Genomic DNA, 72,089 nt, shown 5'->3' on the forward strand with positions numbered 1-72,089 from the left:
ATACTTCACTAAACCTCCATCTCCTGCTCCCAAAGTCATAGGTCCCCCAGATAATTTTTGTCTATCATTAACTGAATTTAGATATTCATGAAAAAGTTGATTTCAGTTGTAAAAAATGAGATGTTAAGTTTCTTCACATTCAAGTTTTACCATAAATAATAACCCCATAATATAACCAAGAAAGAGTCAATGGAAGATTTGAATATGGCATCAAGATCAGGTTGTGTTTTAAAAATTGCACTCTAGGAATTCGTATACATTGAGCAAGTAGAAGAATTCCCCTGCAAGTTGAAAAGAAGGTATGTCACATTCATGTATGAAAAGACTGCATTATAAAGATGTTACTGAGTCCACTCAAAATTCCAGGAGGGTTATATCTTAATGGACTAGACATAATATCTCCAAAACACATCTGGGAAAACACATTCTCAAAAACATCCAAGGACAGGACGCCTGGGTGGCTTATTTGGTTAAGCTGCTGCCTTTTGTTCAGGTCATGATCCCAGGGTCCTGGGATCAAGTCCCACACTGGGCTCCTTGCTCAGCAGGGAGCCTGCTTCTCTCTCTGCCTCTGCCTGCTTGTGTGCATACTCTCTTTCTCTGACAAATAACTAAATACAATCTTTAAAAAACAAAAACAACAACAAAAAATCAGAGAACAAAGTGAAACACACAAAAATAATGAATAGATTCCTTCCTTTTTTCCTTGCATACATATTACTGAACACCTGTTAAGTGGCTAAAAAAAACCCCTTGCAATGTACTACAATTATAAGGTTTATATCGGGTACAGGTAAGATCTTTTCCTTCATGGGGCATACAATCTAATTACCTAGGAGGCAGTGTTATGTAGAGACTAAGAGGACTGGCTTTGGAAGGAGGGGCAAAGAGGAGAAAATCAAAGATGCCACCAAGAAAAGCATAAGATAGCATACAAGGCATTCATGGTGTTGGTCTAAGAAGATTGCTAGATAAGTTAAAGGGAACATTCATTCTCTAAGATGAGAGAAAATGTGGAGAAAGTAAACGAATACAGGCTTTGTAGTTAAACACACCTGTGTTTGAATACCATCTCTGACCATCAGTAGCTAGTTACTTCATATCACTCATTAGCAGCTAGTTAGCTCCAGCAAATGAATATACTCTTCTAAGCTTCAGTCTCTTTTTCTTTTATATAAGTCCCACAATGTTATAAACCTCATAGGATTATTATAAGGAATAAATACAATGATACCACATAATACCACAATACCACATAACTAGGTATTGGCAGAAAGAAAGGGATGGATGAATGTGTAGATCCCTCCTAAGATGATATGAAGAGAGGCAGAAAAATAGAAAGAAAGGTAAATGATAAAATTTACAGAATTACAAGGCAAAGAGAAAAAAAGTGGAGTTGGTTCTTCCTGAAGCTTCCCTACTTGATAAAGAAGAGGTGAACTTTTCTACTCAAAGACATATAGGGGAGGCATGGTCAGATCATTGAAGAAATGGATTTAAAAAAATAATTACATAGATATGGGTGGCATAATTAGCAAATGATATTAAATAAGAGGCTTCCTTAGGAGTCTGGCAGGTTTAGGTGACCAATTAAGATAAACTGATGTCTGGTGTAGGAAAACAGGAAGTTGAGTTTATTCTGGCTTGAAAGAAGGGAAGAATAAAGGGTAGGATATCAAGAAAGTATGGCCGTATCAAGAAGTTAAATATAAATGTCAAACTATGAGACTCAGGTTGAGAAGAAAAGACAAAACAGCAAAAGGTGTGCTAACTACTTGAGAGAGTTTAAGGTCTATGTATAGAAATTTTCCAGTTAATGGCACATTTTTAGGCTTTCTTATGCTGAAGTAAAGGGAAACAAGTGGAGAAACTGGGAGGCTTGAGTATTGCAAAGATTACTGGTTGTGGTACCCTCGTTTCCTAGGCTAATGTGAGAAATCATGTCCTAGAAAGATAAAACAGGTAAACCTCCTGAGAAGCAGAATGGACTAAGTGACCTCAGGAGGCAGAAGAGACCAGAACAATGAATCAGCCTCGAATTAGGCAAGAAAGTCCACCAGATCATCTGGAATGTGGTAGGCAATTAACCCTTGCACATATGGTCATATGGTCAAGCCTTTGCAAATATGGTCCTTCTTGTTCTCATGATTCACAATCAGAAACCACAAGGTTGGAACCTTAAGATCTGTCCCTGCCTGCTGGAACAGGAAACACCAGAGGAGGTGGTTCAAGAGAGGGATCAAAGTAGGAAAGAGCGGTTAGAGTAATTTCATGCCAAGTCAGTGGTCACTCAACTGAGCTAGGAGGCTGCTCCCTGTGCTCAGCATGCCCCTGGCCACAGATTACTCCAGGCTAGCTGTGACCTCAGGGTGACTAGAGCAGGCTCACATTCTGCAGCAACTCACTCAGGTAATATTTCTTCATCTCCTCCATCCTTAGTTCACATTGGTGGTAGGATATCTGCATTTCTTCTCTGTCAGTAGGTTTTCCCATGTGTGTGTTCTCCTCCAGTATCCTCCTTTTGCTTCCTCTGCACATGAAAGTAGGGACAAATTCACTAGCAGCTAATAGGGTTCTCCTTCATTTCTCTGCATGCCCCCCCCCCCACCAGCTACAATCTGGAGAAGAGACAGGATGGACAGAGTAGGACAGGAGGAAGTTGAGGAAATGACTTGGAAAAACATCTTCTCTCTGGGCCTAAGTATTTCTGTCCCTACAAGAGAAGAGTTTGGTTAAAGAAATTGACAATTTAATATAGATAAACTCTTTACTTAAATAGTATCAGTTGATCATCTCAATATGCTTTGAAGTTCATATTTTTTCTAAGACTCACACTTCTAGGAGATGTTGAGGCTAGAATTTGAACTTGGATCTCTCTGATATATATATAAAATTATGTGTACCTATATAAGAATCATAAAAAATTATATTTAGATCTAAATATGTATCCTGATTCTTGCTTCAGGGAAGGAATACATAATTTTTATGATCCAAGGCCAACAATTCTATTCATTTTTTGTATTTGAGCATGTGTAAGTGGTCTGCAAGAAGACACCCAGCTAGGAAATGAAGGACTGAAGAAACTGGTCTATCTCAGGAAATCAAAGCACTCACATTATAAAGTGACTTGTCCCTGATAATTCAGGACAGTCCTCAGTTCACACCTGTTTATTCAAAATTTTCATAAATACGTAGACTGTTTCATATGAACACTCCAGTGTAGTTGGTAGATTATAGAGTGAACCTATGTAAAAGGAACATGCCTGGGCCAGCCCTGATGAGATCCCTGAGCCCAGTTCCTCTCCCAGCCAGGACTGGGATTATACATGGCCGCTGGCAGGAAAAAAAAAAATTATTTTGGTGGTTTACTTTCTTTCTTTGGAGCAGAAGGGCCCTCAGGTCTGAACCCTGGGTATCAGGCCAGTGGAGACCATCATGGTCAAATTTATAGGAATGCAAACCTCAGTGTAGTAGGTTCTCTCATGTTTGGAAATCCACCTGTGCAAGATGTTAGGAATAAACTCTCTCAAGCCTTTTCCCAGGTCTCACCAGAGCAGGACATTGGATGAGATCAAAATGGCTGATTTTTCCTACAGGACCATATTTTTCCTGGTTTCCTCCACTTTGGCACATACTGCTTTTTCAGGTAAGCAAACTTACAAGTCTTGGGAGAGAAACAAATGATGTTCTTTAAGTTGTAGAAAAGAAAAATTGCCATGTGTGACCAAGTGGGGAATGTTAGCCTGGACCATGCAAAGTGGGCATCAACTGGGTATCCCTGTTAGGAAAGGGAGTTACTCTGGAAAACCCTCCAAAATTTGAAAATGAAATAACATGTTTCTACATAATGCATGGGTCAAGAAAAATTCAAAAGGCAATTCAAAATTATTTGAACACAAGGAAAATAAAACAAAATGAGCAAAAGTTTAGGTTCAGAGAAGTGTCATTACCTCCATACCCCTTTTTCCTTTCATTCCAACCCCACAACCGTCTTCACAGAACCAACCTCTTTGATCTCTGTCTTTACTGTGTTAAATAGAAACATATGTGTGCACATTGTGTCATTCTCCTACTTTCTTATATAAAAGATAACATATTATAGATACCTGTTTGCAACATGCTTTTCTCAATTTATAAATATCCTGTAAATCAGTACATATCAATTCACAGATATCTTCCTCATTCTTTAATACAATGATACAGAACTTCCTTGGGTGGGTATACTAAAGTTTAATCAATCAGTCTTCTACATATGGGCATTTAGTGTTTTCCAATATTTTGCAATTACAAACAATGCTGCAATAATCTTATGTATATGTATTTTGTATTGTTCGAGGTGTATCTTTAGTGTAAATTCCTTAAACTAAAAGATATCTGATAGACTGGAAGAAAATATCCATAACACATATCACAGATAAAGGACTAATATATCTAATACACAAGAATACTTACAACTGAGGAAAAAAAGTAAAAACCAATTGCCAAATGAGTAATATGCATACATATACAATTCACACACACATACACATACCCCCAAAATACAGAAATGGCTCTTAAATCTGTATAAGATATTCAACTTCACTATGAAAAAAATGCTAATCAAAACCATGCTCAAGCACCTCACCTACTAGATAGCCTTTCCTATACTAAGATTAAAAAGAAATTCAGTTGATCTTTGCATGGTCTCATTTCTTATGTTCAGATGTATTTGAGGTTTATTCTTATATATGGTATGCAGTATATATTTTTACTTTATTTCATTTCTACTAGATGGAGGCCTTTATTTTTATTTTTTATTACTATAGCCATTTTTTGTGATTAAAAGATTCTGTTTTTTTTTTTTTTTTAATTAGAAAGAAGTGTTCCTTTTTAAAAAATTTTTAGAAAGATTTTATGTGCAATTGGCATTGTCTATTCCCGGAAAGGTTGGTAGGCTTCTTGTTTTCTCTGGGAAAAATTTTAAAATATAATTCAAGTTTTCTCTTTGAACTTTGGAAAGTCTAACTTTTGGAAAGCTAGAATTTTCTAGACTATTTAAAAGATCATATTACAGTGAGAGATAAGGAAGAGCAGAACGATGATAAGTCTTTTCTTATTTCCCTCTCCCACAGCCAGCTGGCCACCCTCTATCCCCAGGCAACACCAGCATCCTCACACAAACTAGTTTCCCAGAACCAGTCAGTCTTCTCCAGAGCCAAGGAACCTTTCAAGTTTCTGATCATCACTCTGCTATCCTCTTTAGTTTGGCATCTTGGTAGGAATAAGCCCAGTATTTTATTTATCATAACATATTTAATTAAAAAACTTCAAAGTACATACACTCACCCTAACTGCAGTGAAGAGGAAATTAAAGCCAACAAAAATCAGGTAACTTAATGAAAATAACATACTTTGCAAGTTACACCTACAACCTCAACTGGTTTTTACTCTTTCCTCAGTGACATAGAAAATTTATAAAGTCAGGACTGTGAAAATGAAAGAAAAAAAGAATAAATGAATAAACTAGTTAACTAAAGACCACCACCCACAAATTCTGTTGCTATAAATTATTTTGTATACTTTTGTGCAAATGAGTAATTAAATTACTTTTTTTTATTCAGCTAGTAACTTCAGTGGGTGAAATCAAACTCCATGAAGAATGATTTTCTTTTAACCTATTGTGTATGTACTTTGCAGCATTCTTCAAGCCACGTGATATAAATAAATGGCCTAAGGTAAATTTAAATTTCTCAGTGAATTGTGATGCTAATCTGATCACTCTCTTGACATGAGAGACCTAAAACTTCACAGGGGTAAGTAGAACAAAAGTTTTCCATGTGACCTTGGGCATGTATAACCTTTCCAGACTTACATTTAATCTAATGTAGCACAAACATTATAACAGTAAAATGCATCTCTGAGCATTAAATGAAATGACACCTGTCAGTTGCTCAAGGTCATAAAGTTAAACCGTGGTAAATACAGGATTTATTCCCAGCCTCAATACAGAACCCTCACTCTCAACAATTATATTGGAGCTCCTTCCCCTAGAATTTCACAAATACATAAATCTCTACTCACAAACTTCTTAGAATGAATTTATGGCATTGGGATTCCAAGTTTAAGTGGAAACTTTACATATGGGATTTAAGTGGGGATTTTATAATGCTTATGACTTTAGGAGATGAATGCATCACCGCATTTTCCGACACTGCAATCAGCAAAAAACCTGCCTGACCAAAGCCCAGAAGAAAATGTTGAAAAAGATCAATTGAATAGATATATTTGATATTATTTCTAGGGTGGGAGGAAGGAATAGATGGCCAGGAATAGATGGAAGAAAATCTATCAACTGTTACTCATATGACATTTTTTTGATATTTGCAGCCCCCATGTAAAATGTACTACCCACTGGATCCTTCTTATACATCAGAGTGTCCAGATGTGATATCATATGTTTGTGCTACAAATGGCCACACTTACCAGAATGAGTGTTTTTTTTGTGTTGATCAGTGGTAAGTTCAAAATAAAATACTATTTTTTTCTTTGTATTTCCTCACAGGAATATCAAATAATCTTAGCCAAGGAACTGGATTTACTGATGGATGGGATATTTATTTTAAATAACCCCTATTGTTCATAAAAGATTGGGAACATACTATGTATAAAGAGAAAAGTCTTTCTGAAAAATTTCAGTTAACATTCAAAGTTGACTCATTTAAAAAAAAGAAAAGCTTAAGTGATGTTTTGGCAGAATTGAACAAAGATCATATTAATAGATATCTATAGATTATACCCAAACAATGAATAGAAATCCATTTTTTCAAATCACTCAAAAACTTTTAACAAATAACATTGACATGCCTATGAATAGTGCCCATAAATATTGCTTGGTAGACATAAATAGATATAGATAGCAACACAGACATAGGTAGAGACATAGATAAAGGTATAAATATACATATAAATAATAAAATGGTTATGTGGACGTACATAGATAAAAATGACAGTTGAATTATATATTCCTTTGCCTTTCAAGTAAGTTCAATAGTAAAATTAGATAAAAAAATTAGTAATATTCCTCATGATAAATTTTAACTCCATTTGAAGTTGTTTTGGGAAACCGATTTATGTCTTGTTAGTAACTCTTCCATGACTTGTTTGATCTTCTGTGTTAAAACCCCCAAGACTATCCTCAGGTTGGATGATTTGCTAGCGGGACACACAGACCTTAGAAAAGCTGTTATTTATATGGTAGCAGTTTATTACAATGAAAGGATATGAGTAAAACCAGCAAAGGCAGAAAGCTCACAGTTGGCCTTTCCCAGTGGAAACACACAGTGTTTAATTCTCCCAGCTATGATGTGTGACAACACATATGAAGTTTTGCCAACTTCCAAGTTTTGCCAGCTTCCCAAAGCTCACCAACACCTTGGTGCCCAGCCCTTTCATTAGAAGCCAGTCACCTAATCTTGTGGCACCTGAATGACTGACAATTACTGTTTCCAGCCACCCTGAATTCCCAGAGGTCAAATTGACACAGAGCGACTCAGGGCCACAGGGAATAACAACAGACATTCACTTGATCATAAACTATATGGTATGGCCTATGACCTCAGGTTATAAAATCACTCTTATCAGGAGGGATAGTCCAAGGGCTCATGGTTACTTCCCAGGAGCTAATTTGAGCTTCTCAAGTCTGTTGAACTAACTTTTTAGTGCATATCTTCCTTTGAAAAGAATCTTTATGGGCTTCCAGTGTCATGTTTCCAACCCATGAGGCTGTTATTGCTGAGCACTGAAGGAAATGGGGTGTAGAAGCTAGTCCAATAAAGGAAATATGTGCTCATCTTCAGAGCAAGTGCTAGACTCAAAGGATGATTGCAATGTCATTTAAAGGAAAAGAATGGGAACTGAAAAAAATGGAAAATAACCATGTATCTACCATCACAAAGCAAGATGAATGAGAATTCATGAATGGCACCAGACTATGTGGAAGAATTAAGTTACATTAGCATTTCTTCCTAATAGCTGCTGTCACTTTCTTAGGCATGAGCTAATTAGGCAAGACACTTGGAAATGCTTTCTTAGCTTCCAAAAGAAAGCTGGAGTAGCCATACTTAAAGCAAACTCTGATTTTAAACCAAAGACTGTAACAAGAGGTGAAGAAGGGAATTATATCATAGTAAAGGGGTCTATCCAACAAGATCTAACAGTTGTAAATATTTATTCCCCCATTTTGGGAGCACCCAAATATATTAAACAATAATGAACATAAAGAAACTAATTGATAACAATACAATAATAGTAGGGGACATTAACAACCCACTTACATCAATATACAGATCATCTAAGCAGAAAATCAACAGGAAAACAATGACACATTGTTTTGCATGACACACTGGACAAGATGGACTTAATAGTTATATTCAAAACATTTCATCCTAAAACAGCAGAATACATATTCTTTTCACATGCACATGGAATATTCTCCAGGATAGATCACATACTGAGTCACAAATCAGGCCTCAACAAGTATAAAAAGATTGAGATCATACCATGGCTATTTTCTGACCACATGCTATAAAACTTGAAAGTCAACCACAAGAAAAAAATTTGGAGAGACCACATATACATTGAGGTTAAAGAATATCCTACTAAGGAATGAATGGATCCACCAGGAAATTAAGGAGGAAATTTTAAAAAATACATGGAAATAAATGAAAATGACAACATGATGGTCCAAAACCTTTGGGGGTGCAGCAAAAGCAGTCCTATAAGGGAAGTTTGTAGCAATACGGGCCTACCTCAAGAAGTAAGAAAAGTCTCAAACATACAAACTAACATTACACCTAAAATATCTAGAAAAAGAACAAAAAATGAAGTCTAAAGCAAGCAGAAGGGAAATAATAAAGATTAGAGCAGAAATAAATGATATAGAAACAAACAAGCAAACAAAAATCAACAGTTCAAGAGATCAATGAAACCAGGAGCTGGTTCTTTGAAAGAATTAATGCAATTGATAACCCCCTAGCCAGACTTATCAAAAAAAAAAAAAAAAAAGAGAAAGGACCCGAATAAATAAAATCATGAATGAGAGGAGAGATCACAACCAACACCACAAAATTATGAATAATTTTAAGAGAATACTATGGGAAATTATATGCCAACAAACTGGAAAATCTGGAAGAAATGGATAAATTCTTAGAAACATATAAACTACCAAAACTGAAACAGAAAGTAGTATAAAACTTGAACAGACAGATAAACAGCAAAGAAATTGAATCAGTAATCAAAAATCTCCCAGCAAACAAAAGTCCAGGACCAGGTGGCTTCACAGACAACTTCTGTCAAACTTTTAAAGACGAGTTAATACCTAGTCTTCTCAAACTGTTCCAAAAAATAAAAATGGAAGGAAAACTTCTAAATTCATTCTATGAGGACAGCATTACCTTGATTCCAAAACCAAAGACCCCACTAAAAAAGAGAATTACAGGCCAATATCCCTGATGAACATGGATGCAAACATTCTCAATTAAATACTAGCAAATAAAATCAAACAGTACATTAAAACAATCATTCACCATAATCAAGTGGGATTTATTCCTGGGCTGCAAGAGTGGTTTAATATTTATAAATCAATCGACATGATATACCACATTAAAAAAAGAAAGAAAAAAAAAAAAAGAAAGAACAAAAATCAAATGATCCTGTCAATAGATGCAGAAAAAAACATTTGACAAAGTACAGCATCCATTCTTGAAAAAAACCCTCAACAAAGTAGGGATGAAGGGAACATACCTCAACATCATAAAGGCCATATATGAAAGACCCACAGCTAATATTATCCTCAATGAGGAAAAACTGAGAGCTTTTCCTCTCTGGTCAGGAAATAGACAGGGGTGTCCACTCTCACCATTGTTATTTAACATGGTACTGGAAGTCCTAGCCTCAACTCTCAGACAACAAAAAGAAATAAAAGGCATCCAAATCAGCAAGGAAGAAGTAAAAATTTCACTACTCACAGACAACAGGATACTCTATGTAGAAAACCCAAAAGACTCCACCAAAAAATTGCTAGAACTGATGCACAATTTTGGCAAAGTAACAAGATATAAAATCAATGTAAAGAAACCTGTTGTATTTCTATACACCAATGATGAAGAAATAGAAAGAGAAATGAGGGAATCAATCTCATTTATAACTGCACCAAAACCATAAGATAAATATATAGGAATAAACCTAACTGAAGAGGTAAAAGATCTGTACTCTGAAAATTAGAACACTTATGAAAGAAACTGAAGAGGACACAAAGAAATGGAAAAACATTCCATGTTCATGGATTGGAAGAACAAATATTGTTACAATGTCTATACTATCCAAAGGAGTCTACATATTTAATGCAATCCCTATCAAAATACCACCAGCATTTTTCATGGAACAAAAAAATCCTAAAACTTGTATGAAACCACAAAAGACCCCAAATAGCCAATGCAATCTTGAAAAAGCAAAGCAAAGCTGGAGGCAGCACAAGTCCAGACTTCAAGCTGTATTACAAATATCTAGTGATGAAAACAGTATGGTACTGGCACAAAAACAGACACATAGATCAATGGAACAGAATGGAAAACCCAGAATGGACCCTCAAATCTATGGTCATCCAATCTTCAACAAAGCAGGAAAGAACACCCATTGGAAAAAAGACAGTCTCTTCAACAAAAAGGTGTTGGGAAAATTGGACAGCCACATGCAAAAGAATGAAACTGGACCACTCTCTCATATCATACACAAAAATAAATTTCTTAAGGATGAAAAACCTAAGTATGAGATAGGAATCCATCAAAGTCCAAGAGGAGAGCACAGGCAGAAACCTCTTTGACTTCAGTTGTAGCAATTTCTTACTAGATACATCAGCACAAACAAGAGAAACAAAAGCAAAAATGAACTACTGGGACTTCATCAAGATAAAAATCTTCTGCACAGTGAAAGAAAAAAATCAACAAAACTAAAAGGCAACCTTGAGAATGGGAGAAGGTATTTGTAAATGGAATATCTGATAAAGGATTGGTATCCAAAATCTATAAAGAACTTATCAAACTCAATATCCCTCCCCCCCCAAAAAAAAAAAAAAAAAATAGTCCACTTAAGAAATGGGCTGAAGACAGGAACAGACATTTCTCCAAAAAAGACATGCAGATGGCTGACACATGAAAAGATACTCAATATCACTCATCATGAGGGAAATACAAATGAAAACCATGATGAGATATCATCTCACACCTGTCAGGATGGCTAAAATTAACAACACAAGAAACAGCAAGTGTTGGTGAGGATGTGGAGAAAGGGGAACACTCTTGCACTGCTGGTGGAAATGCAAAGTGGTGCAGCCACTCTGGAGAACAGTATGGAGGTTCCTCAGAAAGTTAAAAATAGAACTACCCTACAATCCAGCAATTGCTCTACAGGCATTTACCAAAGGATACAAAAATACAGATTCAAAGGGATACATGCCCCCCATGTTTATAGTAGCATTAGCAACAATAGCCAAACTTGGAGGGTGCCCAAATGTCTATCGACTGATGAATGGATAAAGAAGTTGTGGAAGATTATATAGATATGCCATCAAAAAGAATGAAATCTTGCCATTTGCAATAACATTGTGGTAATGTGTCTGGTAAGAAGTTGCTGTGGCCAAAGTCACAGAGGTTTCTGCCTGTGCTCTTCTCTAAGATTTTGATGGATTCCTGCCTCACATTTAGGTCTTTCATCCATTTTGAATTTGTTTTTGTGTATGGTGTAAGAAATAACTAACAGGAATTTAAATAAAAACTTGAAACTAGACAAAAGAAAACAGAAGAGTGCAAGTCTTGAAAAAAGACAAAACAGAAGCGTGCAAGTCTTGGCCAGAATTGATACACAGTCATAGCTGCTCTCCTTAAAAGAATCCCTCAAGTCTACTCAGTGTAGGACTCTCATAATAACTACCAAGAAAATAGAATGAGAAATATCCCAGACTCTTCGGAAGTTTTTGATCTCATTTAGCAAAAAGAATACAGGCCTAAGAAAAGTATGATAATAGAAAGTATGATAATAGAAAACAACACTGGTTTTGTTCAACCAAACAATATTTTAGTTAAGTCTTGAAATGGTTGACAGCATTTCAAAAATCAGATTTTATCCAAAATATAGATTTCCAACTTATTTTGAAAAATCAAAGTTGTGCTAATAGGAAGTTAGGATTTCACACGGGAAAAAAAAGTAGCAACGGCTATCTAGTAGCAGCTGCCCATCTAAATGGAGTTCAGGCATTTCAGACAGTCCCACCTCTCTTTTGTGGTGAAGGTGACCCCCTCCACTTATTTATATTACCAGCTTGGCTCCTACAAGTTAACATGTTTGCAATCCCTTACCCAAGTGAGTTGATCAGATATATATCGACGGTCAGTCTGAGATGGGGGTCAGGGTAGAGAGTCTCTTGAAAGAAGCTAAGTTTCAAGGATTCTTTTAAAAATGCAAGAGAAAATAGAATGGGAAATTTATACAGGGCTCTCTGCTTTGGAAAACATTTAGAACCGAGGAAATGTACGGTGTCTTTAGGGAAATAATAAAGAGAAAAATTGTGTTGAAATGAATGTCGTGTATTAGAGAACAGTAATACCTCAAGGGGGAAGGTTAAGCAGAAGCTAGCCCTCTGAGAAAATATATACCAGAGTAAGGACTGTGGTCTATGAGCAGTGTAAACCTGGTGAAAATTTGGACAGGGTGTGAATTATGTGAATTATTAGGCATAGCATTCTTGTTATGGTCATCTTTTACGTCTTGGTAAAAAAAAAAAAAAAAATCCGGCATTGTTATGTTGAATCCAAAGGTATCAAATGGGAATGAGTTAGAAAATGAAAGATTCTCTGTTGAAAAACTTCACAGAACACCATTTTGAATAATTAAGATATAGAGAAGGAATGTGGGGTGGTGGTCAGGAAGAGAAGGGTATAAAGGAAATTGCAAAGCAGCTCCCTTGCTCAGGACTACATTTGGAAGATGAGAGAATGTGAAGAAATACCTACTTTCCTTATGATACTAATCTCATTTTTAAAAATCTCTTCTCTTTAGGGAACTTGGTCCTCATATTAAATTTTATAAATATGGAAAATGTGGCTAATGAGTGATGGAGAACTACACTTGCTTATTCATTTCACTACTTAATTCCAAAAATTATTTCTTTTGGAATTGAAGGGCATATGATAAATGACATCTATGCTACACCCAAATTTGGAACAAAGCTAAAAATAAAGGAATTAAATGAATGAAGAACCAACTGATACATTTATTACAAATAAAGATAATAATGAGGGGCACCTGGGTGGTTCAGTGGGTTAAAGCCTCTGCCTTCAGCTCAGGTCATGATCCCAGGGTCCTAGGATCGAGCCCCACATCAGGCTCTCTGCTCAGCAGGGAGCCTGCTTCCTCCTGTCTCTCTCTGCCTGCCTCTCTGCCTACTTGTGGTCTCTTTGTCAAATAAACAAATAAATAAAATCTTAAAAAAAAAGAGATAATAATGAAAGATAATAATAATCATTTACCCTGTGTAAATGATTGTTTAAAATAATCTTTCATTTTCCTTGCGTCTTAGATCTGTCACTTCCTGAATTAAACATACCCCAAAGTGCAGGCTCACCTGTGAGATCTGACCCTGCCCCATTAATCTCACCTAAAGATGAGCATAAGAAAACATTCACGCACACATACAAACACGGCTGTTTAAGACTTTCTAACTCGTACTCATAAATGAAGCTCACCTTCACTAGAGGAAAAAAATGTTCATATGCTAATAGAAGGAGGGAGGAGTCCCAAGAACTTCTGGGGGGAAAGTATGTTTTTCAGAGGAAGAGTAGATATCATTTGACCCCTTAGTTTTAGCATTTTTAATCCTTACTCATTCTACTGTTCCTACAACATCGGTCAATATATTCATTTTTCATTTTTGCTTAATCCACCTTATAAGCTCTCACTTATAATCGAAAGATCTTGACTAATACAGGGAGATGAAGCTATTATCATACTTTAGAGGCTGGGGAAATTTCACTTCACGGGCTCCGTACTACTCCTACTGCTGCCACTAGATGTCAGACTCACTCTTTTATCTTGATGTGACCAGTTCTTGGACGGGATGGGTCCCCCACAGTTCTGCTTTCCCCATCCCCTTTCCAGCTAATACACAGCTCAGTTTTGCTGGCAACAGGGCCTTTGTCCTCTTACATCATCCTCTCTCTTTCCCCTGGCACCCCTGGTCAGTAGGGTCTATCAGGTTGGATATCTTTGGAGCTGGGGAAATTGTTTCAGGTCTTTCTGTTTTCTCAAAGAGTCTCCTAAAATACAGATCTTCTCTTGCTAATTTTGATCATCTTGTGTAATTTAACATTATTTTATTATTTCATCTTTCCATCTCTATTTTCAAAAATAATAAAAGGCAGACCAAAGAAATGGAACAGTAGAACAGTAACTCCACCAAATTAAAAATTAAGGAATGGAAATTAATTGCCTTCCAGGCAGGAGAGTCAAAGTGAGATAAGTTTGGTAAGAGAAGATGGGGACATAGTTATGTATTTCTTTCTAGCCTGGCCATCTGATCTGGACATGTTACATTTAGATAGCACCCATCATAAAATATGTAGGTATAACCTTAATTCATAGAAACGTTTGCTTACCTGATAAATCTTTTTATCTATTTTTGGGCACCACTAGGATTGGTGGCTTCCTGGCATTGATGCAGTGTGGTAGCAGCTGAGGAACAGGGCAGAGGCTCTCTTTCAGCTCCAGGGGGTACATTTACCCTCTGGGTTCTGCCACTGAAGGGGGCCCCGCAAAAGAGCCCCTGTTCACTCAGACTACAGTGATTTCAACTTAAAGGAGATTCTGTGTCATATGGGAAACAAAGTGGAGGAGAATATGTTAAATATTTCACAGCTTCCTCTTCTTAATGAAGTTAAATTCAATCTAAAATGAAGAAATTTTTGTAAGTTCCAGTGAGGTATGCTTTCTTTCTTTTTAAATTCAGTGATGCAGGGGCGCCTGGGTGGCTCAGTCTTAGAGCCTCTGCCTTCGGCTCAGGTCATGATCCCAGGGTCCTGGGATCGAGCCCCACATCAGGCTCTCTGCTCAGCGAGGAGCCTACTTCCTTCTCTCTCTGTCTCTGCCTGTCTCTCTGCCTACTTGTGATCTCTGTCTGTCAAATAAATAAAATCTTTAAAAAAAAAATTCAGTGATGCAAGCTGGATGATTTCTTCCCAGTGCTGGATGAATTCTGTTGTTACTCTACCTTGTGACTCATGATGTGGAATCTTAAAATTATTCATTCGTTCATTTGGTAATGATTTGTGGAGCAGTTCTTACTCTGCAATGTACTGTATACTAGGGGCTAGTGAAGCAAACAAGGCAGGCAAGATCCTGTTCTCGTGGAACCTGCATCCCAGGAGCCAGAGATGAGTAATGTGCAAATAAAGCAACAGGTAACAATGAATGCTGTTATGAAAATGAATAAAACAAGGTCATATAATAATAAGTGAGGCATATAATAGGAGTTCGGTAAGTAGACATTAAATGGGATGTGTGAGACCATAAGCTCCCAGACACAGACACTAATTGAAGTCACCAGGAGGAAAGATTATGATAGGAAATAATAAGAAGAGAGACACATGGAGAAAAAACCATCTAAAGAAGAAAAAATAGATGAAAGAATTTTGTAATCCAATTACACATAGAATTCAGTGGAAAACATGTAGCCTAATCACAGAGGACATGGGCTGGAGCCTGACTGACTTATAAGTTGACTCTTTCAAAGAAAAAGCAGCCACTTTATATAAACCTGGAATTGGAGAAAATGGAATCCCTCCATAGGCTTGATGTGTCTATGGCCATCATACTAACTCTTCTCTCTGCACCATTGATTCCCTGGCTCTTCCAGAATGGCTCCTTGTCATCATGCAGGCGTCTGTCCTCATCATTCAGGCTCTGAGAAGACTTCTCGAATCACTCAATGCAATATGTTCCTTATTTCCACATTTTACTCTTCCAATGCCATGATACAATTTCTTTTAAATACTTGTCAAAATATGAAATCGTCTTACTATTTTTTATTATTTTCCTTTTTTTACCCCACAAGAGAAGAAGTTCTAAGAAGTAGGACTTTGGTCTTCCTTAATTCTCTCTGTTATCTCCAGTGAGGATGACACCGACCAGAATAGCAAAGGGAAATGGTGAGGCTGATTATGACTGTGTTTCACTGTTATTAAGTAATGGGTCTAGAGAACCTAAAGGATTCTACACTGTAAAAGAACTATTAAAGAAGCTGATCTGTATCATCTGGAGAAAAAGGACTTTGACTAGAACCTCCAGAGCTGCCTTTGCATATCTGAAGGGATAGGCTTGGAAAGAGAGAGCAGACTCATTCCCTCGGTCTCCACTGTGGACACTAGAAAGTCATATAGAAGCCCTACCAAAACAGAGTTCTGTTCTATATGATGAACTGCTAAGCAGGCCAACAGACCAAAAATTCAGTGATCTTCCTTAGTGACAAATCTTTATATTGTACATTATAACCCTAGAGGAAATTGGAGTAAATCCTTAGTTCTCAGGGTTATAGAAAACACTAACATCTCTGTAGATGTTGTAAAATAAACTATAGCAAATTAACTTTGGAGAAAATAGAGTTAAAGTATTGCAGAACATTTAATGAAGCTAATAAAATAAAGTGCATTGTGGGTCCTCCCAAAAGAAACAAGTGTTCCCTTCAGCACTGAGCACGATAGATGCGATCTTACCAGTAGGAGCTGGAAGCTGTGTGTGTATGTGTAAAACTAAATCCAGATAGTGTGAGGTCACACAGGAGCAAAAGGAACCAACAGGAAAGAGAGTTGTTACCTTTCATTTACATCATCTTATCCCATAACTGAAACTGTTTGGCCTCAGCAATTCCAAAAAAAATTAAAGAGAATCAAAGCATAGGATCCCTGGATTTGCTAACTCCTTGTTGCCACGAAAATCAAGGAACGAGGTCTTGCCAGACACAAGATCAAAATGCAAATATCCATATCTCTAGGATGTTGTGTCCCAGTACACAAAAGGGCATGAACAGTGAGGATTACAAAGAAGAAGGGGGAGGGAGGAAGAAGGAAAGAGAGAGGAGAAGGGAAGAAGGGAAGAAGAGGGAGGAGGGGAGGGGAGAAAGAAGGGAGAGGGGAGAGGAGGAGGGGCAGGGGTGGAGAGGAAGGGGCGGAGGCAGAGGAGGAGGAGGTAGAGAAGAAGGAGAAGTAGGAGGAAGAGGTGAAGGAAAAGGAAAGGAAGAAGAAAAAGAGCTAGAATGTGAAGGAGCCACATAAGGAAGAGAGAGAAGACAAAAAAAAGGCAAGAGCTAGTCCACCCAAATCTAGGCCATTGATTTTAAAATTATCACAAGAAGGCCTTGAGGGTGTTGGATGGAGTATGTGATGGAGGCCAGGAAGGAAGGAACCTAGGGGGTTTGGAATGAGCTGATACAGCAATTAGGAGGTAAATACAGAATTAAATAGTAAAGCTGCAACTTCTTCTCAACCACCTCCAATCCTCAGACTTATTTATCAGTTGTACATATTAGTGTTTCAAGGCAGGGTTTTTAACTTGAAAACCTGAAGCACCAATCTCGGTCCATCTCAGTAGATGTGGGAGAAGCAGGAAGCACAGTGTAGAGAAGGGACTGTCACAGCACTGCACCTTAGACAGATGAGAGTGGAGGGATGCAGAAGGAACACTTGCCCTCTGACTCTAGATCACCCTCTCTCCCCACTGGGACTCTGCTTCTTTCCAGATGATCTTCACCCATGAAAAGGTGACATACTCTGATCCAGCACTCAGTTCCTTTTGCCTGCTCATTTGAAACATTAGCTGTCCTTCTTGACTTCCCTGATTTGACCAGTTTCACTCCTATTATTCTAATTTCCAATGTGTCTCCAAATCTATCTCTTAGATTTCGATTTAAAGGCAATATACAAGAGCAGTTAAAATGCACTGGCTTTTAACCTTAAACTAGCCATTTCTCTAAGTCCCTATTGCCTCAGCTAAATAATGGGACAAATAACTACACCAATCTCATAGGATTATTTTAAATCTTAAATGAGATAATGCACACGCCAAATGTAGCACAGTCAGGCACGTAGTAAGTGCATAATATATGGTTAAATTTCTTATTGTACCTTTCCCTTCTTACAGCCATTAAACTATACCTGGATTACTGCCCAGCCGTGGTGCTGGCTTCCTTCTTTCCCTCCAGCTCACTGACCCAGAATGTCTTTAATCTGGTCCTGCACAAATTTAACTCTACTACTCATCTCCAACCTTCTGATGGCTCATCTTTCTCTTCCGTGTGGCACCTTAAATCCACTGGGGGAAGAAATACCTAATACTCTCAGATTTTTTTCTCATTTCATATTTGTGTTTTTCCACATTAGTTCTACCCTGCCTTCCCTAGCATGGAGCCATGGTCATCATCTTACAAGGTCTCAAGTTCTCCCTCCTTGCAGGAAGGCTAGGAGAAATAAAGACATCGTCTCCAGCTTAAACAGATGACTTTTTGTCTTCTCAAGCTTCACCTTTCACCTCCAAAGGATCCTCCCTCTATAATTCATGGCTCATTATGCAACTTAAAAATTTCTATGTAAACAGCTGTCCAAACCTAAGCAACCGGTCCATGCCTGATCATTTGATCTCACTTTTCCTCACCTTTTAAAATCCAAAGAACTTTACTTCCACCAATCTTTTATCTGCTTTATATTTGGATACACCCTGAGGATTAATATCTCAGCCCCAACCCTGAGAAATTAATCTGACATTTTGCCTACTAGCCAAAGCCTCCATAAACAATTGTTCATACTCTTCAAACCTACTACTACTACTAAGTCCACATGTATTCTGAACTTTGACCTCTAAACGCTTAACTACCCATACCTTGTGTAGTCTATCAGAACCTTCTTGAATACTTGACTCTCTTCTGAGCCTACGGCCATCTTTATGGCTCCCCTCCAGTCTCTGATGTACATACTCCCTATCCAGAAAGTCACTTTTTTTTTTCATTTCTTAGTCGGTGTCATAATATATTTTGGGAGAAATATTCAGCATGGTACTGACTGAACCTGCAAAAATCTAGGGCTAATTTTGTCTAGTAGCCATTAATTTTCATATCCATTGTTGACTATCTGACATTCTTTCTTTGATGTCTGTACCAAGCCTCTCCAGCCTTCTCCAGCTTCCAGACCAACCCAATTTTTCTATTGCAAAAGGCAACCCCAGAACTTAACAGCCAGAGCCAACCTTACAATGTTGACTTGTAACTTTAAAGATACAGGTTATGCTCTGGATGTTTTAATTTTCTTGTCTGTAACACAGAAATAATATTTACATCCCAGAATGGCTTTGAGTATTGAATGAGATTATATATAGAGAGATAGATATATAGATAGATGGATAGATATAGATATAGATATAGATATATCATACCATATCTATCTATCTCTCTATATATGATAATGTGATCTGCAGGACAAATTATAGTTTTCTCCCAATTACAATTTTCTATAATGTTGTAATTAGCCACCCTCCACCATGTATCTTAAATTCATTCTTTTTCCTTTTGGCTGTAAGACAGGTTTAATCTGTCCTAGACCTTCTTGAAGACTTAGCTTCTTTCACTCCCCTCCTCTTTTTGACTATCAAATATCTGAAAAAATTATTATGCTATTCTCTACTTCATTCTAATTTCCCTTTGAACACATCCCCATTCCCCTTTGCTAAATACATTTTAAACTGCAACAAAGACACCTCTTCTTGAAATATAATGGCTTTTTCTCAATATTCATTGTCTTCAAACTATCATAGCAAACAATAAAACTTATAATGAACTCTCTTTATTATGGCATTTACGTCTCTTCTTTTCCATTACTGAACTCAGCATAGTCTCCCCTATTAATTAGTATCATGACCTTGTGAAGATTACTTGAATCCTCTGAGTCTCAGCTTACTCACTGGTAAAATTAGGGTAATAAAAATTCCTTCCTCAATGAGCTGTCCTGAAGATCACATTCCATATTCTAGCTACCATGTATGAAGCTCTAATTACAATCTTGGCACTCTGATACACACACACACACACACACACACGCACACACAAGAGTGTGTGTGTGTGTGTAGTGTGTATATATATATATATATATATATATACACATATATATATGTATGTATGTATGTAATGGCATTCACTATTCAAAGCTATTTTGGGCAGTAAATATTTTTTCTATGTTACAAATGAGGAAATCTAAACATCTAGAGCTTAACCTGTATACTTAAAGTCATAGAGTCAACAATTATTAAAAGCAAGAGTTCCAAATAAGACCTTCTGGACTGAATGCCTGTATTAACTACTACATTATATTCCTTCCCAAACAGATGTAGAAGTCAAATTTTAGGAAGCCATGCAATGTCACTTATTATTATCTTATTATCCTTGCAGATGCTGTGTTTCAGAATGTACTAAAATAAAGCCACCAAGCAAAATACTGGTAGAACAGAGTCCATTGCCTTCCTCCAGGTTTTTGTACATATGGCCTCATGCCCAACAAACAAAAAATAGCTAATTGGACAATTGTGTTTGGACATAGTTTACAATCTAATGTCAGCAAACCATAGCAGAGACCTTTGACTGATCATTAATAATAATTACAATCATGGGGCACCTGGGTGGTTCAGCGGGTTAAGCCTCTGCCTTCAGCTCAGGTCATGGTCTCAGGGACCGGGGATCAAGCCCTACATCAGGATCTCTGCTCAGCAGGGAACCTGCTTCCCCCCCTCCCCCACTCTCTCTCTCTCTGCCTGCCTCTCTTCCTGCTTGTGATCTCTGTCTGTCAAATAAACAAATAAATAAAGCTTTAAAAATCTTGGAAAAAAATTACAATCACAGTAACAATGACACACTGCATTTTAAAACAGATTTTCATGTAGGTGACTCCAGTTCTGTAAATTCTATTGTGGTTAGCAGTAGGTCCCACTTGACAGGGCATGAATTTAGGGCTCTGCGGTGGTCTCTGTACTGTTCAGCAACTATTTTCCAGTTATCTCCCTTCTGGTCTTCAAGAGACAAGATAAGATCACACTGTAACCTCTATGGTTGAGCCAGGTCACTTGACGGTGAGGGAAAATGACAGTAGTGTCACTTCTGAGGGGAATGTATAATTGCTGAAAATGGAAATTCTCAAGAACACATCTTTACTTCGCCTTGACAATGAACAATATTCCAAAACCACTCGGCCCACTTGGGATGCACTGAAGGCAGTATGGCACCATCTGCAGACAACTCGATGTGGATAGCTTGAGTAAAAAACAAACATATTAAGTCAGAGTAATCTTGAGGTTATATATTAGCACAGCATAACCAGGTCTCTCTGACTGACACAGGCTCACGGAACATAAATGACTTACCCAAGTTCACACAGCTAGAAAATGTCAATGCCCTTCTCCAAGTCTCATAAATGCTAAGGTCACTATTCCTCCCACCAGGTCCCAGTTTGCTTCCTGCGTTCATTGCTTCAAAAATAAACAGTATTTCCCCAGGAGGGAGAATATAAACTTAAGTGTGATCTGCCTAATTTGAGTCTAATATTCTTTATTTGGTGAAAAAAAAAAGTTTGACGTCTTTACTTATTTCATAAATAGGCCAAGTGACCTATAGTTCATTTCTTCTACTGCTTGAAGTTGAGAATTCTAAATAACAGTCCCCACCTCTGGTGCAGGCAGGAAAATACTTCTCACCTCAAATAATCAATTTATCGGGCAAACAATAAGTAGCAATTAAGTGACAAGAACCGCAACACCACCCAGGGTGTGACTGTGTTTTGAGAACCTCTCAGAGCCAACACTGACTCTGGATGACCTCACAGGAAAGGTGGAGAAACCAAGCACTGCCATATAAACCTGACCCCTTTCCTAGGGTCTGGCTGACGTAGCTGGTATGACAGCCCTGATAGCCTCTGCATCACAGCCATCTCTACCATGAAGACCATCGGGGGGCTCTTTCTGCTCTGCACAATGACTCAGTTCTTCAGTAACCCAGGTGAGTTAAGGGCAGAGAGTGCCCTGTGTAGCCATTAAGCTTGTCTTCCCAAATAACCCCTTCTCAGCATTAGAGGGAAATGTCTGGTCGTATGGACTTAAAGGGTACTGGCTTATAATACAATACGTCCTGACCTAAGAAGGGGGACACTTACGTACCAACAGGTGCTGGGGAGTGTTGGGTCCAGTGTTTTCCCTTTCAAGGATTTTTATTCTCATCTATGGAGCCATAGATAAAAAACTAATTTCTTCATAAGTCTACCATTCCATAAGGTCACTGGAAGTGGTTGTGTTATTAGATACTATTCCTCAGTGCAATGATATGGAAAAACTTGGATGTCTCTCCAAATTAATCCAGGAGAATCGAAATAAAACACAATTCTCCAAAGCCCAGGAGTCAACAATTAGAATTTTATATGGTGAAAATTATTTAAATAAATTAAGATTCTTACATCTTAAGGACATTCCATCCTATTTCTTTGTATCAGTTCAGAGGGGGAGAATTTCAAAGGTGGTGGTACTTCAGGCTCCTAGGAGGGGTGCCTGCAATGCTATCTATTGTTATCTGACTTTGAATCATTATTAAAGACATGATAAGCTCCAGAAAATTCCCCATAGTCAATAAAGGGAAGAAACTGGTTAATTCTCCTGCCTGAATAAAGGGCTTACTTTATTGGCCATTTGGCTTCTTCTGCAAACAGCTAGAGTTTTATATAAGAACAGAATGTGTGCTGATGCAAATACAAAGTCTCAATAGATAGACCCAAATTAACATTAATTAATGAGACTTCAAGACGTTGCTTCATTTTTCACATTTCCATCTGTAACTCTCTTTCAGAAGCGGCTAGTCTGCCTTTAACAACAGTGAGTATATTGAATTAGATTTTAATTTCAATTCCTATTGACTGTCATTTAGTCAACAAATCTTTTTGAAATATATATGTAGAATTAATAAATAATATGTGGAATTAACCCAAACCCAGGATGTTTGGGGAGGGGGCAAAGAAGGAGGTGGGCACAGATTAAAAAATCTCCTCTGCTTTCCAGAAGGCAGTTGAAGAAACAAGACATACATATAAGTAACTGTAGACAAAACAAACAAACAAACAAACAAACAAACAAAACCCTCAAATTAAAGGAGACAGAGATGACTTCCAGCTGAGAGGTTGGTAAAGTCTTCATGAAAAGGACAACAAGTGAGAGGCAGGACAAAGTTATCATGGTTAATTGTATGGGCTCTGAATTTTAAATCCCAACCCCACCACCAACTAGCTTTTACATTATACAAGTTCTCTGTTTTTAAGCCTTAATTTTCCCCCTGTATAAAAAGGTGTAATAGTGGAACCTGCCCTATTCAGTTGTTATGAAGATTAAACAAAGAAAATTCATGTATGATTTAAGCTTAATGCCTAGCACGGAAGTGCTCAGGAATTATTAACAGAGTATGCTAGTAGTGACAGAGGTGGGGACAGCAGTACTAGTATTTGTCATGGCCATGATATTATTAGTAGAAGTAGCCACAGCGGCATCAGAACATCTCATCTGGGACTCCTAGGATGGTATTTTGCTTCCTGCCCAACAGAGGCCAGCATAGACTAGGACATTCTCTTGTGCCCACAGCAGGTGGACTGCAGCATTTACAAGAAGTACCCAGTGGTGGCCATCCCCTGCCCCATCACATACCTGCCTGTTTGTGGTTCTGACTATATCACCTATGGGAATGAATGCCACCTATGCATTGAGAACTTGTGAGTACCTCATGGGAAGAAAAAGAAGTTGTGGCCAGTGTCCTTCACTGAAAACCTCTCCTCTATGAGCCTGTTTCACTCTCTATAAGCTAAGCTTATTCCAGAAACAGCTGGGAGGGAGAGAAAACTGTCTGTCTCACAGTCAGGCTAGGTTTGGGCCACCTGCTCTGCCAGCTTGAACTAGTTCCATCCATCACCCACCGGCCAAATCCTGTCTCAATTGAGGGAGTCCAGTAAGACAAGGAGCCCAGAGGTCCTGGAGAGGCAAGGGGGCTAAGGGGATCATTTGGGGGTGATCTCCAATCCCAAATTCAGCTTTTGGCTATTTTAGGTAGTGGGGTTCTCCACAGTATTTTGTTAGAAGAAAAGATCTTGAACCCCATACTAAATAATCACTGAAAACCACTATCCTACATGATTTCTAAGATACTTGTGGCCATAGCTTGATTCTTAGACAAACTGTGGCTAGAGAGCCTTTATCCTTCTCACATTCCTAGGGGCTCTAAACAACTCTAGCCTCAGGGAGGAAGAGGAGAAGGCTACCCCAAATTTTTTTCTCTTAACTAAAACAGGGGATGCAAGCTATCAGTGCTTAGACCTGGGTTCCATGGGCATGTTTTGCTTAGGTATTTTTGTTTGGTCTGTGCAGTATTTTTGAAGGCAATATAACTAGGTAGTTGTCACTTCTTTAATGCAGAACAGGCACCTTAGCATTTCTTACCTTACACTAAGTCCATTTTGTTCATTGTTAATTCTCCTTTAGACCACTGGATTTTGGCTACCCATCTTTGTTCTTGTATTTTTCATCTTTGTGATTATCTAAACAAGTTAGAATATCAGTTTAGGCCCTGAGCTCAGAAGGATATGTCTGCATCTTTATTTCTATTCAGGAACAGGGAAAATTCACGAAAGGGAAGATGCTCTAACATGCACACACATTGGGCCTTGGCCTAGAAGCTGGCTCGTGTTCAGCGACACTGAAGGGAACATGTGGTAGACGTTCTCACGAATGCAGGACCCAGCTTCATCACAGGCCTTGCTGGCCAGGAAAGGCTGAGGGGCGGGCGGGCTGCCTCAGCTTCCCGTGTCAGAAGTTCTCCTCCTTTGTTACTATAAGGCATTGGTTGATGGGCCCAGGTTCTGGGATCCCTGGAGGCAGTAGGTAGGGTGGAAGTATCACTGGACTAGGGAGACTCAGCTTCTGTCTCTGTCAGAAAGTGTCTGTGGCAAGGACCTTCCTTTTCAGGGATTCAGTTTCTTCATCTATAACATTAAGCTCTGCCTCATAATTTCTATGGTTCTTTTTTGGCTCTGACATTATATAATATTTCCTCTTCTTTAATGAATCTTGTTATGTGTTTTCTCATAGGAAAAGTAATGGAAAAGTTCAGTTTCTTCATGAAGGAAGTTGTTAACTTCTCCACAGACATGGGTACAGAGCGGTAATATCTTCACCGTCATCATCATCCTTGGCTCTGACTGTCTCATCTTGGCCAGTGCTTTGGGCAGTGCTCTCTTTTTTGAGTGAAAAAAGTCGTGGTCTTCCTCAAACTCATGCCTTACTGACTTCCAGGCTTCTTTTTGTACCTCAATAAAAGAATTTCCCCAGCGAGTTTATCTTTACTTCTGCTTGTATTAGTTACTTAGATCAGGATATAATATCTCAGTTGAAAAATAGAACTGAGGAACATATAAATCTTCTTTAGGAGAAAATTTTGTATGAAGAATACCAAATGACTTCCAAGAGACACATACACACACACATACATACACATCAGTGAACACCTTACCCTTTCCTGGAGTCTTTACTTTCCTTAATCAGTACCTGCCACTGGGAACTAGTCTATAGACCATACTGATCCTTTATACTAGTCTCTTTTCCAAAACTCCTTGGAGGAGCACTTCCTTCATTATAAGAAGTCAACCCTGGGGGTGCCTGGGTGGCTCAGTGGGTTAAAGCCTCTGCCTTTGGCTCAGGTCATGATTCCAGGGTCCTGGGATCAAGCCCCGCATTGGGCTCTCTGCTAAGAGGGGAGCCTGCTTCCCTGCCCCCTCTCTCTACCTGCCTCTCTGCCTACTTGTGATCTCTGTCAAATAAATAAAAAATAAATAAAATCTTTAAAAAAAAAAAAAAGAAGTCAACCCTGGAGGGAAGATTTTCCTGCCCATTTCTTTTCATGAGCATTCCATAATTTCTCTTTTCTTGTCTCTCACCTTGCTAACCTCCTGCTGTAGCCTTAATAGAACATCTCTGGCACTGACTACTGCATTGGTTGACCTAACACATCTCTTCCATAACTGTAAAATGCAGATACTACTATGTACCAAGACAAAATTGAAATTATTGGCAAATTGTACATTTGTTTTAAATACAGATATCTATAATTCATTCTTAGTGATGAAGCTGGAGTACCTTCTATAGAGGATGCTTATGTGACCACAACACGTTGAGGAAGTCTTTAGTGATAGGCATAGCTCACAAGAAATTAGTGATCCAGATTAGGCCTTGGTGTATTTTCATGGTCCTTACTTTCTCCTCCCCATGTTCACTTCTTCCCTCACTTGTTCCAGAACTATTCATGGCCCAGAGATTGAAAAACGATAGCCCTGTCCACCAACAAGCTGCCCTAAAGATACAAAGAGGTCTGTGGAAATCTTATCTCCTCATGGACTCAGGAAGACAGAGGGAGGTGTGCCTGGGTGGCTCAGTCAGTTAAGTGTCTGCCTTTGGCTTAGGTCATGATCCCAGGGTCAATGTAGGATCAAGCCTATATTGGGCTTTCTGCTCAGCGGGGAGCCTGCTTTTCCCTCTCCCCCCACTCGTGATCTCTCCACTCTCTATATCAGATAAATAAATAAAATCTAAAAAAAAAAAAAAAGAAAAAAGAAGAAGAGAGAGGGAATCCATAGCTAGGGTAACTTCATAAAAGTGGTATAAAAACACTTATAAATAGTTGGATCATGGCTACATTTATATTCTTCTGCTAAAGTGTTATATAATCATGTAAGTAGAGACTCTGTCTCCATGATCATGACACACCTAACATGGTCTGGATGATTGGGATAAAATATGGGTCTGAATCAGAGTCAAATTCAAAGTCAAGTTCAAAGTCAAGGTCAAGCCAGAACATGGTCAAGTCAACTACGGAAACTGTGAAGAAGAGCAAGGATAGGGAAGTATCTTAGACAAACAGAGTTGCTTAAGTAAAAGTAGCAGATAGGGAGAAGTTGTGATCTGGACGGTGAAGGACTTGGAAGAGGTGGTCAAATGGTCTTGCTGGCTTAGCCCTTTTGAGTTGCTTGCCACCTTCAGCAGCTCTCACTTCCCGGTTGCAAGCTCTCCCCCCTACTGGTGTGATCCTCTCCTGAGTATCTCATACCTGCTCATGTGTGTGGAGCCTCCCCTCGCCTGATTTGTGCACAACCCCACAAGTTTCTCAGTTTGCTGTGTTCTTCTCATCATGCCAATTCCTCCCACCTTCTTAGATCTTCAGCTTCTCTTGTCTTTATTTTTCCTGATCTTGATCTATCCCTCCACCTGACATTGTTTGCCCTGTCTTAAACAAACACCTGCATTTTCCCAGTACTCTTCATTAATCTTTCTTATATATTTTCAGTTGTTTCTACCTTCTTAGGAACCTGATTTCCATATTGCTCCACTTGCCTCACCCCTTTCTCCTCTGCTGCCTTCAAACTTTTGGCTACCTCAGTCCTTCTCATTCTTCCTCTGACCTCACTCACATTTCCTCAGCAGAACTGAATCCCCAGAAGCTCATTTCGTTGTACACAAAATCCCTTTTTCTCCTCATAGCTGGATTGTGATAAAGACCATGGCATGGGCATCCCCCTATACTGTGAGCTCATCCTCACCACCATGTATGGTACAGATGGAAAAACCTACAAAAATCCCTGCTGACTGTGCATGAAGATCAGTGGAACCATGGTACAAAATGTGGGCAAAGTACACACCTATATAAGAATTCCCGGTCATCATGGATGAAAGAGAGCCAGTTAACAGCCTCATTTTATGGACAGAAACTCTGAGCTACTCACATTGGAAACGCCTCATTGCTCACATGGAAGATGAGGACAAGAACCTGTATCTGCTACTCCTAACCAAGGGCCCAAAAAAGTGTTTCCAGAATTTCATCCATCATATCTCAATACCCTCAGGAATCAAACTCCTTCTATTATGAAATGACCCAGTATATAATATCTATAAAACACTTAGAGTTCACAAAAGACTTTCATATTCATTATCTCATTTAATCCTCACACAGCGTCCATCAGCCTAGCTTCTCAGGTGAGATGAAAAGTTCCCAAAGGGAAATGATGGGCAGAATTGCAGAACTGTAAATTTTGCTGGCTCTGAGTCTAGCGAGCATTGGTTCTACACACCACACTGCATAAAGACAATGAGGAGACATCTGGCTTCACTGCAGACCTGAACAGCCTCAGGTCTTTGGTCCATATTGTATCCAAGGCAGGTACAAGCTGTTGATGACATTGCCCCTTTTCTTCCAACACTTACCACAACTCATTGCCTAGATTTCTGATCTTTTTGAAATTGAAGTCTAGATTTGGTCTCCAATTGATATATTCCCAAAATCCTTTTAATATTTATAAATGATGTTTTAAAAAAGTTATTGTTCTTTAAATTTTGGAATCAACCTATGGTGGAACTGTAGAAGAATGAATTATGGCATACGGAACAGAATGTGTGTATTTTTAACGTCTGAAATGTAAAAGTAAACATAGAGGTGTAAAATCTTTAGAAAGAAAAGTTGACTGAGGGAAGTGTATGGAGGCAGGTAAGTTTCTTGTAGGGTTATGAGATGCTGCCTAAGGATGAGAATAATAGAAAGTGACTAAGATATATTATTTAAAGTTATAAAGGTAGTACACAGAATTTTTGAAAAATCATGATATACTCATCAAAATTTTGGAAGAACTAAAAGTGGGAAGGTAATATAAATTAACACCTTTCCCCCAAAATGGTAGTCAATTCTCATATGGTGTCACTTACTTATGGAACATAAGGAATAACATGGAGGACATTAGGAGAAAGAAAGGAAAAGTGAAGGGGGTAAATTGGAGAGGGAGATGAACCATGAGAGACTATGGACTCCAAGAAACAAACTGAGGGTTTTAGAGTGGGAGTGGGGTGGGGTGTGGAAATGGGTGAGCCTGGTCGTGGGTATTAAGGAGGGCATGTATTGCATGGAGCACTGGGTGTTATATGTAAACAATGAACATTACATCAAAAACTAATGATGTACTGTATGCTGACTAACATAACACAATGAAAAAAATAAAAAAATGGTGGCCAATCAACCAATCAATCAATAAGTGGTAGAATCTTCTTGATTCTAAGAAATTAGGTATAAGTATACCACTGAGAATTGTGATGGTAACAACCTTAGAAGAGAAATGATTAAAATTAGCTCCCACTGAAGCAATATTGGCAATGAAAGACTTTTGGTTTTCATCGTAAGCTTTTAACATCAATGGAAAAGACAAAACATATAAACAATATGTGTGTGTGTGTGTGTGTGTGTGTGTGTATACACACATATATATATCTCTCTTACTATGTTGTATGTATTTCTTTCTTTTCTTTTCCTCTGCCAAGAAGAGTATATCTTTGTCCCAGGGAAGCTCTTAAACCGCCATAAATATAAATGTAAAGTAGGTGTATTTTTATATTTTTACCTCTCTAAGTTTAGGCCTTGGAGAACAAAATGACTTTATTCAGTTTTACTCACTTAGCTATATACCGATCAGCACTTGCATCACTGAGGTCTTTGGCATATTCGTCATCATTGTCTTCATTATAGAACTCCACCAAGCAGCTCAGGAGAACACAACAAAACTTGGAACAGGAGACTTGTATGCTTATGCCAGCCTGGACATCACCAGGTGTGTGGCTGTAGGTTGGTCATTTATGTGTGCAGTATCTCTTTCCTTATTGACAAAATAAAGAGAATAATAATCCCTAATTTAACCTGTGCATTGTGAGAGTCAGATGATATATGCATGTGAACATGCTTTGTAAACTGTAAAGTCCTATGGAAATGAAAGTGTTGATTAAGATCTGTATGCTCATCGTCCTCCAACATTTACCCAGGCCTGAACATATAGACTACATTCTTGGAAATATGTTTGCTATTTTAAAGTAAAGGCCCATGATCAGTAAATGCTGTGGAGTTTTTTTCTTGGTTTGGGATATGGGAACATTTCAGTTCCTTAGAAATTGATCCTAGAAAGTGAAAAGGCAAATGTACAATTTGAACCTATAAGATTACATGAATTTACTTATACAGTTTGCCCCATTTGAACATGGCCTCATTTAATACCATGAGTAAAACTGTGATGAAAAATGAGATATTCAAATAATCTCAAGAGATCTTATCACAAAATATTTACTAATTTTGAAAGGAGAAAAAGTAACAGTAGAGTGGAGAAACATTGTAGACACTAATGGGCACAGGTGATCAAAGTTAGCATAGTCAGTGATAGGGCAAATCAACATCATGGATATTATCTCAAAGTATACAGTGTGAAGAATACAGAATAACTTCTGTATTTCCCTGCCAAAAATGTACAACCCAAATATAACTACTAGGAATCATAAGACAAACTCCAATTCAGAAACCTTCTATAAAATAACTCACCTACAACTTTGAAAAACCAAGAACAGGCCTTTTAAATATTCTGCTTTGAAAGGGACTAAAGAACACAATATTGTATGATCCTGAATGGATCTTTTGTTGTTGTCGTTGTTGCTGTTTGTTGAGAAATAGTTCACATACCATAAAATTCACGTTTTTTTTTTTTTTAAGATTTATTTATTTATTTATTTGACAGAGAGAGAGATCACAACTAGACAGAGAGGCAGACAGAGAGAGAGAGAGGGAAGCAGGCTCCCTGCTGAGCAGAGAGCCCGATGCGGGACTCGATCCCAGGAACCTGAGATCATGACCTGAGCCGAAGGCAGCGGCTTAACCCACTGAGCCACCCAAGCGACCCCAACGTTTTTATTTTTTTAATTTTAAAAATTGTATAATTAACAAGCAGCATTACATTAGTTACAAAAATTCTTGTTTTTAAAATGTAAAATTATCGTCTGCTCACAAAATTGTGCAACCAGCACCACTATTTGATTTCAATACCTTTCGTGAATCCAAAAAGAAACTCCAAACCGACTGGCAGTCACTCTCATTCCCCCATCTTTCCAGCCCCCGGCGGCCAAGAATCTAAATTTTTGCCTACAAATTTACTATTCTGGACATCATACATTAATAGAGTCATACACTATAGGTCTTTTGTGTCTGACTTCCTTCACTTAGCATAAGGTTTTCAAGGTTAACCCATGTTGTGGCGTGTGTCAGTATGTCATCCCTTCCTATAGCAGAATAATGTTCCATTCTATAGCTATACTACGTTCAGTCATTAGTCCATTGATGAATACTTGGATTGTTTGCAATTTTGGTCCATTAAGAGTAAAGCCGACATGAATATTCATATACAAGTGTTTTTTTTTAAATTTTTCTGTTTTTTTTTTCAATTCTCTTGGATAAATACCTAGAAATAGAATTGTTGGGCAATGGGGTAACTCTACATTTAACTTTTTGAGAACCTACCAAACTGTTTCCAAAGCAGCTTCTATGACTTTTTCCATTCCCATAAGCAATGTATGAGGGTTCCAATTTCAACACATCCTTGACAATGTCTTGTCTTTTTTTAAAAGTGATCCTAATGAATGTGAAATGGTACTCATTTTGGCTTTCAATTGCATTTTTCTTAATAACGAATGATGATGAGCATATTTTGATGTCTTTATTGGTCATTTGTATATCTTTTTTGGAAGAATGTTTATTCAACTCCGTTGCTCATTTTTTAAGTAGATAATTAGTCTGGTTATTTTTGAGCTGCATATATTCTGTTTAGCTTCATATATTCTGAATACTAGGCCTTCATCAGATCAATGATTTGCAAATATTTTCTCCTATTCTGTGGGCTGTCCTACTAAGTGCAAAATTTGGATTTTGATAAAATCCAATTTATTTTCCCTTTTGCTTATTATATTCTTAGTGTCATATCTAAGAAACCACTGCCCATTCCAAGGTCACAAAGACTTATGCCTATGTTTTCTTCTAAGACTACTATAGTTATAACTCTTACCTTTAAGTCTTTGATCATTTTGAGTTAATTTCTGTTAGAGTTTTTTTGTACAGTCTGATTAGATTGGATGATTCTGTTATAAAGGCATTGTTGACACAAATGGCAAAATGTGAATGGAGTCTTGAGGTGAAGAGTACGTGAGAATTTCTTTGTTCTAATCTCGCAACAATTATTTTAAAATAAAAAGTTAAAATTCAAAAATGTGTTCTAGTACCTGCAAAACAGGTACTACTAGTAACTTGATAGACCTGTTCCTCCAAGAAAGCAGTGTCACAGAAGTGACTTCAGAATGGGAAGTAGCAAGATAATATGGGAAGGGTATGCCACACAGGCTGAAGTCTTAAGTAAATTCTCAAATAAATCATAAGGCTTTGCCTACTTCCCCTCCCTCCACCAATACATACTGAAAATAGTTCAGAATTCAGTAGGAGGGAAAAAAAAAGAAAGAAACCCTTCAATTCATAGTGACATTTTAAGCTGCTGCTTCTGCTTCTCCTTTCCCTTCTTCTTCTTCGTCTTCTTCTCAGGAAGAAGTATAACTCAGGGCTGCCTAAAAGGTCTTGCTTATTTTTTTTTTAAAGATTTTATTTATTTATTTGACAGAGATCACAAGTAGGCAGAGAGGCAGGCAGAGAGAGAGGAAGGGAAGCAGGCTCCCCACTGAGCAGAGAGCCCGAAGCGGGGCTCGATCCCAGGACCCTGGCTCGATCCCAGACCCTGGGATCATGACCTGAGCTGAAGGCAGAGGCTTTAACCCACTGAGCCGCCCAGGCACCCCAAAGGTCTTGCTTATTAGGAGGAAAGGACAACCATTGTGTTGAAAGACATTTCTGAAGAGCTCAAGGGACTTTGTGTCAAAGTTTTCCTGATTCCCAGATCCCGCAACATTTCCCCAGAGATGACCACTTAATCCATGCCTGCACATCAGTGGCTCCTAAACTTTGGTCAGTCTTCCCCAGAAGCAGAAGAGGTCTTAGCAATTATAGCCCCAGCCAGCCCAGCTCTCTGACACCCTCCAGAGAGTCACCTTTGTATTGGTGTATTCTCCTCTAATCTTATATCTAAAAATCTAGAAATTCGATTCTTCTTGGGCTTCAATTCAGATGACTTCTCTTTATTCCCTGAACTAGAGAATCTCCTTCATGGCCCTGGAAGTCTGTGTGAACTTGCTCCTTCTAAATCAACCTCTTTTTCTTCTCTTCTCTTTTCTGCATTCACACTCTTATAACCAGCCAAGCCGAGGCTCTGATTCAGATAAGCTTTTCCTCAAGTAGTGCTTGCCTCTGAACTGAACCCCTATGGACCCACGTGCTAGAGTCACCACTTGAAGGTGGAATTTCTCTCCTAGGAACTTCTCTCTAGAATAGTGATCTTCAAATCAACCTGTCGACCCCTAGGGACTCCATGAGTGTGACTCAAGGGCCATTATGGGAAGATGGGCACAAGGAAGCCAAGATGCCACGGTCCTTCTTCAAGGAATGGAGAACGTCTGTTATGTGTTTAGTGTATTATGCTTCTATACAACATTTTCCAATTCCACTATGTACTCTTGTGATCTTGGACAACTTGTTTATTTTCTCTGTGCCTCATTTCCTTTATTTGTAAAGTCTTGGTAGTAATAGTATTTGCCTAATACAGTTTTAAAATTTAAATAAGTTAATATTCATAGAACAATTTCAAAACTACCTGACACATAATTAGTGCTCAGTAAATATTATTACTGTTACTGCTATTGTCATTAAACAAAGTTTTTTGCTGTTAGAAAAGTTTAAAAGTGCAGACAGAGGCCGTTTTCAATTTCAATAAAGGAATCACCTCTGCAGGTCCTTGAGAAATATTCATTTGACCTCCAAGGAGACACTTAAAAGGATCTCACTAATTCTAGTCATTACCAAACTTTACTGATCATCACTAAGTTCCTTTTGTGATGACATGCCAATATTTATCATTCCCAGTACAGCCACAAAGATACAACACTTTCTTATTTTAAGATAGTTCTTAAGGGCTTTCTGACTCTTTTCTTAAGACCTCTGTCACTGTCATTGTCTTTGCTATCATGATCATTATCATCAAATACCAAAATTTGTTAAGAACTTACTATGTGCCAAACCCTGGATAAGAACTTTACAAATACAATCTCATTTGAAACTTATAACAAGCTCATGATGATGGTGCCATTAACTTTATTTTGTAAGCTTGTTAAAGTATTTGACACTTGTTAAAATGGTAAGGAAGCTGTCATTCAAAGTATAGTCTTGAATACTCCTATTGTAATTGGAGAGAGAGATTGAGCTCAAGTCTGCATAAAACATGGGGGATTTTTAGCCAAGGAGCAAGTTGAGGGGGTCAGTAGCTTGGTGAGCTTGTCTGTTAAAAATGATTGTATTAGTGTAAAATGTCACTGGTCTCATATGTAACTATGGCCCAGGGCAAAGTCAACATCTCATTCTTGAATCATCAAGCTGTGTTTTTGGGACTAGAGAATCATGGCCAAAGCTCTAGGGACAGTCCAGCCATTTCAGTCACGAAATCCATTGCTGGCTAAGCTGGTCATATAGTTCTTTATTATTGCCCTTGAGAAGACCCTTCTCCCAAGGGCCCTTGATAAAGAAGCTTCCATCAGAGATCTGACAGGTAAATGAGGTGTGACTGCTCACCAGCTCTACTCACTGTTCCATCTCCTCAAATTTAGATACTTGGGAAAATTATCCCCCTGCTAAAGAGCATCAATCATTATTTTTTCTGCTGAATCAAGAGTTGGGTGTCGGGGTGCCTGGGTGGCTCAGTTAAGCATCGTGATCTTGGGGTCATGTAATTGAGCCCTGTGATGGGCTCTGTGCTGGCTGTGTAGCCTGCTTGAGATTCCCTCTCTCCCTGTCCCTCTGCCCTTTTCTTCCCAGCCCCCCAAAAGACTTGGATATTGATACCTTTTCTCTGTGACCAGTCTGGAGTCTTATCTCCTAATTTCCTATTTGGTATCAGAGGAAAGAGGGGAAACTGGAAATATGTCTGAATTTAGAAGGCTGCCACGCTGATGAGTATTCCCAGAAGTAGTAAAAAGATAAATATGTAGTAAAACCGGTGAAATTACTTAACTTCTGTTACTTCATTTTTCTCATCTGTAAAACAAAGAAAATGGTAATAACTATCCCATAGATTTACTATGAAGATTCAATGGTATAACAGATGTGAAAGCACTCAAACTCTCAAGTATGTAAAGAAATAAGGAAATAACAGATTAATTGGGTTCTATTATCTATTAAAATGTCATGAGCAACTATCTGATTTCACAATAAAAGAATTCCCATACTAGCAAATGTTTCTGACCTCTTCCCATGATTATGTTTCTGGAAATAGCTATTTCACAATTGAGGCAGGAACTCTTGACAATATATAAGGCAAGACCCAAGTGGGCCGAGCAGACACTAGAAAGTCACTGGTTTTGTCACCATCTGACTGCACTTGGCCACTTCAGCAGCATGAAAGCAACAGCCTTTGCCTTGCTCTTGGCTCTGGCACTTATGACCATCTTCAGTAAGTATCTCCCTCATAACACCACCTCTGTCCTGATACCAACAGCTCATGTCATCTTCTGTTCACAGAATTCTGGGATATACAGAGCACAGATAATAAGGGAAGCTTTTTGAAATGCATTTTTTGTCTCTACCAATAAATCACTAAATGATACCACCTTTGGGGCTGAGTTGACTTAAATGGTCAGCTAAGGGCAAATTCTTATCCATTTAAATATTTATATTTGGTCAGTGTACATCCAGACTCTGCTTTGACTTGATATCTCTATTTATGTGTTTATGGGGACCTCATTTCTTTATAAAACTGTCCTATCAACTGAGAGTGGTGGAATGGGAGGTGGGTAGGAGGATGGGGTAACTGGGTGATGGGCACATGATATAATGAGCACTGGCTGTTATACACAACTGAGGAATCACTGAACACTACATCTGAAACCAATAATGTACTATATGTTGGCTAATTAATAAGAAAAGAGAGAAGAACCACATGGTCCTCTCAATTGATGTAGAAAAAGCATTTGACAAAATCCGGCATCCGTTTCCGATTAAAAGGCTTCAAAGTATAGGGATAGAGGGAACATTCCTGAACTTCATAAAATCTATCTATGAAAAACCCACAGCAAATATCATCCTCAATGGGAAAAAGCTTGCAGCCTTCCCGTTGAGATCAGGAACACGACAAGGATGCCCACTCTCACCACTCTTGTTCAACATAGTTTTAGAAGTCCTAGCAACAGCAATCAGACAACAAAGAGAAATAAAAGGTATCCAAATTGGCAATGAAGAAGTCAAACTCTCTCTCTTCGCAGATGACATGATTCTTTATATGGAAAACCCAAAAGACTCCACCCCCAAACTACTAGAACTCATACAGCAATTCAGTAACGTGGCAGGATACAAAGTCAATGTACAGAAATCAGTGGCTTTCTTATACACTAACAATGAAAATACAGAAAGGGAAATTAGAGAATCAATTCCATTTACTATAGCACCAAGAACCATAAGATACCTGGGAATAAAACTAACCAAAGAGGTAAAGGAACTGTACTCAAGGAACTACAGAACACTCATGAAAGAAATTGAAGAAGACACAAAAAGATGGAAGACCATTCCATGCTCTTGGATCGGAAGAATAAACATTGTTAAAATGTCTATACTGCCTAGAGCAATCTATACTTTTAATGACATTCCGATCAAAATTCCACCGGTATTCTTCAAAGAGCTGGAGCAAATAATCCAAAAATTTGTATGGAACCAGAAGAGACCCCGAATCGCTAAGGTAATGTTGAAAAACAAAAATAAAACTGGGGGCATCACGTTACCTGATTTCAAGCTTTACTACAAAGCAGTGATCACCAAGACAGCATGGTACTGGCATAAAAACAGACACATAGACCAGTGGAACAGAGTAGAGAGCCCAGATATGGACCCTCAACTCTATGGTCAGTTAATCTTCGACAAAACAGGAGAAAATATACAGTGGAAAAAAGACATCTCTTCAATAAATGGTGCTGGGAAAACTGGGCAGCTATATGCAGAAGAATGAAATTCGACAATTCTCTTACACCATACACAAAGATAAACTCCAAATGGATAAAAGATCTCAACGTGAGACAGGAATCCATCAGAATCCTAGAGGAGAACATAGGCAGTAATCTCTTCAATATCAGCCACAGCAACTTCTTTCAAGATATGTCTCCAAAGGCAAAGGAAACAAAAGCCAAAATAAACTTTTGGGACTTCATCAAAATCAAAAGCTTCTGTACAGCAAAGGAAACAGTCAAAAAAACAAAGAGGCAACCCACGGAATGGGAGAAGATATTTGCAAATGACAGTACAGACAAAAGGTTGATATCCAGGATCTATAAAGAACTCCTCAAACTCAACACACACAAAACAGACAATCATATCAAAAAATGGGCAGAAGATATGAACAGACACTTCTCCAATGAAGACATACAAATGGCTATCAGACACATGAAAAAATGTTCATCATCACTAGCCATCAGGGAGATTCAAATTAAAACCACATTGAGATACCACCTTACACCACTTAGAATGGCCAAAATTAGCAAGACAGGAAACAACATGTGTTGGAGGGGATGTGGAGAAAGGGGAACCCTCTTACACTGTTGGTGGGAATGCAAGTTGGTGCAGCCTCTTTGGAGAACAGTGTGGAGATTTCTCAAGAAATTAAAAATGAATTTAAATTAAAAAAAAAAAAAGCCTGTCCCATCCATTGTTTGGCAGCATGAGGTCTTATTATTTTTGCATTGAGTTGAAATTTGCTTCCTAAGAATTTTCAACTGCTGGTCCAGCTTCTGCCATATATGCCTCCTACACAATAGCAGACATTCCCTAGATATAAAACCACTTCTTTTTTCCAGTATTTTCTAAACTGTTATTATGAGGTAAGAAAGAACAAAATTCCTCATTATTATAGTAGCTTCTCCATGCTTCTGGCTATGCTCTAATCCTATCCAAAAAAGAAAAAAAAAATCTATGCTGAGCTTCAATCTTTGATATTATATTGATACACGGTTCTGAAGAGAGTCTGATATTTTTGATAGGCTGAGAACTGAAACATAAATGAGAGATCATTTTTCAACACGATTAGGTTCTTCCAGAGTTTAATTTGGTTTCTCTTGTCTTTTTCTTATAGATGTAGAATGTGCCACACACCCTCAACAGGTCAGTACATCCATCTTGATATAAAAGTTTTACTTTTATATTTTATGTAATTTTAAAGCCAGTATCAACAAGGAAATATTTGCAACTATACACTAATTAAATTGCTACATGTTTGAAGACTTTTTAAGTATCAAAACTGATTTTGCTTTTAAAAATTCATTAAAAGATCTTTCTGAAATGGACATAGTAGGACAAAGTGGTTAGGCACCTATCATCCGAGTTATTATAAAGTCCTGGGTTTGAATTCCAGCTCCTTGATCGTGTGGCCATGGACAACAATACTTGCCTCATAAGCTTATTGTGAGGGTTAAAACCACAGTGTTTGAAGAGAGATGAGCTCTGTACTGGCACCAAAGAAGGACAAGTCATGACTCTTATAATGCTAAATGGGTCACCTCCATCTTTGTTCTTTATCTTAGGGAATGGATATTTTAATTTAACCTTCCCTTTATGACTCATATTAAGCAATAACTGTTGTTGAGAAAATCTAGGTGTGATAGTAAAAACTTTAAACCAGGAATCTAAGCTCAATGGCTTTTCAGCAGTATGCCTGTGGGGCTCAGGCAGCTTCTTTCACTTCTTTGAGTCTTTAATTTTATGTATTAAAGAGAATAAGAGGGTTAAGAGTGTGAATTTTGGAGTCAGACAGTCCTGAGTTCAAGCCATCCTTCACAATTAGTAGCTGCTTGAGAATGAAAACAGTTAATGAATATGAAGCCTTGGTCATTTCTTGGTCACACTGTGCATATGACTTAAGTCCTGACACTGGGGTTTGAGTAGGCAAGGAGAAGAAGTGAAATCATGCTGACATATACTCATCAAGGGGCACTGTCATTCCCATTCTCCAGTAGACTCCACTCGCCTCTGAGTGCCTTCTGCCATTTTATCACCTTTGCTAATCTTTGTATTGCCAGCCGTCAGCACAATCCTAAAACTTAGAAAGTACGTGGCGTATGGCAAACAAAGGCATGAATAGATCAATTAATGGAACATAACTGAAGGGGAAGATGAATTTAACATGAAGTTTGGGTATATTTCAGGCTACCCAAGTGGAGACATTCAACAATTAGTAGCATATCACATGTGGAACTCTAAGTCAGAAAAACTGAAACGTAAACTCTTCTGTACAGAGCTAGAATTTGTGTAGTCCTGAACGTAGAGCCAAGGGATAAAACTAATAGCAAGGATTTTTGTAGTATTTTCCATGTCATGAAGTGCTAAGCATTTTACATGTATCTTCTTGATTATGTATTTTTTACTTCAATCTTAAGATGTAGTTATTATCACCCTTATTTTGCAGGTAAAGAAACAAAGCTTAGAGAAGTAAAATGATGGTCTCAGGGTCATATAGTCAGGATTTGAAATGTGACACGTTTGACTCTTGCTCTCTATACCCTTCAATTCGTTCATAGATGAAAACCGCAGAAAACCCCTATCTTGGTGATTGCAGACGTGCTCCTTCCTTCAGGGGCCTTCATGTTGGCTTTCCTCCCGGCCTTTACAACAGTGGTTCTCAACGACAGCCGTAAAACGCATGTGTCTGTCTATGCACTGAAGAAGTGTATAACACATGCTTTGCGACCAATAATGAATGGCAAAAGTTGCTAGTGATGTGCTAGTTCTTAAAACTATAGGAAGTATCCCTATAATCTCATACTTGTTTGCAGGTAGAACTTAAGTGAAAGAGGGAAATAGCAGGATGTGTAGAAAACTAATGTCATGGGAATGATTACATCTGTGACTCTGCCATGTATGTTTTTAAATTCAAATTTTAATTTTTAGATAAATTATTTGGTTACAAGCTACCATAAAGAAGTTTATCACTTGTGACTTTTGTATCTGATGTAAGAAATCTCTATACTTGACATATCTCGAAGGGGCTGGATGAGGACAATTAGAATAAGAAACTGGAAGCGCCTGGGTGGGTCAGTGGGTTAAGCCTCTGCCTTCGGCTAGGTCATGATCTCAGGGTCCTGGGATCAAGCCCCTCAGCAGCGAGCCTGCTTCTTCCCCTTCTCTCCGCCTGCCTCTCTGCCTACTTGTGATCTCTCTCTCTGTCAAATAAATAAATATTTTTTTTTAAAAAGAATAAGAAACTGATGATTTGAAAGCTCTCTAAACTTGCTTGGGAAATCCTAAATTCTGGGAAAAAGATTTGGTTCAAGGCTTTTAATATGTATCTCCAGGTTGATTGCAGTAAATATAAGAAGTTACCACCAGGAAAAGAGGGAATTTGTTATGAAATATATGCACCAATTTGTGGATCTGATGGCGAAACTTACCCTAATGATTGCTTCTTTTGTCATGAAGTTCAGTAAGTGTTGAAATATTTTTATTTTCTACATTTAAGGTGTAATTAAGTGTTATGGCAAATATACCTCAATTAGAAGTTGTTTAGGGCACAATGAATATGTAAATATGAGAATTTGGGGTCTCTAGTGTCTTTGGATCTGTGCATATTCAGGCAGTAAGAATAAATCAAAGAACTAGAATCTCTAAGTTGGAAGGAAATTTGAGGGTCATCTAGTTCAATGTCCACATACTCGTTTACTGCTTGAACTCATTCTACAAATAACTCAAGTCATCCCAGTATGCAGTTGATTATCTCCAGGGACAAGGAACATCCCTCCTCCTAGCCAGTCCACTTATCTGTCAGAACGAACTGTATCTATTGTTCATTTTAATAATTAAGTTTAGATGTATTAGAGCCCCCTAATGATTGGCACAAAAAGGGATAATATCTAAAAATTCTAAAGAAATTTTTGTTTCAGTATGATTTCTCAACAAAACATATATTGAAGCTCTAATAAAAATTAAATTTGAAAATCAAATAGCTAAATATAGCTTAAAGGTTACAAAATAATCACCTGAAAGATATGCTAGTACCAGCTCGAGAAATATAAGACGGTGCATGATACACCAGAGTGTATAGAAACATATAGATCCTTTTTTAAAACATACATGAATGAAAACAAATACCCAATATTGATGACATACTGTTCTGGTTTGTTTTTTTAATCAGAAAAAGTTTCTTTTTTTTAAAGATTTTATTTATTTGAGAGAGATAGAGACAGAGAGACAGGAGCAGTGGGTGCGGGCACAGAGGGAGAGGGACAAGCGGACTCCCCACTGAGCATGGAGCCAGACACTGGGCTCGATCCTAGGACCCTGGAACCATGACCTGAGCCGAAGTCAGATGCTTAACCAACTAAGCTACCCAGGCACCCCAGAAAAAACTACCTTTATGAGAAATAGTATTTTTTGAAAAATGTAAAATGTGACATTTATGACGAAATCATTTATGAAAAAAAGGTTTCTAAATGTGCCTCCTTTAGATAAGAAATTTATTAAATATGTTTTCAGGGATATAAACTGATTATGATATATTGTGAGCATCGTCCTTACATAACCAGCACCAGTTGCTAAAATATTTCTAAATTGTAGTCACTCCCTCCCCATTTTTTTTTTAAAGATCTTATTTATTTATTTGAGTAGAGAGAAAACCAGAGAGAGAGAACACAAGCAGGGAGAAGGGGTAGAGGGAGAGGGAGAAGCTGGCTCCCTGCTGAGCAGGGAGACAGATTCAGATGGGAATCCCAGGACCCTGAGATCATGATCTGGGCCGAAGGCAGCCCTTAACAGACTTGAGTGACCCAGGTGCCCCCAGTCACTCCCTCCTTTTAAAAACATCACTGAGTGGACCAACTTGAGTACCTTGTGGGGGGTGGGTTCATTAGTGAATGCTAATTAGTTCTGGATGCCAATAAAATGCCTACGGCCTTAGCAATTTTCATTTGTTGCTATTTTCTCTCCACAGAAAAACTAACAACAAACTTAAATTTGAACATTTTGGAAATTGTTGAATCTAGCTTGTGATTCCAGTTCACACGAAACACACTTCTCCCATATACCCTGTGCTGCATTGCCTAATCTTGTCACCATCATGTCCAGATTTCTTTGTAGAATAAAGGAGACCTACGTGAAATAAACATATGTCTGACTCTTTTTGTTTAGGAGTAGAATCTTCCAGATTTGTCTCACTTTTGGGTGATATCTAAAGGACCACCTTAGGGCCACATCCTAAAAGAAAAGGGTTAACTAAGACCAGAAGCAGGAAGCAGAAAATCAAAGGACCTGAATCTGATGCCTTCTTTTTGCCCAGGCTAGGAAAACACCTCCTGTGCGTAACTCAGTTTTTGTGAATTCCTGAAACATGAACGGAAAAAAATGGGAGTCTTCAAGTATAAGAATCAGGAAATACTGTTTTGCTAGACGTTTCTTATGTTTAAGGCATGAAAGCTGCCCTAGATTGAGACGGCTCTTTATTTTCTACCAGAATACATGTTTGTGAAATTTGGTTGGTCAGACGTGCCCAGTAAAGTTATGTAAATTCCCATGAATTAGTTGATGTCTTCCATGCATTTTTTCCCCTCTAAATTTGTTTTAATTTAGATTCAATTAGCTAATATATAATACACAATTTTTTAAAAATTAAAAATTTTTTTTACATAATTAGTTTTTGATAGAGTGTTCATTGATTCATCACTTGTGTATAACACCCAGTGCTCATCTCATCACGTACCCTCCTTAATACCGGTCACCAAGTTACCCCATCTCCCCACCTTCCTCCCTTTCTGCGACCCTCAGTTTGTTTCCCAGAATCGTAAGTCTCTCATGGTTTATCTCCCTCTCTTATTTCTTCCCATTCAGTTTTCTCTCCCTTCCCCTATGGTCCTCTGTGCTATTTCTAATATTGCACATATGAGGGAAACCATATGATAATTGTTTTTCTCTGATTGACTTATCCTGCTAAAGTTTGCTCTCAAATCTAGCACCTGAAACTTATCTGATCTCACTATTTATTATATGTTTCAAAAACATATTATTTGATGTTCCAAATATCCTATTATCTGTTCCAAAGAACAGAGAGGATGCCTTGCACATCTTTGTAATCCATTTGTGCATCTCTGCAAGTAACCTATATCTATTAATGCCTAGTTGTTGTTAGTATCTGTGATAGGATTTGGAGCATACAATGGTAAATAGAATAGACTTGATCTTGCCTTCTTGGAGCTTATATTCTGCAGAAGAATTTGCTGTGCTTAGTATAGCATCTTGTAGAGAACTGATATTACACAAATATGTTTAACAACATTGAATCAAGGTTAAGCAATATTTCAACTGGATTATACCAGCACATTATGCATACATATAACATATGAAAATCTAACTATATATTCTCCGCAAAGAGGGAGAAAGAGAAAATAGAAATCCTTTTGAGCTGGGGTGCCTGGGTGGCTCAGTGGGTTAAAACCTCTGCCTTTGGCTCAGGTCATGGTCTCAGGGTCCTGATATCGACCCCCACATCGGGCTCTCTGCTCAGCAGGGAGCCTGCTTTCCTTCCTCTCTCTCTGCCTGCCTCTCTGCCTACTTGTGATCTCTGTTTGTCAAATAAATAAATAAAATCTTAAAAAAAAAATCCTTTTGAGCTGTGTTTTTGTCTCACAATCAATTAGAGATTCAGACACCAAGACTGGCCACAAAATGACCTGTGCTAATTTCCAAAGAATTCAAGTAGAATAGTGTGCTCTGGGGTGGTTTATTTTCTTTTGTTTTCTCTTTCACTTTTTGTTGTGGCTGTTGTTTCCTGAATGATGCAAGACCATCATCACTTGGACTATTTAAAAGCACTCTTCAAAGAAACATTTTAAAGAAATGGAATATATTGACTTGGACTTCGTCTTTTCACCAAATATTAAATATCCACTCTTTGCTAGATGCTAGAAATGCATCAATGAACACACAAGTATAAAAATTCATCCTTCCTTTGTGAAGCTTTAAGTTTACATAGGCAGAATAATATTAATGAAATATCAAATGCATATATATATATATATAGTTATATATATATGAAGTTAGACTAACTAGGGCCATCAGGAAAGACCTTCCAAGGCCTTCCTGAGGTGATTGATAACCAGAAACCAAATAATGGGTAGAAGTCAGGCAAAGGAAAATGGAGGCAGGAGTGGAGATGAGGGGAAGGAGGAGGCAGTAGCCATGGGATTAAGAAGCATCATTCCAAGCACAGGGAGCAGCAGGAGACAGCAACATAACAAACTAGCACAGTTATTGGCCAGTTCATGTTTTTCAGCCACTCTCCCAAGCCTCCCTACTATCCACTGCCCACAATTCATTTCCAACTGTCTCTAGAAGGATAGTTCTCAAACACAAATCTTACCTTGTCATCTCCTTGCTAAAATTACTTCAGTGAGTCTCACTATCTATAAGTCCATGAGTGCTGGCCACTTCTGTCTCCAGCCTCATCTCTCTCCGTTCCACATTATGAAATGGACGGGTGACCACTCTCAGAACCCTCCACGCACTTTGCAATTGTGCACATCCTGGTCCCTCTTCCTCCAATTCTCTTTCCCACTTCTCCATCTCACCAATTACTGCTCATTAAAAAGATTATCCCTAATGCTCTCTTCACCAAAAAGCTCCTATGTATTCTCTAATGAGCATCTCCTATGTATTCATTCATTCATATAATCCTCCCAAATTATCAATCATCATAGTATATCCTCATTAATTTGTAAGCATCTGTTTCTTTTGCTATATTATGAGATCATAGCTGGCATGCTGCAGGTATTTGATGAATGTTTAATAAATTAACTAAATTAAATTAAGATGAATTGAATTTGACTTCTATCAACAAGTAAGCAAGGAAACCGTGGTGTCTTATCCCAGATAACCCTGAAATCAGATGTCACCTCCTGATCTAACTCTGGCACTGGAATATATCGTATCTGTTTGCATCTGCACCAACCCAAACTCCGAATGCTTCTTCAAGTACCTATATAAAGAATCCATAGATATACAAATAAGAGAGAGTGATGACTGCTTTTCCAGAGTTGGGGCAGTGGCTTAAATGGCACTCGCCTACAGCCTAAAGCTCCCCATTGCATTTCTATCCTCTATAGTCATCTCTTGCAACAACACCCTGCAAATCCTTATTTGTAACATGAAGAGGAAACTGACATAAAAAATTAAAGATGTACAAACAAAAGAAAAACAATTAAATCCATTGCTAAAATCTGTTGCTAGAACTGAGGCCTACCCACATTCTAAGAAATCTCATTCTGTTTCATTGTTAATTAGCTCTTCATCATAGTTCAGCAAAGTAAGCACTACTACAGCCAATAAACCAGTCCTTCTAGAACAGGTAACTCCTGTGCCTCTGGGAAATCAAAGGGAAGATGAAGCATTGACTGTGGAATTTTAATTGACAATAATAGTACAGATCAAGGAAGCAGAAGCCAGATCTACAAAAACATTCCTTAACAAAACCTATCCGCAGGGACACATCCTGAAAACTTTTCAGAATTTCTTAAGAAAAGGAACTCTGAGTCAACTGAAGTTAAGCCTTTTATGAGCGCCTGCTGAAATGCTGGAAGAGAACTACTGAGGTTGTGACAGATGCCTCTAGGGAGCCGAGGAAACTATCTGATCGTTCCACTTGCCAGACTCTTAGGCGCTGATTTCCTAGGATGTGAGTCATTTGATGCTCAAAAATAGGCTCTGTGGTTAAAATAACGAAGCCTGGGAGCAGCCCAGCCCTGTATGACTGACTCATCAAAGAGTAAGCCTGGCTTCTGGGTTTCATTCTTCTTCTGGCCCATTGTTCCTGAATCTCATTCCATAAGCCCAAGACCCCTGTTCTGACCAAGGCAGCTTCTCCAGCCTACGGCCTGCTCTGTAACCTGTACAGCAGCCTAGCCATCTGGGCTTGCACTTCTAGCCTGTGCTCTTGCTGCTCTTGCCTTCTCCACTCTGCCTGTTCCAGAAATGGAGCCCAGTGGCAGGCACCCCAAAATATTGGTGGACATCTGTTACATTGGTCACATCCCTGGTTGCCCTGTCTGTTTGGCTGCCTATCGGGGCTCTGGTTCTTTCTTGTTTATCTGTGGGGCCCACGGATTTCCTGAACCACCATCTGTTTGCTGCCATACCCTTTAGATATTACCATGTCCTCCATGTCAGGTGAAATTATTCATGAAATTTCTATAACATAATGGTTAAGATGGTGATCTTTTGGCAATATATACGATTATCGAATCTTTATGCTGAATATCTAAAACTAATACAATGTTATATGTCAATTATAGCTCAATTTTGTAAAATTTTCAGAAAATGAAGAAAAAAAACCCTAAGGAAATTAAAAAAAAAACAAAACAAGCAAACAAAAAACACAAGGGAGCGTTGGGAATAGAAAGCCCTGGGATTAAATCCAGATTTGCCACTTCCGAGTAACCTTGAGTTACTGGTTGAACCTGAGTTTCACTTCCTGCATTTCAGAGTGGGGACAGTTCCTTATGGACTGGTGTGAATCAACCTATACACACAATACATCATACTTTGCTTGGCACATAATTAGCAAACAGTAAATCAATGATTTTGAAAACAGTAACAACAAAAATCTATAGTCACCCTAACCTTGTCCCCTAAGCACAATGGATAGGTTCTGGCTTTTCATTGTCTTCTCCCCAATTCCACCCTAACACAAGCCCACCCCTGCCTAACCCCTGCCTGAGCTGGTCCTGAGAGAACACTATGAACCTTCTGTTAGAGGAGACCATCACTGTTATAGCCACAGAAGGCAACAGAGTGGTTTGACCACAATGAAAATATACTCCCACTGGAGACTTGGGAAAGTTTTTTAAGTTATCCTCATTTTTGGTTTAAAAAAAAGAAAGGAAGAAAGAAAAAGAAAAAATATGTGTATTTTGGTTTGGAGCCCCCTGAGAACAGGGGATTGGGTCCGTTTATCTTTATGTCCAAAATGGATATTTATTTTTTTCTCCATTGCCTGATATGTACTAGGCAGCCTGACATATATACATAATTTTTAAACTGTTAAGGAAAAAAAATGAAAACAAACTTAGGTTAAATATATTCAAAGCCATGTATTGAACATCTTAATGCCATTACGAGTGCCACACTAAATTCTACATTGCCTGCAAATAACAAGAGAAAACAGTGTTATTTAGCAAAGGGCAGAGAACAGAAGAACAAACTTAATTCCTCACAGCAGGAGAAATGTTTCTAATCTATGGTTGCATGAGGGTCTTTGCCAGAGGAGAGGAAGATGGCGGTGTAGTAAGGTGGGAACTGGCAGCCTGAGTTACAGCAAAAAATGGGAGTTAGGGAGGAGGCACATAAAAGCTTTTGAAGACAGAACTTGGGCTGTTTCTTAAACTGTCTAATAGACATATGAGCATTTATGTTGCTATTAGCATTTAAACTGTACATGTGTATTATATATACTCTTTTGTATATATGGCATATGATAAAATAGAGAAAAGATAAGAAGGTGGGTAAGGAGAGAAGAAGTTGGTTTTCTCTGGTATCAATTTGAATTTGAGCTCTGCTAAGTGAAAAGCATCAATATGTTTGCCTTTATGGCATTCTCTTCCCTCTCCAGTATCTAGAGGCCTCTTTGACATGCTTTCCTCAGGAATAGAGACTTACTCTTCTAAAATAGAGCTAAATGGAGCAGGAAACTAGTCCACATAGGGGCCCAGATTATAGAGGGAGGAATACAGGGTGGGGTAGGGCATTATGTCACTCAACTGACCAGAACAGTTCCACTTTCTCATTGAAACCTCCCATGAAGAACAAAGCACAGAATCAAGTGAATCTTGTGACAGAAACCATTGTTAAAAAAAAAAAAAAAAAGACGTCAAATACTGAACCAGAGATTCAGAGATTTCTGGATATCATAGACCATTAAATTTCTATTTAATAATTATTTATTGCAAAATAAAGTAAAAAAAAAAAAAAACAACAACAAAATCCAACACAAAAAAACCATCCACAATTTTCAGGAAACCTCTCATCACTTTTCCCATATAGCATGATAGAGTTTCCATTTGGCAGTAATATCATAAATGCAATTTTGTATTCCATTTTGCTTAATGTTATGCCAAAAGAATATTTAATTTTTTCTTTTGTCTTTTTTTTTCTTTCCTCCCTAATCTCTTGAAATAACTAGCATACACGGTAACCTAAAAAAAAAAATGTAACTATTGGGAGACTAATAAAGGGTTGCCATTTTTTTATATAAAAACTTTAGTAAAAATTATAACCTATTTTATTTTTAAATTTGTTTATTTGAGAGAGAGAGAGAGAGAGAGAGCGTGTTTATGGAGGGGGGCCAGAAGGAGAGGGAGAATCTCAAGCAGACTCTCCGCTGAGGAGGGAGCCTGATGTAGGGATTAATACCACATCCCTGAGATAATGACCTGAGTCGAAATCAAGAGTCAGATGCCCCACTGACTAAGCCACCCAGGCATCCCTAATCTACTGTCATAATTACTTTATAACATGAAATGATAGTTGTAATCATATACTGTTTTTATTACTAAATGGTTCTTATTTTTCCCCAAAAGTCCAAACTGAACCAAGTAGTAGCATTTAAGAACCACTCAAGAAGACCAGTGGTCTTTAAATGTTATTGTAAGGAAGACTAGGAAGCTCTTGGGGTTGCCTGAGCAGCTTGAAAGCAGGCACAGGTCAGAACCTTCTACTCCTTCTTCAATTCAGATATACTTCTCTTTTATTTATTTCTTATATTGGGCAACAGTAAGATTTCCTGGCTCCTCCATTGGATACCTCTTTGAACTTGGGCAAGTTTTGAATTTCTCTGGCTTATCTTCTCTTCCTCATTGGTTAAGTTACAATTCTGTTTACCTACCTAGTAGACTTTTGCAGGGATTATAAGTTCATGGATAATATGTGCTTAGAATGTTCATGGCATAGTACATAATAATAACACATAATAAACTCAATAAGAATAATTATTATAGTTAAAAATATAAAACATTGATGGTTACAATCCTTATGCTCAATGCAGAAATTGCCTTTATAGGCATCCTAAAATGTATTCATGCAGCTTCTTCTTGAACCTGTTGAGTGGGAAGGCCATTATTAATGGGGGACTCTATTAAAACTTCTTATTTTTATCAAGCTTAGATTTACGCCATATTATTTACCCCCTTATCTGTCCTAAATATAGCCCTTGAAGACACAGAGAAAAACTAATTGAGAACTCTTTCAAAATTTTTAAGACAGTTCTTTATACTTTCTGAGTTTACTAATATTAGTTGAAGAAAATGTTGGACCATGTCCTATACTAAATGCTTTACATCATAAACTCATTTAATTCATAAACAACCCTAGTACTAAATTTATGAGAATATAAGCAAGGTATTTATAGTATTTACCATGGTAAATCTAGCACTTAATTTATTTCTAGGGCATGATCAGAGTTCAGAAGAAGAAAAAAAGAATTAAGTTAGTGAATGAATCTGTTTTCCAACTTAAGAAAAATAAAGTTCAGTGAAGACGGATATGTAGTCCAACACTAGTAGGAAATGGCAGAGTTATGAATGACAAGAGCTCTGTTTGACCCGTTCTTAAACAATTAAGCACTATGTTCCCTAGGCAGTATCATAATCCCTATCCCCAGAGCAGCCCACCGGGACAGATTTTGGCTGTTTTTAATTACTCACAGAGAGATAAATGTGAGCTCTCTGCTGCACAGCCTTTCCAGGCCAAGGGCACTATGTCCATTGGTGTTGTAGAGAATGCCTGCTAGCCCGTGAACGCCAAAGGCAAGGGGAGCTGCCAGTGTCACAGGCACAGAGCCATAGAGTGGTTCCTTGAAATCATCATTTTGCATAGTTAAGTCCTGGTAGCATTTAGCAAGAAGCATATATGAAGAATGTTTCATTTTGTTAAGTTACTGCCTAATATTAGGCACTATAAGAAGTGCAAGAGCTGCCCACCCCTTTGGACAATGGTGGTGCAGTTGATGGTATCATTAGCTAAGTATGCCTCCTGATACTGAATGCAATGGAGGTCTCTAGCTCTTGGCCATCAAACTTTACTTGGCTTCTAAAGGTTAGTCTTATTTGGAGACAAAGCCATCATGGACAAAGCACAGGAAAAGCCCAGCTTCGCAGCACTGTATTCCTACGATACCCACATGTACCGTCATTCTCAGTTTGAGGAAGCCGGTGATCTTCCCCTCAGGAAGCTTGAATAAGTAGATTCCAACTGAGAACAGGTATATTCCCAATATACATCCAGCTAACTTTCCCATTAGCTTTACTTATACCATAAAATCTGAGGCTCCCAAGAAAGCATACATCACTGTAGAGCATGGCTTATTGCATAAGTCTTGCCAACCAAGACCAGTGAATGGATTCCTCTGTTCTGTGTCCAGTCTGGAAACAAATCTGGCAGACTTTCAGTTGAAGAGAACTCTGGGTAAAGGTCTAAGACAGCTGCTGCTGATAGCTATACTGATCACTGCATCAGACTCACATGAAAATGACTCTATTGAAAAAAAAAAAGAGTACTGAACTAAGGAACCTATCTTTAAAATTTATTTTAAACATTTACAGTTCTGAGATCTTAGATAAGTTATTAACCTCACTAAGACCCAGTTTCCTCCTCTATAAAATAAAGAAGATGGCAATACCTATCTCAGACACATATGTGAATCATGTAACATAGTATATATGAAAGCATTAGGAATTGTTTATGCGTCATCCAAATGTAAATTAGCATTAATTTAGGTTATATTATGTAATCCTGTCACACGGAAACTTTTCCCATGATTCACTGAATCTTTTAAACCTGTTCTAGGGCACTGCTCTGGGAAGCAGCCATTTGTTAATAAAGATGACACATCTGGCTAGGATATAATGCAAGACTCAATGGGCTAGGCTTATAATAGCAGGTCACTTCTCTTGACTCCACCTTACTGTCCTTGGCTGCTTTTAGCAGCATGGGAGCAATAGCTCCTTATGATCCTAGAAACTGTACTTAGGAAATTCTGAGATTTTTTTCATCTTAAGGATAAGCAAGTCTGTTTTTGTTTTAATGCATTTTCTTCTCCATTGAGGAATCACTGAATCACATAATCTCAGTGTTGGAGGGTCCATAAAGCTCATCTAATCCAAATGTAAGAAAGCTTCCTGTGATATCTCTGAGAAGAAATCATCATCTAGGTTCTGCTTTGATGCAAAAACTCTCTTGCTAAAAAGATAGTCCATTCTTGACCTATTCGAGTCAATAGAATATTCTTACTTCATTGGGTAGAAATCAACACTGACTCCACTTGTCATTTATGACTGACAGAAGATTTAAAGAATATAAAAATATATAATTTGTCTATTCCATATTTATGGAGTACTGAATATGGCCTAGCATCATTTAACAAACAAATTCTATTATGATCCTCTTTCCAGTCTCAGGCCCTCTTTCTTATACTCCATTCTCACCCCAGAAGAGCAATCATAGCATCACCACTCTTGCTGAGTGAGTCTAAACTGATCATTAGTTTGATTTGAAGCCTTGATGGGAACCCCATATCAGCCAGCAACAGACAAAGAACCAAAACAAAAATCAGATCTTTCCCCCTCCAAAATTAGTTTTGATTAAGGAAAATGGTCATTTTACAACATGTGGTATAGAATTACTACTCTTACGTAATCTCAAAATTGGGATGAATTTTTCTCTCTCAAAATTAAAAGCTCTTCCATACATCTTTTAATATGTAAAAGATGTGATTTAGAAACATCTATCTAAAATCATCAGAGATAAAGCCGAAATGCCACACAATTTTGTTATGTACCTTGAGTATTTACCTCATTAAGTGTCAAAGCTGGTTTTAAGAATTTTAGATTCAAACCATTATTAAATAGAGTTAATGGAGCATAATGTCAAAGTGCACTGGCCTTAGAGTCAGAAAGAATTCTGTTAGTTCCCAGCTTTGTTGCTGTCTGACCAGGACATGTCACTTTAATTTTCTGGATATTCTGGACCTTGACAATATACAATGAGAATAATTTATACAATGAGAATAATTATAATACCTACCTCATTGAATTGCTGTGAGCATAAATGCCATAATTTTTGCAAAGGGCTATAAACAGCCCTTTGTACATAGTAAGAATTCAAAGACATTCAGCTAGTATTATTATAAAATGCCATGTTTCTTTACTTATTCATCAGGGAATGAAGAATGTGGTCTAACCTCTTCATTTTGATTCAGAGTGAAAATTATTAATATTCCTTAGAGACTTCTCATACATGGTAATAAAATTTTTCAACTAATGGGTAGGCAATGTAAGTGACACTCTAAATTCTCTTTGAGGCTATGCTTCATAAGTGAAAGAGAATAATAAATCGGCATAGACGTGAAGAAGATGTACTTTGAAGTCACAGACTTGGGTTTCAGTAATAGGCTCATCAATTACTAGTTATATGATCTTGGAAAATATACTTAACTTTTTTCTGTTTCTGTCTCATTTTTTAAAGGAAATGTTAATAGGGTCTACCTTAAAAGACTGTAAGAGTTAAAAGGTAAACCTCAGGGTCCTCAGGTTTCAGGCAAGTAGGGAGGAGACATACATGTCACTTTGCCTTCCTATGAAGCATGTAGGCTGATATGACACAAAAGGGTGACAGAAGAGTGTGAGATGATTAGGTGAGCCTATCTTGTGGCGGGGGGGAAAGGATTTGCTGAATAAACAGTTGAGAGGCAGTGGAGTACATGATGTAGACATCAAAATATATCACCCTGACTTGGATGGAGTGAAAAGTTCACTGGACATGAAGCAAGCAGTATGTGGCTGAGGGGAAAGGATGGAGTTTGGGTGGTCTCTGAGGCTATGGAGGTGCTCCAGGGTAGCATAGACCAATATGTGCAGTGTTGAGCCACTCAGCCTCCATCCTGCAAGGACTGGCATGGCATCATAAGCAGGCACTATCTAAGCAGACCTGTGTTTCAGAAAAATCACTTTCCAAGCAAGAATGCCAGAAGGAGTCAAAATTATTACAGCAAATATGTAAAGACCTTTCTATCTGCCAGCTACTCATCTAGGTGCTTTGTGTATATAAACTCACTTAATATTATTAACAACTATATGAAATAGGTACTTCTACCCCCATTTTGCAGATGGAAAGGGCATTGGATTCAGAGTCAAAAGATGGATTAAGGACTGACTGTGCCATGGACTTTGCGCCAGTTACCTCAGCTTTTGGAGTCAGAAGTCCTCATCAGTTGGCAAAAAAGCAAATAGAAGTAACTGTACTTCATTGAGTTGAAGAGAGGGTCCTGTCGGAACATACATGATGGGAAACTGTGGTGGGAAGGACACTGGTGCTCATGTCAAAGAGTGCTGGCCTCGAATCCACCTCAGCTTATGATCAGAAATCAGTCACTCATCATCTCAGAATGGCTACCACCTTTTTAAAATGGGAGTAATAGCTAGGCCCATGTGTAATACTTGGGGGACCAGGGGAAGAACTTCCTTTTGCATAGGCTTAAATATGGTACCAGTAATACTTACTTTTCAAGAGTAATACAATTAAATATCACCTCACATCTGTCAGAATGGCTAAAATCAAAACAACACAAGAAATGAAAGGTGTTGGCAAGGATGTGGAGAAAGGGAAACCCTTTTACACTGTTGGTGGGCAGGCAAACTGGTATAACCACTCTTTGTAAACAGTATGGAGGTTCATTAAATGTTAAAAATAGAAATACCCTACTACCCAGCAATTTCTCTACTAGGCGTTTACCCAAAAGATACAAAAATACAGATTTGAAGGAATACATGCCCCCAATTGTTAACAGCAGCATTATCTGCAACAGCCAAACTATGGAAACAGCCCAAGTATCCACTGACTGATGAATGGATAAAGAAGATATGGTACATATAGGTAATATATGTGTATGTAATATGTATATATATAATATATATATGTAATGGAATATTATTCATCCATTAAAAAGAATGAAATCTTGCCATTTGCAACAACACGGATGAACCTAGCAAGTATTATGCTAAATGAAATAAGTCAGAGGAAAACAAATGTCATATGATTTCACTCATATGTGTAATTTAAGAAACAAACAAACAAACAAAAAAAAAACAAGCAAAGGGAAAAACAAAAGAGAGAGAGAGAGAGACAAACCAAGAAACAGACTCTTAACTACAGAGAACAAACTGGTCACCAGAGGGGAGGTGGTGTGGGGGGATGGGTGAAACAGGTGATGTGGATGAAGGAGGGCACTTATGATGAGCACCAAATAATGTATGGAACTGCTGAATCACTATATTGTACACCTGAAACTAATATTACACTATATGTTAACTAATTGGAATTTGAATAAAAACTTAAAAAAAACTATTATAAGAATTAAAAGATAGCATATAGAAGGGAAGCACCCAGAACATGTAACAATGTTAAAAATGTTAAATTATATAAATGTTATTGTAGCTGCTAGTTATTATTATTAATATTAGATTATCATTATTGTTTTTAGAATGTGCTTGGAAAATCACTAGTAGTTGTAGGAACATGGGTAGTATTTGGTTATCCTGCCTCCTTTTGCCCCTATAAAACACTGAAAGGCCTTGTCATCAGTTATTGTATCAAGGAGAATGTATATATTTTAGGCTGTGAGTTTAAATAAACTCTTCTGGGCTTAAGTATTTTAAAATCCATACCAGCAGCCTAGGGAGTACTCCTGAGGGGTTTGAGGTCTTGTACCCCAGTTTCCACTTTCTGGTTCTAAACTTTCTTTTCCTAAATGAAGCCTTCTCTCAGCTCAGCAAATATTTCTAGCATGCTTTTACCATCTTAAATCACTAAGCAGTAATCAAGGTGAATTCTCTTACTTGAATACGATGCAAGTATAGGAGGCCAGGTGGGCAATGATGGATCATCTGTCTTGATTCCATTCCACTGTTCTTGGTCATTTCAGCCCCACAAGCACAGCACTTGCCTCTTGCCTTTTGTCCTTGCCTTTGCCTCTGGATCTACCCTTCTTTGGTGTTCTTATTCTTACCCCAGGCAACAGCAGCCCCCAGGACTGTCTTCTGCCCAGAGGATTCTGAGATACTGTCGCCTCACAGATGGGTGGATATATTCTTCTCCTGAAAGACATTATGACAACACATTTTTATAACTATTGGGAAATTCCACTGTTTGACATGTCAAATGTTTAGAAAATTGTTTGCTCATAATCTCTTTTTTTTTAATTTTTTTTTAATTTTATTTTTTATAAACATATATATTTTTTTTCCCCAGGGGTACAGGTCTGTGAATCTCCAGGTTTAAACACTTCACAGCACTCACCATAGCACATACCCTACCCAATGTCCATAACCCCACCCCCCCAACCCCCCTCCCCCCAGCAACCCTCAGTTTGTTTTGTGAGATTAAGAGTCACTTATGGTTTATCTCCCTCCCAATCCCATCTTGCTTCATTTACTCTTCTCCTACCCCCTTAACCCCCCATGTTGCATCTCCTCTCCCTCATATCAGGGAGATCATATGATAGTTGTCTTTCTCTGATTGACTTATTTCGCTAAGCATGATACCCTCTAGTTCCATCCACGTTGTCGCAAATGGCAAAATTTCATTTCTTTTGATGGCTGCATAGTATTCCATTGTGTATATATACCACATCTTCTTTATCCATTCGTCTGTTGATGGACATCTAGGTTCTTTCCATAGTTTGGCTATTGTGGACATTGCTGCTATAAACATTTGGGTGCACGTGCCCCTTCGGATCACTACGTTTGTATCTTTAGGGTAAATACCCAGCAGTGCAATTGCTGGGTCATAGGGTAGTTCTATTTTCAACATTTTGAGGAACCTCCATGCTGTTTTCCAGAGTGGTTGCACCAGCTTGCATTCCCACCAACAGTGTGGGAGGGTTCCCCTTTCTCCGCATCCTCGCCAGCATCTGTCATTTCCGGACTTGTTAATTTTAGCCATTCTGACTGGTGTGAGGTGGTATCTCATTGTGGTTTTGATTTGTATTTCCCTGATGCCGAGTGATATGGAGCACTTTTTCATGTGTCTGTTGGCCATCTGGATGTCTTCTTTGCAGAAATGTCTGTTCATGTCTTCTGCCCATTTCTTGATTGGATTATTTGTTCTTTGGGTGTTGAGTTTGCTAAGTTCTTTATAGATTCTGGACACTAGCCCTTTATCTGATATGTCGTTTGCAAATATCTTCTCCCATTCTGTCAGTTGTCTTTTGGTTTTGTGAACTGTTTCCTTTGCTGTGCAAAAGCTTTTGATCTTGATAAAATCCCAATAGTTCATTTTTGCCCTTGCTTCCCTTGCCTTTGGCGATGTTCCTAGGAAGATGTTGCTGCGGCTGAGGTCAAAGAGGTTGCTGCCTGTGTTCTCCTCAAGGATTTTGATGGATTCCTGTCTCACATTGAGGTCCTTCATCCATTTTGAGTCTATTTTCGTGTGTGGTGTAAGGAAATGATCCAATTTCATTTTTCTGCATGTGGCTATCCAATTTTCCCAACACCATTTATTGAAGAGGCTGTCTTTTTTCCATTGGACATTCTTTCCTGCTTTGTCGAAGATTAGTTGACCATAGAGTTGAGGGTCTATTTCTGGGCTCTCTATTCTGTTCCATTGATCTATGTGTCTGTTTTTGTGCCAGTACCATGCTGTCTTGATGATGACAGCTTTGTAATAGAGCTTGAAGTCCGGAATTGCGATGCCACCAACTTTGGCTTTCTTTTTCAATATTCCTTTGGCTATTCGCGGTCTTTTCTGGTTCCATATAAATTTTAGGATTATTTGTTCCATTTCTTTGAAAAAAATGGATGGTAATTTTGTTCAGATGACTGCAGAACCTGGAAAAGCTGTTGCTGCTATTGATGCATAACATACTGCTATTGGTCTTTTTATATAAATAAATAAATAAAATATATATATATACATACATATACATATATATATAAATAATTTGAATTTTTGGAAACTTTAGCTGTGCTGTCAACTTTGGAAAAAGTATCCCAGTTGTACCGTGTTGGGTTGGCATTGTACAGAAATTAACAGCCATATTGGTCTAGAAATGTTAAACATAATTTTTTCCATTTGTACAGGGGTAACGCACTGTATTAAATATGTAAGGTCTTATCTACATGGGTTTGATTACAGAAACTAATAAAGTATTCTCTAAATAATGAAAAAAAAATGGATGGTACTTTGATAGGAATTGCATTAAATGTGTAGATTGCTTTAGGTAGCATAGACATTTTCACAATATTTATTCTTCCAATCCAGGAGCATGGAACATTTTTCCATTTCTTTGTGTCTTCCTCAATTTTTTTCATGAGTACTTTATAGTTTTCTGTGTATAGATTCTTAGTCTCTTTGGTTAGGTTTATTCCTACGTATCTTATAGTTTTGGGTGCAATTGTAAATGGGATGGACTCCTTAATTTCTCTTTCTTCTGTCTTGTTGTTGGTGTAGAGAAATGCGACTGATTTCTGTGCATTGATTTTATATCCTGACACTTTACTGAATTCCTGTACAAGTTCTAGCAGTTTTGGAGTGGAGTCTTTTGGGTTTTCCACATATAGTATCATATCATCTGCAAAGAGTGATAGTTTGACTTCTTCTTTGCCGATTTGGATGCCTTTAATTTCTTTTTGTTTTCTGATTGCTGAGGCTAGGACTTCTAGTACTATGTTGAATAGCAGTGGTGATAACGGACATCCCTGCCATGTTCCTGACCTTAGCGGAAAAGCTTTCAGTTTTTCTCCATTGAGAATGATATTTGCAATGGGTTTTTCATAGATGGCTTTGATAATATTGAAGTATGTGCCCTCTATCCCTACACTTTGAAGAGTTTTGATCAGGAAGGGATGCTGTACTTTGTCAAATGCTTTTTCAGCATCTATGGAGAGTATCATATGGTTCCTGTTCTTTCTTTTATTAATGTGTTTTATCACATTGATTGATTTGCGGATGTTGAACCAAACTTGCAGCCCTGGAATAAATCCCACTTGGTCGTGGTGAATAATCCTTTTAATGTACTGTTGAATCCTATTGGCTAGTATTTTGGTGAGAATTTTTGCATCTGTGTTCATCAAGGATATTGGTCTGTAGTTCTCTTTTTTGATGGGATCCTTGTCTGGTTTGGGGATCAAGGTGATGCTGGCCTCATAAAATGAGTTTGGAAGTTTTCCTTCCATTTCTATTTTTTGGAACAGTCTCAGGAGAATAGGAATTAGTTCTTCTTTAAATGTTTGGTAGAATTCCCCCGGGAAGCCATCTGGCCCTGGGCTTTTGTTTGTTTGGAGATTTTTGATGACTGTTTCAATCTCCTTACTGGTTATGGGTCTGTTCAGGCTTTCTATTTCTTCCAGGTTCAGTTGTGGTAGTTTATATGTCTCTAGGAATGCATCCATTTCTTCCAGATTGTCAAATTTGTTGGCATAGAGTTGCTCATAATATGTTCTTATAATTGTCTGTATTTCTTTGGTGTTAGTTATGATCTCTCCTCTTTCATTCATGATTTTATTGATTTGGGTCCTTTCTCTTTTCTTTTTGATAAGTCTGGCCAGGGGTTTATCAATCTTATTAATTCTTTCAAAGAACCAGCTCCTAGTTTCGTTGATTTGTTCTATTGTTTTTTTGGTTTCTATTTCATTGATTTCTGCTCTGATCTTTATGATTTCTCTTCTCCTGCTGGGTTTAGGGTTTCTTTCTTGTTCTTTCTCCAGCTCCTTTAGGTGTAGGGTTAGGTTGTGTACCTGAGACCTTTCTTGTTTCTTGAGAAAGGCTTGTACCGCTATATATTTTCTTCTCAGGACTGCCTTTGTTGTGTCCCACAGATTTTGAACCGTTGTATTTTCATTATCATTTGTTTCCATGAATTTTTTCAATTCTTCTTTAATTTCCTGGTTGACCCATTCACTCTTTAGAAGGATGCTGTTTAGTCGCCATGCATGATATATTCAGAGTACTAAACGAGAAAAACATGCAGCCAAGAATACTATATCCAGCTAGGCTATCATTGAAAATAGAAGGAGAGATTAAAAGCTTCCAGGACAAACAAAAACTGAAAGAATTTGCAAACACCAAGCCAGCTCTACAGGAAATATTGAAAGGGGTCCTCTAAGTAAAGAGAGAGCCTAAAAGTAGTAGATCAGAAAGGAACAGAAACAATACACAATAACAGTCACCTTACAGGCAATACAATGGCACCAAATTCATATCTCTCAATAGTTACCCTGAATGTTAATGGGCTAAATGCCCCAATCAAAAGACACAGGGTATCAGAATGGATAAAAAAACAAAACCCATCTATATGTTGCCTACAAGAAACTCATTTTAAACCCGAAGACACCTTCAGATTTAAAGTGAGGGGGTAGAAAGGAATTTACCATGCTAATGGACATCAGAAGAAAGCAGGAGTGGCAATCCTTATATCAGATCAATTAGATTTTAAACCAAAGACTATAATAAGAGATGAAGAAGGACACTATATCATACTCAAAGGATCTGTCCAACAAGAAGATCTAACAATTGTAAATATCTATGCCCCTAACGTGGGAGCAGCCAACTATATAAACCAATTAATAACAAAATCAAAGAAACACATCGACAATAATACAATAGTCGTAGGGGACTTTAACACTCCCCTCACTGAAATGGACAGATCATCCAAGCAAAAGATCAACAAGGAAATAAAGGCCTTAAATGACACACTGGACCAGATGGACATCACAGATATATTCAGAACATTTCATCCCAAAGCAACAGAATACACATTCTTCTCTAGTGCACATGGAACATTCTCCAGAATAGATCACATCCTTGGTCCTAAGTCAGGTCTCAACCGGTATCAAAAGATTGGGATCATTCCCTGCATATTTTCAGACCACAATGCTCTGAAGCTAGAACTCAATCGCAAGAGGAAATTTGCTCATAATCTCTTAATCAGCATTTATTCACACATCATGTGCCAGGTGCTGGGTGGGGGGCAATGATGAGTAAGATTATTTTTGTCCTCAGTGAACACTTTATGTTGAGCCAAAAAGTTACAAAACACAGTGGTTAAGTTGGTGAGCTCTGGAGTCTGTTTTCCCAGGTTTAAATTCAGCCAATCGTACTAAGAAAATTTCAGGTATAAGATGCTAAGTGCTGAGGTTCTAATGTAAAACATGGTGATTATGGTGGAAAACACTGTATTGTATAATAGAAATTTGTTAAGAGTGGAACTTAAATGTTCTCACCAAAAATGAAAACAGTAACAAAAAATCCTCCAAGGATAACTATGTGATGGATGTGTTAACTAACTAGATGGTGAAAACCCTTTCCCAATATAAATGTACATCAAATCATCACAGTGTACACTTCAAATATTTTACAATTTTAAAATAAAATCTTAAAAAAAGTCCTGGCAAATACCTTATGATTTTATTTGTCAATCAATTAATGTAAAAATAATTATATTTGTATAATATAATTGTGGTTAAACTGACTTAGCAGGGTTCTTACAAAAACAAAGTTATACAAGCAATTGCCCACATGGCCCTAGGAGATCAGGAGCCTGATTAAAAGTTAGTCAAGCAAAGAATCTTGGTCACACTGTAGAAAGAATGATCTGTTCTAAGATAGTCCATCTTTATTATTCAAACTCCTAGTGCTTAGGAGAATTTGGTATTCCTGGGAAATGTGAGAACTGATCATATTTGTAGAATAACACACCCTTCCTTAAGAGTTAAACTTCATGTCTCTGTTTAGTAGCAATCTGAACTAAGCCCTATTTCACCTGGTAATAACACAATCTTCAATACAGAATTATTGATTTTTCATGATCTCTGGGTCTCTGCCTTATCATGCAATCCAAGTATTATAACAGAAATCACACATAACAGACTTGAGTTTCCATGTATACATCCTGGCTATTTCTTTAATATACTTTATGTTAAATATAATAGTAGATGTTATGACTAGGAAAGTAGGAATGGCTATTGCAATAAAAAAGGATAAAAAGATTGCTCTACTAAGACAGAAAAATTGCCATTAGGCAGTAAAGGAAGAAGAGACCCAGAAAATTAGCCCTTTAGTATAAAATTGTGGTATCCTAATCCACTGGTTCTCAAGTGCAGAGGTGAATCAGACTCTACTATGCAGTGTGTGTGTGTGTGTGTGTGTGTGTGTGTGTGTGATCTGAGTCATACTCTGGACCTACTGAATTAGAATCTTTGGGTGGGAGGGAGTAGGTGTTAAAGACAGACATGTAAATTTTTAAAAGTTCTCCAGAATTACTCACTCTAAGTTAATCTTTTTCACATTTGTTTCTTCTTGCTAGTTAAAAAACAGAATGTACTTCTCTGGAACCCAGTGATAATTTAACAATCAAACAAATCAGTGTTAAATTATCATATCATAATCATACCACAGCCCTATAGCCTATTACAAATGAAATATTTTGGCCTGCAGAGTATTCTTGGTCTTCGGTGACCCAGTGACTTTGTCCTTGGTGTCACATGTAAACAAATCATTTGCAAGGTGACTTCATAATGGGGTCTCAGGTTCTCATAATGAGTAGAACCCTCAGTTCAAGAGAGTTGAGCCTCCAAGGATCTGCTGGGAAGCTCTTGACAGAGGGAACTCTGGTGGATGAATGGCATTGTTCCTTTTGGGAAAAGATGAAAACTTTCTTGGTGGCTATTTTGGCTACCAGCTATTTCTCATGTAAGGATTTGTCGAAGAACTTGGGGGAGGGAGTAAACATTTGATTTTCTTCTAAGGGAAGAAACAAGCCAACAGGAACTGTTTTCTAGATGTATGGATTTTTGAAACTTTGAAGTTTCTCTCAGAGATGAATTGACTACCTCAACCAGAATGAATGGCAGTGGTGAATCCATTTTTCCATATTCTAAAAACTCTGCCATAAGCGGGTTCAGACGTGAGATATCTTAAAAGATGATTGATGAGAGGTATAATCACTATTTAACAAATAATTTGGTTTTTTGAGTTGATAATCAATTTCATCTCTCCTCCCGTCTCTTCCTAATACTTTCCCACCATACTCCCACACACTGGTATATTGTGTGTGTGTGTGTGTGTGTGTGTGTGTGTGTGTGTGTGTATTTAAATTCCTTTTACACAAAGCAGTATTAGTTTCTAACATGGCTTATGATTAGAGCACTACCTGCTGTTATCAAATCTCAAGAGAGGGCTCAGCTTTTTCTAATTTACTCCAGCAAAATGGGAAGGGAAACCCATGATGTAAAACTAACTCTGCCAGCGGAGTGGTGAAGTGGAAGGGGAGGCAGGGAGGACATTCAGATACAGTAGCTGAAAGAAGTCAAGGCTGCTAAGTAGAATATAAATATGAAAGTCATAGGAACTTTTAATAGTTTAGGTAAGCAGGTGTTGACACAGAGATCCCAAACAGAGGAAGAGACTTCCTTATAAGCAGATAGAGTTTGGAAAGAGGATAATTAAGACAGGCAATAGTCAAAAAAGAAGGCAGGTATCTATGATTTTTGCCAGCAGGTAGCCAGGCTGACTATGAAGAACTAGACTTTGTCTAAAAGGGGTCTACACAATGTCTGAGCAGCCCAGTGGTGGATGATCTGCTGAGTCCCAGCGACTGAAGCTTGGATTTAAATCTCTTCTGCCTAAAGTCAGCATTAAACCTAAGAATGGGTTATGGCTGAATTCTCCAGTGGGACCCTAAGTGTATTTGGGGAAGTGTTTGGGGAATCAGGCATGGCTAGGCAAATCCTACATGAAGGAGCCACATATTTTTCTAAGATTTTCATGGTTATTAACTTATATGGGATTCCTTAAGGGGTTAATTAACTGGTCACACCTCAATAATACATTTTTTACTTGATCCTTTTCCCTAAACATTTTTTTTCAGATATTTTTGGTCGCCATCTAGTCAAGGTAAGTTTTCTACTTCTTACATGAGAATGATTTTTACAACCTTAGGCTTCTAGTATTTCTATAAGGTGGAACCATATTAAACCACATGAAGTTGCTAATATTTGAGCACTTCTGATATACACAATGACAATGCATGTAGTTCAATCTACCCATCTCTGTCAAAATAGATTCTGGGGTAAACCAGGATTCATCTCTGTCTCCACTATTCCTCTATCCCCTTATATACCACTAGCAATGAAAGCTCCTTATTTCTAGTTTTTATTTTTTTCCTACCTCTAAATTCATTGCTATTGCCTGCATATTAAGTTCTCCCCACCTCTTGCCTATATATTGCAATGGCCCCCCAATGGTCTTCTTGGACTGAGTCTGATACAGGGGTTGGCAAACTATGGCCACCTATTTTTGGAAATAGAGTTTTACTGGAACACAGCCATACTCATTACTCTCTGTACTGTCTCTGGCTATTTTTAGGCTACAACAACAGAACTGGGTAGTTGCAATAGAGATGACATGGCTTAAAAATTATAAAATATTGCTACCTAGGTCTTCATAGGAAAAGCTCGCCAATTCCTGTATTAACTCTACTTCTAAAATGAAAATCTGATTGAGATATCTTTCTCTTTAGAACAGTGACTTCTAGTACTGGTGGGAGATAAACCTTTTTGCATGCCCTAAAATACCTTCTTCAACTTAGATTCTTTCTCCCTAACAGGAGAATTCCCTTTTCTCACCGTAGTTCTAGGTAATTTAAGCTATTTTGGATTCCATACTATTTCAATTTTGTCTTTGTGTATATAATTCTCTCTAATCAAATTATCCTTCTTTTCATACTCATATCCAATTTTAGAAAGCATTTTCATCTTCTAAGAACCCACTAAAGACTCCATTTTTTGGTAAAGCCTTCCCAAACAAATCTTGTAATCTTATTCATTAAAAGAGGAGATGAGAGACATAAAAAAGTATTTCCCCAAAAGTTATTTGAGTATCTTCTAATAATATTAGTGATGATTTTAGCTAATTTGATAATGAATATTTCTTATTGCAGTGGTCACAGCTTTTCTTTAAAGCATGTTAGGGAAAAATAGAATTACAAATCCAAGATAATCATGGATATTCATGTTCAGGATATTTCTAGGATGAGTAGTGAAGTTTAAAAAAAAGAAACCCATTCAACAAAAAATATTTTTAAAGAAAAATGGCCATGAATTTGGAAGGAATTATGAATCAAGTAACTGAAATTGGCAAGCACTCCTGTAAGTAACAAGGGCCATTTAAGTTTCATAGACAGGGCAGTCCCCTGATCTATGGATATGTGGATATACTGTGATCTGAGCCAATGAAGTATAAATCTGTGGCAACTCACTCCTCATCTGCTCATTACATGGTACTCAGGAACTCTCCAAGCCCCCTTCTACCTATAGACAATTTACTCTGTCGCTCAAGTGCCCTAAATCCAGCTTACTCCAACTCTTGGACTATGAAGGGAGAAAAATAAAATGAGGAGATATTAAGGAAATCTCTGCTCACTATTCCAGCTTCTTAATCCCCAGAGGACTGGATGATAGCCAATACCAGAGTGGGACCACACAGTGTATTTTGATGTGGGCACCACAGTTAAAGGGGGTTTTGATTAACTAAAATGATTCCAGAAGCACTTGAACAGTGGTTATAGGCATTTTTGTCTCTTCCCAGAATGTTCTTTCCCTTCTAACAAGTTACAGATATATTTTATACAGCTGAAGTTCAGGGCTATATAGCCTCATCTGCCTTTCAAAGTGGAAATCCCAAAGGCTCTGGCTGCTGCATTTAAGATAAGGAAGTTTTGATGTTTAAAGTGTGAAGAAAGACATATTTTATCATTATGTCCTGTCTGCACAAAATAAAATTTCCAAGCACTAATATTTAGAAGCCATTAAGAGATCATTACAGGATAGACAGTTTGACCTGTAAGTTTTGTTTTAGGGCGTTTCATGCAGTTATTATCAAAGGACGTCTATACAAAAGAAACATACATGCTCCATAAGAGTCAGCCCGTTATGTGCTTCTAATAATGTTACATATTCTAATACCTGCGTGTACTGCTTCGCTAACATGTAAGTGAAAACACCATACACAAAACAGAAACTTCTTTTAAGAATCTAATGGGAAGCTGACTGATAATCTATGGAACTGCTGAATCACTATATTGTATACCTGGAACCCATATAACACTGTATGTTAACTACACTGGAATTAAAACTAAAAACAAAAACCAAAAAACAAAACCCTTCTACACATTTTGGAAAATGTGTGTGAGGTCTTCAAGATGTGATTCTGTAAGCTAAAAGTGTCACTCGGGTTTCAGTTTGGCTGACTGAACATAAGGGGGTTGGGTGGGGAGAGCCCGGGACTAAACCCCTGGGATTGGGAGCCCCACCTCCAGCCCCAGGAGAGAAGCCACCCTCTATATGTTTTGAACATTAGGCTTCAATATGAGATTATATGTGAAAAAAATTTCTGTTCCTAAAATGTTTGAAAATCACAGTTGTATGAAAAATCACCCTTTTCAACCTAAGACTAAAGCACCAAGTCCCAGCACTCAGTCAGAAGGTTGGGTCCTGCCCCGTGGTTGAGCGGTAACTGGGAACTCTGGTAAGACCCCCCTACCTCAACTTCTCATCTACACGTCTGAGATAAGATTTCCTGCTTTACTTCCTAAATACGCTATGAACACTGACTCTTCTTTCCTGGTATTTTCAAACATACAAAGCTCTTTGCGGCTTCCGGACCTTCGGGCAAACTGTCCTCTTTCCTACAAGAATTTTTTCCCCGGCTTTTCATAGGACTTGTTGTTCTCATTATCTGAGCTTCAGTCTAAATGCATCTCCCTTATAGATGCCTCCCCTGGCCATCCTACCTAAAATAGATTTACCTCTGATAGTTTCCGTGTGCTTCTGTTTCCTTCATAATCCTTAGCATAACTGCCAGATATTTTATTTTGCTGTTTATGTTCGGTCACCAAAAATAAGCTCCACGAAGTCAGAGGGCAGGTTTGGGATTCATTCTCAGCACTTAATACAGTGTCTGGTGCCAAGTAAGCACCATAAATACTTGTTGAATGAATGAACAAATAAGCAAACGGGTTCTTAAGGGGGATGAATGGGACCCTGGGCATAAAAAAGCATTTTTAAATTTAAAGCACCCTTTATAAGTAATTCACTTTTTCAGTTTTAGAAGTGTTGCATTGGCTCAATCTCTCAGTTGAGTTGGTGGTTAAGACTAAAGGCTCTGACTCTATAGACTAGGATTGAAATTTGAGGTCTTCTATTTAAACCATATGACCTAGAACAGATAACTTAACCTCAGTAATTACCTGAGAAGCTGACTGTGAGAACTGAAAAAGATACTGCAGAAGGGGCCCTTAGCATAATGCCTGTGTCATGGTAGGCCCTCAGTAACTTCTAGCCATTAGTGTCCTTGTTGTCTTGCTTCCAACTAGACAACTTACCATTTAGGTGTGCCTGAGGCTGAAGGTTTTCCTGGGATGTGAGACTTTGAGTGCTATAACAGAACAGTCTCAGACAAACCAAAATAACTGGTCACCTTCCCATCAACAGGCCTTCCTATCTAGGCCCTAGTTCTCCTTCCATATTTACGAACTCTTTCTTTCACTCAGACATATGATCTATACCATAATCATCCTCAACCAGTGTAATGATATCTTCCAGACAATCTCAAGACCTTATCTCATAGGCTTCCAATGTAGTGGTCATGAATAATCTCATGGCACACACTGAGGTTTCTTAGAGGAAAGAAACTGTAGAGACTACCCCTTCTCCAAATTTATTTTTAGCTCTTCCCTAGGATCCCATTTCAGGGAAATGAAAAAGAACTTCTTGTTGCTAAGAATTTATCCTTAGGGTGTTAATTTAAAAGCAGAGTGAATAATCAATTTACTCTTTTAGAGTATACAATTCACTGGTCGCTAGTGTATTTAGAGTGTAGAGTGACCATCAACACTATCTAATTTCAGAATAAATTTCATCGAAGAAACATGTATTCTTTCTACCATCCCACCAGGACCTGGCAAACCACTAATCTACTTTCTGTCTGTGTGGATTTGCTTATTCTGAACAATTAGTATGAATGGAATTATACAATATGTGGCTTTTTGTTTCTGACTTCTTACATTCAGCATAAGGTTATCAAAGTACATCCATGTTGTAGAATGTATCCGTTCATGCTTTTTTATGGTGGAGTAATAGTCCATTGCATGGCTATACCACATTGCTTTTATCCATTTGTCCATTAATGAGCATTGGGTTGTTTGCACTTTTTGGCTATCACGAGTTATGCTGCTATGAACATTCATGTACAATTTGGGTGAACCTTTTCATTTCTCTTGGGTAAATACCTAGGAGTGGAATTTCCAAGTTAAAAAATAACTCTATGTTTACTATTTGAGGGATTGTCAAACTGTTTTTCAAAGCAGCGGCAACATTTTACAATCCCACAAGCAATATATGAAGGTTCCACTTTCTCTACATCCTCATCAACACTTACTGGTTGATATTGTTCATCTTTTTTCGGACAACCATCCTAATGGGTGTGAAGTGGTATCTTGTGACTATGAGTTGCATTTCTCTAATGACCAATGATGTTTAATATCTTCTCATGGACTAATCAGCCATTTGTCTTATCTTCTTTGAATAACTGTCTATTCAAATCCTTTGCTCACCTTTTAATAATATTATTTGCCTTTTTACTGTTGAGTTACAGGAGTTCTTTATATATTCTGGATATAAGTTCTTTATATTTATTTGCAATATTTTCTCCCATTCTGTGGGTTGTCTTTTTACTTTATTAATGATGTCCTATGAAGTACAAAAGATTTTAATTTGGGTGATGTTTAATTTATCTATTGGTGCTTATGCTTAAGCTGTCAAATCTAAGAAACTGGTGCTTAACCAAAGGTCACAGAGATTTACTCCTTTGTTTTCTTCTAAGAGGAACAAATTATTATTATTATTAGTTATCATTATTAGTTCTTATACTTAGGTCTTTGATCCATTTTGAATTAATTTTTGTATACGGTATGGGGCAGGATATCCAACTTCATTGTTTTGAATACGGATATCCAATTGTCACAGTACCATTCACTGAAGACTATTCTTTCCCCCCACTGAATCATCTTAATGTCCTTGTTGAAAATCAATTGTCCATAAATACAAGGGTTTATTTCTGCAGCCTTAAATACTATTCCACTGGTCTGTATATCCATCCTTATGCCAATATCACACTGTCTTGATTACTGAGGTTTGCCATAAGGTTTGAAATTAGGAAGGGTAGCTTCTTCAACTTTGTTCTTTTTTAAGTTGTTCTGGCTTATTCTGGGGGCTATCCTTAGAAAGTTTTAAAGGTGTTGTCAAAGAATAATGCACAGATCTGTTCAGCATAATGGTTTTAAGAGTACCAAACTAGGAAAAAGTTAAATATTCTCATAATAGATGATGGGTTTCAATAATTTGTAGTACAACTGCAGTCAGTACTTCTTGGGAAACAGTCACAGAAAACAACTGTGTCACTGTTTATGGTAATTCTACAAATATCAGTGCTCCAATGCCCTCTGACTTTGCTAGAAATTTAGTATTTTCTAAGGTTTTCATTTTCCAAATTGTTCTTGGACGAGTTCAAAGACATTAGTAGCAGTGGAGGGAAATACAATTTTCTTAGATAAAATCTGCTCTCTTTTCCTATTGTGGCACTGCCACTTAAATATCCTTGTCCATGTTCATCTCCCTAATGTTTAGTACACCTATGCCCTACTGCCAATCTTCTCTTTGTCTCGGTCCAGTTGAGAAATCCATTCCGCTTCTCATGCTTGGCCATTTCAGACAATTCACACATAAGAATTTTCTGAGTCCCCAGCTGTCACATTTATCTCCTTTAACTTGCAGTTTCTTTCTTCTCAGATTTTCGAGGTATTCCAAATCTGGGGCCAGGATGCATTCATGATAAGATGAGGGGACCAAGCACGACTTTACGCTCTCTGCATATGTGTCTCCCTCCATCCTTCTGGTTATGGCTCAGGTTCTGCCAGTACTTTACTTATGCAGCCTGGGGCAGTTGGAAGGTTGATCTGCTTAGGCAAACCAAAGACTTCTGGGTGAACATTTTGCTTCAGGGCTCATCCTTTTTAAGCCATATATAATAAAAAGAAATTTTACTAGACATTATATATTTAGTTTTCTAAAGATAAGCACAAGAGGATGTTAAGTTTAAACAAGGGAAAATATGAGGATATAAAATGACATATATGGTATGATCAGACTTTTGAAAAATATATTCATTTTATATACATGGAAATATAAAACACATTAACGAGAATACAGGATGGGGATTTTGAAAACTTATAAATAAATGGATGTAACTTCTGTGCTTATTTCAAGCCAGGCACTGTATATGCTACTACATAGCAATTATCTCATTCAATATTCAAAATTATCCTGTGAAGGAGGTATTGGTATTCACTCCCATTTTATAGATAATGAAACTGAGGCTTAGAGTAATTTAGGGACATATCCAAGATCTCATAGTTCACAAGGGTAAAAACCAAGAGACGAGTCTAGAAATCTGACATCCAGAGCCTTCAAGTTAAACTTTGCAATATCTTATCTCATGATTAGGATCTTATATTTGGCTAGAGCTTTAGGATTTTTCAGAATAATTTCTCATATTTATCAATTTGTCTCATGAATATTTAATAAGTACCTTGTAAGTTCACGACACTGCTAGGTGCAGGAAAAGGGAAAAAAATATACTACTATCATAAATAATACATGATCATAAAGACTGCTGCAGCTTAGAAAGCACTTTCCCAAACAAGGCACCTGTGAGACCCACACTAATACTGCCCTGTAGGCAGGAATATAATTATTCCCTTTTTTACATATAAAAAGAAGAGACTCCAAAGTTAATTGTTGTCCAATGTCACATAGGAAGTATTTGTAGAAGATGAACATTTTTATCATTGCCCAGTAGCTCCTATGTGGCTAGTTTAACTTTTTTTTAAAAAAATGGACTGTTTTTGGCGGGGGGTGCTGGGTGACTTCATTGGTAAAGCATCTGACTCTTGATTTCCACTCAGGTCACAATCTGAGTCATGAGATGGAGCCCCATCTGCGACTCTGCACTCAACGGGGAGTCTGCTGGAGATTTTCTCCTCCTCTCCCTCTGCCCATCCTCCCTCTCTAAAATAAATAAATCCATGAAAAAAATGGACCACTTTTTCATGAAAAATGCAATAGCAAAAGCCCACTAACTATAATTTAGAACAAAATGTAGTCATTGGCTTGCTGTTACTATATTTGGCCAAAAAGGGCAAATATCTTCATTTATGTTTTTCATATTGCTGTCTTTATCTTGCTCTTGACATATAGAGGTCCTTTGCCCCCAACAATAAAAATCCTTCCTGCCTGCAGTTCATAGAGTACTCTCACAGTGAGCCTCAAAGAGCTTTCTCAGTAGGTATCCACAGTAATGGCCATTTTACAAATAAGGCAATCCTGAATAAGGATTCCCCAGGGTGAAGGAAGAGTGAGGGGAGAGCCTATCTGTGTAGCTATGGATTATCTGTAAGTCAGGGGTTTATAAATCAAGGACTCCCTTCCCTTAAAATCCTTACTAGAGTACAGCTAGGTTAGAAGGGTTATGTTGCATATAAATGGTCTCTAAATACTTATATCAATTTCTCTTAGAGCTTTGAAACTCACTCTTCGTATTCAGTACAATGGAAAATGCAGAAAGACCGAAAAAGTCTGGGATGTGACATGATTTTCCTTTGTCAGGAGTGAACCCATCTGAATTAAGCATCGTTTTTCCTTCAAAAAGTGGAATTCGTGGTATTACTTTATTTTCAAAAAATTAATAAATCTTATCCTAATGGAAATCCCCTTTTTAACTCAAGATATGTTTAATTAGGTGCGCCAGAATTGTGTTTCTAGAAATACAGAGCTGAATAGAAAGTGAACCTTGACTTTGAGCAACTCATAGTCTGATAGGCTAATTGGACAATTTATTCATTTATTCAGTCAATATTCTTTAAGTACTCAAAAGACTGCGATTTGGTTAAATTCTGGGACCTCAATAGTAATCAAAACAGATCTATGTCCTTGTGCAGTTTACAATCCAGCGAGCAAACAAGAAAATGAATGACTATTTAAAAATATGTGGGGAAGAAAAAAACCACATGACTTTTAGGAGCCAATCTTGGCACTGTTGCAGGTTAGCCTCCTGCAGCAGCTAGGCCTCGATGTCCTGTGTAACTTAAACAATTTCATGGAACATTAACACCCAGCAAAGCCACGCTGAATCAAGACAAAGACAGTACTACTCCATAATCACACTTGAACAAAGGCTAAACTTGAACATTATGCAATCTACAAAATGCCAAACATCCCCTAACTAGACTAATGTAAGTGACTGCCCGTCTCCACCAATTACAGCTTTAGCCTTTGGCTATTCTTTCTTCTTTCTAAATAAGACTTTCTGAGATCTCAAAGCTCAGAATTGCTCCACTCTTGAGGGCATGCATTCTACAGCAAAGCCAGTCTTCCTTAAATTTTCCCCCAATTAGTTTAACAATCCCAAATCCTACAGTAAATGTTTCCTAATACCCTTTTACTGAGCTGCCCTATGACTTCCCATGTGTGTTCTCCCTCTCCACAACAAATTATAAACCCAACTTGTTCAACTCAAATGTTCCTGGTGTTCATCAGCTGAAGGGCATCGACAAATACAAAACTTAAAAGTGGCAACAATATCATGCCTGTTGCTCAAAACCCTCTTTTCTCACTTCTCTTTTAAGGCATTGAGAGGGGCAGGAAGAATATGAAAATAGGTGGTATTTGAACATTTAAGGGATAAGGAATATTTTATTCATTTATTTTTTCATTCATTGACTCATATATCTTGTTCCAAAAATAATTAAAAGTGACAGATATTATTCAATGGATTCAGAAGTACAGAGTGGAGGGCA

The 72,089-nt window shown here is 37.8% G+C and overlaps 4 protein-coding genes across 5 annotated transcripts; all 4 read left to right on the plus strand.

Moving 5' to 3' along the window:
• The first annotated feature begins 3,576 nt into the window (after window positions 1–3,576).
• Window positions 3,577–6,498, plus strand: SPINK13 (serine peptidase inhibitor Kazal type 13). Its single transcript, XM_032851981.1, has 3 exons — window positions 3,577–3,646; window positions 5,677–5,714; window positions 6,367–6,498. The coding sequence occupies exons 1-3, from the start codon at window positions 3,577–3,579 to the stop codon at window positions 6,496–6,498; spliced, it is 240 nt and encodes a 79-aa protein (XP_032707872.1).
• A 15,549-nt stretch (window positions 6,499–22,047) lies between these two features.
• Window positions 22,048–25,318, plus strand: SPINK7 (serine peptidase inhibitor Kazal type 7). The gene is made up of 4 exons (XM_032851247.1): window positions 22,048–22,108; window positions 22,946–22,971; window positions 23,728–23,855; window positions 25,225–25,318. The coding sequence occupies exons 1-4, from the start codon at window positions 22,048–22,050 to the stop codon at window positions 25,268–25,270; spliced, it is 261 nt and encodes an 86-aa protein (XP_032707138.1). The 3' UTR covers window positions 25,271–25,318.
• A 10,200-nt stretch (window positions 25,319–35,518) lies between these two features.
• Window positions 35,519–49,919, plus strand: SPINK9 (serine peptidase inhibitor Kazal type 9). Its single transcript, XM_032851982.1, has 4 exons — window positions 35,519–35,573; window positions 38,235–38,263; window positions 40,450–40,577; window positions 49,766–49,919. The coding sequence occupies exons 1-4, from the start codon at window positions 35,519–35,521 to the stop codon at window positions 49,917–49,919; spliced, it is 366 nt and encodes a 121-aa protein (XP_032707873.1).
• Window positions 49,920–61,734: 11,815 nt separating this feature from the next.
• LOC116864043 (ovomucoid-like) lies at window positions 61,735–70,985 on the plus strand. 2 transcript variants are annotated; one of them, XM_032851248.1, is made up of 4 exons: window positions 61,735–61,870; window positions 63,048–63,073; window positions 65,036–65,166; window positions 70,810–70,985. In XM_032851248.1, exons 1-4 carry the CDS (start codon window positions 61,825–61,827, stop codon window positions 70,883–70,885), a joined length of 279 nt encoding a protein of 92 aa, XP_032707139.1. In that variant the 5' UTR covers window positions 61,735–61,824; the 3' UTR covers window positions 70,886–70,985. The 2 variants fall into 2 exon arrangements, with proteins under 2 accessions (XP_032707139.1, XP_032707140.1); XM_032851249.1 differs by lacking the exon at window positions 61,735–61,870 and adding an exon at window positions 62,035–62,115.
• Window positions 70,986–72,089: the final 1,104 nt, after the last annotated feature.

Source organism: Lontra canadensis, unplaced genomic scaffold (genome assembly GCF_010015895.1).
Source record: "Lontra canadensis isolate GAN:19392208 unplaced genomic scaffold, GSC_riverotter_1.0 scaffold5, whole genome shotgun sequence".
Classification (NCBI taxonomy): Eukaryota; Metazoa; Chordata; class Mammalia; order Carnivora; family Mustelidae; genus Lontra; species Lontra canadensis.

Bases quoted from the DNA above. Each gene is read 5' to 3' on its own strand.
- SPINK9 (XM_032851982.1), top strand. From the start codon at position 35,519: ATGAAAGCAACAGCCTTTGCCTTGCTCTTGGCTCTGGCACTTATGACC. The intron at 35,574-38,234 runs GTAAGTATCTCC...TTTTTCTTATAG, and splicing joins GGCACTTATGACCATCTTCA to ATGTAGAATGTGCCACACAC. The intron at 38,264-40,449 runs GTCAGTACATCC...ATGTATCTCCAG, and splicing joins GTGCCACACACCCTCAACAG to GTTGATTGCAGTAAATATAA.
- SPINK13 (XM_032851981.1), top strand. From the start codon at position 3,577: ATGGCTGATTTTTCCTACAGGACCATATTTTTCCTGGTTTCCTCCACT. The intron at 3,647-5,676 runs GTAAGCAAACTT...TGTACTTTGCAG, and splicing joins GGCACATACTGCTTTTTCAG to CATTCTTCAAGCCACGTGAT. The intron at 5,715-6,366 runs GTAAATTTAAAT...TGATATTTGCAG, and splicing joins ATATAAATAAATGGCCTAAG to CCCCCATGTAAAATGTACTA.
- LOC116864043 (XM_032851248.1), top strand. From the start codon at position 61,825: ATGAAAACTTTCTTGGTGGCTATTTTGGCTACCAGCTATTTCTCAT. The intron at 63,074-65,035 runs GTAAGTTTTCTA...GTTTTGTTTTAG, and splicing joins TTGGTCGCCATCTAGTCAAG to GGCGTTTCATGCAGTTATTA. The intron at 65,167-70,809 runs GTAAGTGAAAAC...AATTTCTCTTAG, and splicing joins GTGTACTGCTTCGCTAACAT to AGCTTTGAAACTCACTCTTC.
- SPINK7 (XM_032851247.1), top strand. From the start codon at position 22,048: ATGAAGACCATCGGGGGGCTCTTTCTGCTCTGCACAATGACTCAGTTC. The intron at 22,109-22,945 runs GTGAGTTAAGGG...ACTCTCTTTCAG, and splicing joins TCAGTTCTTCAGTAACCCAG to AAGCGGCTAGTCTGCCTTTA. The intron at 23,856-25,224 runs GTGAGTACCTCA...GTTTTCTCATAG, and splicing joins CACCTATGCATTGAGAACTT to GAAAAGTAATGGAAAAGTTC.